Genomic DNA, 72,089 nt, shown 5'->3' on the forward strand with positions numbered 1-72,089 from the left:
TCACAATTTATTAGAGGCAGTAATAGAAACCATGACGGCCGAGGCTAGGGGGTAAGGGTCCTGGGCCAGGGAGGCCAGAAATGAGGCCTAATGTTATTAAGAGCCGGAGCAGCGTGTTAAATCAAACACGCCCGAGCTGTACATACACAGGGCCCACCCCTCTGCACCCAACCAAGCCAACCACCAAATCCACCATGCACCACTGTTCCCTCAATGCTTTTTATGGAAGTCAGATAACAGGTCAAGATCAACTTCTGCCCATTCCCAGTTTTATTTGACATAGCAGCTATCTATCTATCTATCAATAAACAAAGTTTGCTTTGTTGACGTACACAATTTATCTTATTAGAAGAGTACACATTTTTTAACTGACTAGATTGGTGGACAATATTTTAAAATGTGGTAATATAGCCAAAGGGGATACATTTCTGAAAAAGCAAACACAATCATATCCACTCTCTGAGGGAATGAGGCTTTTTCCAGTCTGATATATTTATCTTGAAGTTAAACTAAATAGAACGATTGGCAAATTGTTTAGTTGATCTTGAACCATATTTCATAGGCTATATCAGATTACTATATAAGTAAGAATTCAAAGAAATTAAACAAACATTATGAACGTATTAACATTATTATAACACTTTAAGTAGGGGCAGTGGAAGCCACAGTCAGATAGAGTGTATATACCCTATTCCTGTTCTATTTTTTTATTTTTATACTAGATATAGATTCAACCATGAGGCTGTAATTACGCAGGATGTGTTTAAATGTGATATGAATGGTTGGAAAAACATTCGAGTTCGTTTCTAGACCGGACCGATGAAGGGGTCCTTGAAAATATGAATACCCGCTTTGAAAAATGCTTAGCCCAGCTCCTTCAAATTACTTAATTAGGTCCCTCGCTGCCGAGGGGGTCCCAGTGATTTAAATGTAATCTTCTCTACTTAAACCTGGCCAAAGTGTTGAACACATGTGTAACCACCACCAATAATAACAAAAGAAACCATAGGCCTACTAAAAGAAAGTCAATAATCTAGGCCAAAGGTAGGCCTACAGACCTATATATTTGACAGACATTTTTTCAAAGGAAATTTCCTTATTCGTTTTGGATAAATGAATACAATTCGGTTGTATTTAAAACAGAAACAAAATTGGTCAAAAGATAGTAACAAACTATATCAGGCTATGATTGTCACTAACCAAAAACAATAAATAGATAGCCTAATTAATGAAATAATAATATTTATTTATAATAAAAATAGGCCTACTACTACTGTTACTACTAATAATATAATTATAAATAATTAATACTATTATTAGCATTATAAATGCTGTAGGCTACTTTTTATTGATCTAATGTAAATTTCAAAATGATTTAGGTAGGGAATGATGATGAGGAGTGTCAATGCATAGTCTACATTTGGGGTGTTAGGCCTTAGGCCTTAGTTTTTATATGTAATTAACCTGTTTAGATAAATCCATTAAGGATCAGGGATTCGTGTCTGCAGTGATAATGAACAGGGCTAATAGGGCTTAAAATATTGAGGCACCGTGATCAAATCTCAATTCGGTTTGTGGCAGGTCTATTGACATTTGGTCAGTCGAACAGCCGAGCCTTCTTGTCATGCTTGACTTTAAATAGTCTACTCGCCGATGTCTAGTTGAAAAAAACAATCGTTTCAAAGAATAGGCTACAACAAAAAGGTGTCACAAAAATCACACTGTGCTCATTCATTTCTGATTTCAGTAGGCTACCCGAGTGTGCCCGAACCTGGTGAACGAAATTGTTCAAACCAAGCGGATAAACGCAATCGGTAGCCCGTGTTTGTAACTCACCATTATTTGCCCGAAGTTGAAAGCGAAAATCCGCTTGTCTTCGTAGGAATTGTCTTCACATGCCAACGCGTAGCTCCGTCGACCTCGGTAGTGTCCCTGCAGATGTCGCTTAATGTTGCTTATTGTAGCGAATAAAGCTACCAGAGGCGCAACACCGCAGCGCGAGCTACTTTCTTATCGCGGCTTATCAGCTGAAGTGTTGCCCCGCGCGCTCTGTTTTCTAATCGACCTCGACCTCGCAGCTCTTCAAATAGGAGCGATCCCTTCTCATTGCACCTCCGGAGGAGCGTTTGCTTACGCTGTGATGGGGAAGTGATGTTAAGTAAATGGCCAATTTTTTGGTTCCTCCTCCTGAGGGTGTTCATAATACGCGCGTGGAGTGTGTGTGCGTGTGTGTGTGTGTGTGCGTGTGTGTGTGTGTGTGTGTGTGTGTGTGTGTGTGTGCGTGCGTACATTCGTCCGTGCATGCGTTTGTGTGTGTGGTGTGTGTGTGTGTGTGTGTGTGTGTGTGTGTGTGTGTGTGTGAGGGGGGGGGGGGGGAGGGGGGGGGGGGGGGGGGGTTGTGTGTATGTCTGCCTGTAGGTAAGGAATAGAATGAGTGAGAGGACCCATGCATTGCCCAAGAGCCTTTATCTTAATCACCTTTAAAGTACACTTAACACAACTACTGAAGCGTATCTCTGTTCTTTTGTGACTTCATTGTTTGCTCAAGAGATCTTCTCTAAGCTGTGTTTACATAATGACCAAAAGTCCGAAATGTATGCAGCTCAATCCTCGAAGGTGTTGACTATCCTTACTGTCGGCGCTTCAGATATGGGGCTTGGTCGTTCCTTGCCAAATAACTTCAAACTACTATCATTTGTAGGCCTATACAAGAGTCACAGCTCACTGTGTTGTTATCTTGACTTCTGTGTCCGTGTAGCGGTGCTGATTTCTTATGTAGCCTACGTTTGTTAAATGGTATTATAATTGAATGGAGGCTAAGCGTCTATTTTCTTTCTATTACATTTTTGGGGATTCAAACACACAATTTAGGTTAACTAAATGTTCTAAAATACAATTATGAAACCTTGCGCATTTTATGTATGTGATTTGTATACAGGAGTTGCCAAACTGCCTGAAACTTTATCAAAACTTGGTCATTCAAATGTGCAGTCTATATTGTCAACGTGGCTCCTGTAACATCATCTAAAAACAAGGTCAATATTTGGCATCATTCTTGTCAGCATGTAGCCACAAGAAATAGCAAAAAAAATAAAGAGTGTACTTTTCCTTAAGAAACTGGCCCGGGATGCAGTTCTTTTTTTAAGAAAATTCTGACTGTATCTATTGTGTGTTTTTTGTGTTGATACAAGTAATATTTAGAGAAATGTTCACTCGGTTCTATATAATAAAGTTAATTTGATTTTCAGCATGCATGTGGGTGTGTGTGTGTGTGTGTGTGTGTGTGTGTGTACATGTATGCCATTATCGTTGTGGGTGTGTGTGTGTGTGTGTTCTGTAACATGAGGAAGACTTTGTTGGCATTAGCAGCCGTGCTCAGGAGGAAACAGGTCTTCTGGTCCATCGCCAACAGGATGCTCTACTTCACATAAGCCCAGAACCATCTCTGCCACAGAGACATGGATACACACTGGCACCTGGAAGAGCTGTTCATATTTCCCTTCCAGGTGAGATTGTCACAAATTTAGTTTCCAAATAATGGCCAAATATTTGACCAAGGCGTAACTGTTTTTTGGGCAACAGACTTGTGTGTTCTGTCTATGAAGCTAGACAGCACACAATAATTGGCCTCTAAGCAGAATAAAAGGGATCACTTCTGCTTTGGTTAAGAATGGAACTGGATCAGTCGAATACGTCGAACCAAAAGGTAATTTGGTTGGATGCAAGCTTGGGTTTTAAACTTGGTTTTGAGTTGTATGGCAATTTCTTATTTTAAATGCCCATTCCAGTGAGGGAAGTTCGATGCACTTCAAAATAAGAAGCATCATTTGACATCCCACTATGAGAAATCCTCCCAACATGCCGACATTTTCCTCCCATTTCAGAGAGCGGGTCAAACTTTCCCTTGAACATATGGAATTCATCTTTTCATCCACTCTATGCACACAAAGAAGTAAGCTTGGGTACAATTTTTTTTATTGAAAAGACTTAAGTTGGATTAAACATGTTTTATGATGTTCCAGTATGCTCATCTCCAAATGACAATGGCCCTGGGAAGTACCTCGGCCCAGACAAGATGAGCAAGTCTGCCTTCTGGTGGGGAATTCAAGGCGGGGAATAAGCTCCATTCTTCCATTGGAATTTGTGGTCAACAAAGAAACACTGCCATTGTCTGTCTCTTCCTCCAAATGTCTCACTTTGCTATCCGTGTATTTGTGTGTGTGTGTGTGTGTGTGTGTGTATGGTTGTGTGTGTGTGTGTGTGTGTGTGTGTGTGTGTGTGTGTGTGTGTGTGTGCTGCTCAACGACAGCTCCACACATCCCTGCTGCTTGTATCACACTCACATCCCACTTTCTTCTTGGCTGGATCCATCAAGTTTTATTTTTACTTGCTGAAGTAGTCAACTTAATTAATTGAATTGTTCCAAATGAAAGTAAAAAAAAATAATTCCAGTCAGCGCTTTGTTGAAGGAAGTTGAGCTTCAATAAATAAATATATATCAATGTATCAATGTATCAGTCAATCAGTCAATCAATCAATCAATCAATCAATCTATCTATCTATCTATCTATCTATCTATCTATCTATCTATCTATCTATCTATCTATCTATCTATCTATATATCTTTCTATCTATCTATATATCCACATCTATATCTATCTATCTATCTATCTATATCTATCTATATCTATATCTATATATAGATATAGATATAGTCATTATTTTTTTGTCTTTGTAAACATCATCATCAATAATAAGTACTTGTTGATAGCAATAAACACAAATTGTATTTAATGAATAGCAGTAAAACCAAAAATAATGGAAATAGTGATGATAAGAAAAATAGTCTAATTAATAACTATTAACTAGTAATGACTAGTCAGAGGCACAGCCAGGATCTCCTTATCCTTATCTTCTGGGAAATCACACAGCCCTGCCCTCTTGTCACACATGCAGGGTGGTTACATTATATACAGAGAGAGACAGAGAGAGAGTAGAGATGGTAGCCCAGAATAATCATACCTATTCACAGGTCAAAGGTCATTTTCCAAATTATCCAATGTCATAAAAATGCTCTCAAGTTAAGTTGCTGTGATTTGGAAGTCAATGGGAAAATTACCTGATTTTGAAATCGTAATCTCAAATTATACCAACTCTCTTCTTGACATCAATTAGCACAATTATGTCTTACAAAAAAGTTACAGAACAGTTTTATTATAATTATTAGTGCTAAATTTGTGTGCTAAATTTAAATCATGCATGATAATATGAATACATAGGCCTACAAACACATTTGAATAATCCCCTTTACCATCACCCTTGAGACCACATCTTGCCCCTCTAGCAGCCATCATCTCATCTCACCCCCTCGTCTCAGGAATGCGGGAACGGTTGCCTTAATTTTAAAAAGCACATGACTTCCTTTGGTTAAATTTTCACCAATACCATAAAGAAAACAAGCTGCTGTAAGGCTATTGGGAACCCCATCTGGTTTCACCATCGTCCGCTCTCTTTAATGACCAGGTAATAAAAGTTCAATTTTACAAAGATTACAGCAGCTGTCTCGGGCTGTGGGCCAAACACACCATATATGAAAGTATTTCAGCGTGGAGGGATCAGCTTAACCTGTAGAAACTCACCTCACTCTGGTTCTGGTTAATTTTTCAATCTGGTAAGAGCTGTCACTGTGCTTAAGCCTGGACTCAAGTAGCAACTCTGTGGTGTCCACACATCAAACCAGACTAAAGTCTCGAATACAACAGGGAGGTTACAATGATACTGCTCCTCAGGATCTGTCTGGAATATATTTATGTTGCGTCTGTCTGTCTGTCTGTCTATTTTTATTGTTATTTATAACAATTATTATTTATAATTATTCATAATGATTACTATTTGCTAAGTCACCTCAGATATGTATTTATTAGTTGATTTTTTATTAGCAGCATTAAAAGCAATTGAATATGTAAAATGTGCTTGTTTGGTTTCCTTGTTCATGCTTATTTAGATTGTACCTCACCGCAGCTACAGTATTTAGTATGGATAATCTCTGATTTGTATAATCATTTTTGGTTTCATTGGCACGTTAAGAACATCTGACACCGTTTTCACACCTAGCCATCAGCACCGAAGGGAAATCCCTCTTTTGATCCCATCTCAGAGTTTCTTCCTTTTTCTTTCTCCACTGGGTTTTGAGGAATGTCTCTTCTTCTCCTTTCTGTAGGTCTTGTGTATAGGGGTGCTGTCATCCTATCCTCCAACTGTGGGCCGTGAAGCCCTCTGAGACCGTAACCATTAGAAAAGGCAGCAAAACAAAACCCGACTGGACTTGAATGATTAATATACACCCAAGAAGGTAGATTCCGTTGTCAGAACAGCTGTCATTTTTTATTTTTTACATTTTCCTTCCATCCTACCTTGTGCGATGGGGCTTTGCAAACAAACACATGCATTCTGGGAGGGGGGGGTTATACCGTGAGAATTATCCATTCTAGGTTCTCCTTGCTTCTCACCATTCTCAAGACACTGAGAACGCGCCATGACACACCTAACGGAGGATGTTCAGAATTGAACGTCCTCAGGGCAGGTATTCAATTTATGACACTGCTTTATTTTTTTTCCCATTGTACACACACACACACAATGTGTCACAGTGTCACCCTGTGTGAAAGTAGTCTAGGTTTCTGCCCCACAGGTCGCACGGTGTGTGTGTGGGTGTGTGCAGTCGAATCCACGCAAAAAAAAGTTCATGGGAAGGCGCATGAACCAACGACAATTAACATCAGCATTACTCATCATCGCACTTTGCGAGATGAGCACAATGGGGTGAAGTCAATGATAACGCAACTTAATGACCTTGTCAACTTCCCTGACACACACTTACACTTAGAGAATACAGTGGGTCTAGTGTGTTGAAATCATTGTGTTTTACAAAAACAAAGCGGTAGGTTTCAAAGTGATTCTAATTGTGAATAAAAATAGAGGTCAAGATTTTCCCTCAGATAATGGGTGGGTGAGACATTTATTTTTTTCTATCACCACAACCAACACCCAAACACACGCACGCACACAAACACACATACACACACACGCACACACACACACACACACACACGCACACACACACACGCACACACACACACCCACACACACACACACACACACACACACACACACACACACACACACACACACACACACACAGACAAACACTGCACACATAGTTGTACAAGTTCCCACAGCACAGCAGGTCATACTATAGGGGCCTATGCTTGAAGAAGTTAAAGGATTTTTTCACTCACACACTGCATCTTACTCTGTCGTTATCTCTGCCTCTTTCTTTTACACAGACACACAAAAACATACACACACACACACACACATATAAATGCACACACTCATGCACACACATACACACACACACACACACACACACACACACACACACACACACACACACATACACACACACACACACTCACACACACACATGCACATGCACACACATGCACACAAGCACTCTTTCCCTATCTCTCCCTAACACACACTCTTCGCTCTTTCCCCTTAGTCTCCTTCCTATAATAATTTATTTTCTATGCTTTGCTATTTCCTCTTCTCTCTCTCGCTCTCTCTCTCTCTGTTTCTCTCTTTCTCCCTCTCTTTTGAAGGGCATAGGCGTGTCAAAAGTATTGCGTTTCTGAACTCTACATAGGCCTCGGAGATTTTCGGCATTGAGCGGTTTCCCAACAACGCGGCCTATTGTTTGAGTTCGACAATGTGCCGTGTTGTGTCATATTGTGTGTTGTCGATGGTGACAGATGAATGACATAGCTTCCCAGTGACACTGCACCCCTGGAGGGTCTCTATGTGTGTGTTAACGTAGTGCCGCGTTTGTCTGAGCAACTCTGTCGTCTGACTTTGGCTTATTCATGAATGCTATATTTAACGTACCGTTGAATGTTTTTGTATTACATAGGAGGTAAATAAACTGTAGATAATACAATTAACCAAATGTTTATAATCACCCGATAAATACATTTAAAGGATTTGAAACTCCCTCCTATATCAATAAAATTAGAATATGAGAGAATTTATCGATGTGCATCCAACACTCTGTTAATTATATAGATATAAATGAGCACTTTTTTTTCAATCCATAACCACTACCATGTTCCTTATCTTGAAACAAGGTTCCACTGTCATTAAAGCTGTTCCTGCATTACTGCATGCCTCTGAAATGCCAGGGACCTGTTCCTTCGTGGTTCTCGTTATTTATGTTTGTACTGTATTTGATATCTCACAAAGATTCAGTTTCCCCAAATATGCACCATTCAACAATACGGATTCATACAACTGCCCTGAGGCGGTTGTATTGTGTGCGACTTACAGGTTGATTCTTATACTTAATACCATCTTAATTATCATGGCAAAAAAACGTTCGTAAATCACTGCCAAGTGCAATCATCAGGAATCTGCGGAAAGAAAAAAATGCCCATTGTTCTGAAACCGACCAGCTCTCTGTCTTTACTCTGTTGTCATTATAGCGACACGGCTGTGGGGATTCTCTGATTTAGCAGCCAGACGTTTTTTATCCATATTGTAATATGTATAACAGAGTTACTCCAAAATTTCACAGTTTATCGGAATAGAGGAAGAAATAGGAACACTGCAAACCTTATAATTGAATTGACTTGGTAGTAAATAAACCTGTTGTTTATAGTTCGTGACGAATGACTGCAGAGAGGTACGAGTACCAACTTGACAATGATAAGGACTTATATTTGACCTCTCGACAGCGCTGTATGCTGTCATTGATGTCTATGTTGTGCAAGCTTCCCATGGCTGGGAGGGGAAGTAGCAGTCATTACATGGCTACGTGTGTAGGCCTGTGTGTGTGTGTCTTGGTGATTTTTTGCCATTCGGCTGAAAGATAAGCTACAGATTCAATAGGAGATAAGGGAAGCAAAGGGAAATGATTTGTCAAAAAGTGAAGCTGGAGATGATGAGTTGGATATGAGACACGTAAGAGGTGTGGAAAAGAAAGATGGAAAGAGTGAAAAGTGATTTACGATGTGCCTGCGTCGTCAGCCCAGACACATCTTAAATCTTACCTTCTTCATATCCTGGCAACAACTAGAATGCCTTTTGTTCATTCACTTTGACTTTTTTATGTATGACTAAGGACTGGATAGATGGATGAATCATTGCATAAAACAACCACTTTTATTTTTATCAATGAATAAATAAATCACTCAATAAATCATCTCATCAACTCATCAACTTATCAACTCATCAATTCCTCAATTCCTCAATTCATCAATTCATCAATTCATCCGAACATCAGTTGAAAGATTGCTACATGTGATTGTGACTATGGGAGAGTGGAGGACAAGAGTGAGAGTGGAGCGTACACATGGCTATACGCAGGAGAAGGGAAGGTGTCTGGTTCCCGGGAAAGGGAACGACCTCAGACAGTTTTGCTGGGCTTCCTGAGCTGCTGAAGCCTGAATGCCTCTCAATATGAAACAGATTTACAAAAAGAAAGACACTGGAAAACTGTGGAAAACACAGGATTATGGACTTTCTTCACTTCGTTGCCCCAGTCGTATTGTACTCTGGTCAAAGGGAAACAAAATGGCTCTGTAAAAAAAAGAGTATTAGTTAAAACCTTCTCACTCTAAAATGTTGAATACATTCTACTTCAGCATTATTAGGGTAACCTTTTCATTGAGGATACAACGAGATTTAAGTTTAAAATGCCTTTGTTATTATTGTGTTTTTCACCAGCAATCTATATTGGGCATGTCATGAAAACACCTAACATACTTTGCAAAATAATTAGAAATTGGCTGAACACAGATTTATTTCTGGTTCCTTTTGTATGATTAAAAGCACGATATTGTATTAAATGAACGTATGGCCGACCAAAATAGAAAAACATTTATATCTACAACAATTATATCTAATACGATTGTTAAAAAGACCGCACCACCATATTTCACAGAATATTTAGACACACCCTTTATGTGTTGTTTACTCACTACCAGTCAGACTAACATCATACTCCAAGATATTCATTCAGATACTTACAGTAAATTTAAAAAAAGCCAAAACACTCTATGACGTTTATGGTGGAATGAGATCTCATTCCAGCAGTCAAGGCATTATGTGTGTATGTTAAGATACACATGACACAGTGGGGGAAGCTGTTTTCTATCATCCAATAGAGTATGGTATTGGCTTGCACAAAGCACAAATGTGTATTGAAATATGTTACATTCTATATCCACACAGAACATAGGAAAATATTGCAGAATAAATGATTGAAAATGGCATATGAATATTATATTAATGATATCAACAATATGCTGTTCAGAGCAATAAGGGACAGACCTGCCACCATTTGACACATATACTTTGAGTGAGCCCTTTAGTGTTATTTAGTCAATACGCTTGATGAGGAACACATGTCCTAATGGATTATTAATAGCCAAGGTATAAAGAGGACATCCTGCTGTCATCAGTTTACCAGTCAGCTTTGACAGAGTTGCTATTGATTTACTTAAAAATAAAATGAGCCGTAGAGCAGCCTAGCCATCACCTTTGACCCCAGCCAAAGCTTTCACCAAGCCAGGTCATTGATCACGACAAATCAATTTTAGGAGTGAGCAAAAAGAAACCGAATGGCCACACACACACACACACACACACACACACACACACACACACACACACACACACACACACACACACACACACACACACACACACATGCTACACGCACACATGCACATGGAAGCAAACACATATACAGATATACACACCATTTTATAATATAATATAATATAATATAATAATCATGCATATATGTTAGTCAATTATATAATATCTAATATTTATTTATATAGATATATCAAATAGAAAAAACAATAACATATATATATATATATATATATATATATATATATATATATATATAATTTTCACAATTAAGTAATTGTACTTTGAATGTGTTCATTAAAGACACATAACATGCGGCTGGGTAACTGAAAGTGTTAACACATTCTACACAAGACACACGTATAGGCTGGGAGGAGAGGGGCAGACACCTGTTTGACTCCCAGGTAGTTATCGCTGCCCCGGGCCAATCAGGAATGAAACTACCCCAGGCATGTTTTGTCTTTTGCACCCCCACCCTCCACTCTCCCCCGCTCCCATCCCCCTCTACCTTATTTTAAAGAGTGAATGGGGGAGTAGTAGGGAGGGAGGGGCGAGAGCAGCAGGCTACAGGTGACCTTTTGGATTAGCTGTTGTGTGCCCCGGGGCAGAGGGTAGGAGATAGAGAGAGAGAGAGAGAGAGAGAGAGACGAGAGAGAGAGAGAGGAGAGAGAGAGAGAGAGAGAGAGAGAGAGAGAGAGAGAGAGAAGAGGGGTGAGGTTCTGTGCTCACAGGTATAGGTGTGAAAACAGGGCTGCTGTGTTTCATTTCCTCTCCCGTCAGCCGGTTGGCTCCAGGCGGTGGATTTCAGCACAGCCTCACCTTGTTGCACATTGTCTTGTCATGGCGGAGTGTGTGAAAACTCCTCCCACTCAGAGCACAGAGGACGGGAGAAAGCATTAAAGAAAGAAATTTAAAAAAGAAAGAAAGAAAATAAACAAAGAAAGGGCATCAAACTTTGTTAATCAACCAGCTAGTATATTTTCCACAAATATTTAAAAAGCAAAGTTCTTCTTTTCCCATAAATTTTCCCAAACTGCTTGGATGTTTGGAGCAGAGTGTAATCACATTTTTTACTCCAGATTTCTTCCTTTTTGCAGTTTTCAAATTAAATAAAAACGTCAGTTGCTGTCAGTGTTTTTCTTATAAACTGATAACCCAGATGTCTCCATCTTGTCTCTAAACTTGATACATCTTGTGCGTTTGAAAGACTGATGTAACTTTAACACAAATGTTTTCACGGCTAGGATTCAAACATCGGTTGTGGGCAGTTTATCAACCTGTCAGTAAATATTCTAAGGATTGTTCATGATTTTGTCTATCTGCAGTCCATATGGCCATGGGAACCGCAACTAGTCTACCAGACTCTGCACAATGGGGCATGCACACACACACACACACACACACACACACAAACACACATGCAGACACAGACACAGACACATTAATACATGTACTCTACTATATCTATCGCTACACACACAATGAAAAACACACACAAACACATGCAGACACACAAACTCTTCTCTTTACTTTCTTTATATATACGTATAGAACTTTTTCATAAAGTCACATACTCCCTAGACACACACTTGCACGCATAGACACACAAACTGACATAGACTCACTCTCGCTCACACAAACTGTTCTCTTTCTTTTTATATGTATATATTACTATTTTAGAAAAATCGACAATACATTTTATTATTATTATTACTATTGTTATTATGATTATTATTAAGCTTCTGCTAGTACTTCAAATCTCGCTCTATCGCTCTGACTCACCCCCGCCCTCTCTGGAGGGGGGAGGGGGGGGGGGGGGGAGGAGAGGAGGAGCCCTTATTGGTTCCAGTCCCTGCTCTCTGGGTGTGTGAGCGCTGAGCCCCGTCGTGTTTATGGTCGTGTCTCGGAGTGGCTGGCAGGCGCTGGAACCGTGCACTCCACCACACCCTAATTACAACAAGGCCGTGGGACGGTTACACTAGATCAGCCTGCTGTGGCTGGGACTTTGTAGCGAAGGACACACCAGGCTGGGGTTCAATACGTCAGCAAACAACCGGGCCACGACGGGGAAGAAAGTGTGACTCGGGAATCATAGACGCAGTCGGCTGACTTTTATGGTTGGTGTAAAACAAAAATGGGTATTCACAGTTACTAATTGGGCAACCTCGTAGAGCGTCTGTGGGTTAATTACACAGATGGATGGATGGATGGTGGATTGTGGATGGATGGATGGGTGGATGGATAGCCAATGGTCGGATGGATGAATGCATGGATGGAAGAATAGATGTTAGGTTGATGGATGGTGGGTGGATGATTGGTTTGCGGGTGGATTGATGATGGATAGATAAATGGAGAGGAAATAGAATGGATGGATGACGACGTAGACAAGTGGTTGGATGGATGATGAATTGACAGGTGCAATGAACAGATGGTGGCTAGGTGGATTATGGATGGATGAATGGATGGATGATGGATGGCTGAATGGATGAAGGGGGGTTGGATGTTAAGACAATTTAAAATGAAAAAAAAGATAAGATGTACTTTTAGGAATCCCAGACAGGTGGGAGAAGCTGGATGGATGAACATATGATGGATGGAGGGATGAATAGCTGCATGAATGGCTGCATGAAGGGATGAATGGATCATGGATCCATCACGGCTGCTCAGACAGGTTGGGGAGAATGGATATTGAATGATGAAGACCCAACATATCTTTAAAAGGCTGACAGGGAGAACACACACACACACACACACACACACACACACACACACACGCACACACACGCACACTTCACCAGATGGAGAGTTATCTATTATTGATAATTCCCAAAGTCCTTCTGAACAATCCCAGAAGCCAATCAATAATTTAGCTGTCCGTTCATGAACAGGTCCTCTATTGGCTGATTTAATTATCTGACCAGTAAAAAGGCCTTAAAAGGCTCAGTCACTTCTCTGGAGGTAATCGTTTTATTGATGAACCAGCACACAGGGAAGAGGAGCCAGCTGCCCTGGGACGCTGCTGATGGAAGCTAAGTGTTGGTTTAACACTGTGAGGGACCACCATCCCCCTCTCTGGGTGAACCCTGCTTTCTCTTTCTGTTGAACGGTGTACGTTTACGTTCGAGCTAGAAACAGCACACTTCATCTGGGCTTATGAAGATAGATACGGACATAAAAAAGAAGAAAAACTAACAGATGCCGGCATGAAATGTTTACCATTATGAACCCCGCTGCCAGCTCCAAGCATCTGCCTCGTATTTAGCTAAACAACTCTTGTCATATTTGTTAGTGAAGTCAGACATCTTCCATAAGATCATTTTCTTGGACTGTCATTTAGTTGTTCCACTTCCATCTCTCTTATATTATCCATCTTTTATGATCTCCATCCAGAAATAATTTCTGCCCTCCGTTTTCATTCTCTCTTTTTTTTGCCAATTCCTTAAAAACTGTGCTGCAACAAAATACGTCTCCATTCGCCTCGTGGTGAAACCCTTGTTCCATCAAAACAACCACACTATGAGTTTGACAAGTTGGAACATTTGGGAGCGATATAAGGAATAGAGCGTCCTAGGCTGGCTTACTGGGTTCAGGGACAGATCGCAGGGGAGAATAGAGGCCTCATGCTCAGACTGGAGGATTGTGATAATTGGACTTTTGGGACCAATAAAACGAGTCTGACTGCTGCTGGGGGTGTTCTGCGTTGTCAATGTGTGAATCACGTTTAACGCTCAAGAACACAGCAGCCCCTCAATAATGGGTCTGCCTTGCAGAGTTTGAGTTTATGTTTTTTGGGCGCTTTGATTCGATTTATCATGATTTACAGATGCAAATTGCTGCCGTTTTATACGACTGGAATAATGGTGTTGCTTTTGTTTGGCAGGGTCTACATCAACTTACAGCCATGATGTTAAGTCTGCATTTGCGTTAATGCGGTCGTCATTATGCAAGGTCATCCACGTATTCTGATTGATTAGTTCTAATCAAATAAGCCTTATTCAATTCAATGCCCCCCCTAAAAAAGTTATCTTAAATAAATGTAAGACCCTTTGAAATATACTGCGCTGTGTGGAATTGTTCAGGGATCTGTGTAGTTCAGGACTCATTCAGACATTCCTTTTTACGACAGAGTTGGAATGTATGTATGTCATATGTGTTAGTAGCATCGCATCGAACAAAATGCTTCCAGTGGTCTCCGGCAAGCAAAACATCTCAGGTCTTGGATGATGAGCACTTAATATATCAGTAGATGTGTCTTTAAAACAGCTGCTGACTCTCTCTCTCTGACTCTCTCTCTCTCTCTCTCTCTCTCTCTCTCTCTCTCTCTCTCTCTCTCTCTCTCTCTCTCTCTCTCTCTCTCTCTCTCGCTCACTCTCTCTCACTCTCTCTCACTCTCTCTCTATGCGATACTGCTGGGAAATCTGAGCTGTGCTATTGATCAGTTCTCTCTGGCAGGGTCATTAGCTCAGTGCCCTGATGTCTCTACTCCACACTTGATGGCCGCCTAGAAGAAAGTAAAAAAAGACAGTGGGGGGGGGGGGGGGGGGGGGGGGGTGGGTGGGGGGGTGTGATGATTGATGGACGAACGGACACTGCCGAGATCTGGTCAAATAAAAAGCCTGGAGCGTCTCCAAGCGGGGTTATTTCTCAGCTGACGGAATGTTGTATCTTGTCAACATCCCATGACCGGTTAGGTACATCCCTAGATCAGCCCTGCCTTTATTCATTGTTCTTCAAATATAGTATTTCAATTTTTTTTAGATGATTGTGTTGACACAACAACATCTGGGAAATTCTGGGGGGAAAGCTTTTTTTTTTGAAAATAGGGGTCCAACATTAATAGCCAATGAGGAAAATGTGTCACTGGGTCTGTTTACCCTCCCTGATTCCTCCCTGCACAAGCGAATGAAGCGGCCCCTTGTAGATATGTTTTCTCATACATTCATAATTACGCAGCTCACAGCGTTTAACGCAATTATAATAATCTGTCTGCTAAACTTGGCCTAATCCAGCAGAACTGGGGTGGGAGAGGCTGGGGGTTTGGAGGGGTAAGGGTCAGCATAGCTCAGATTTAAAGGAAGGTGGGGCGGGCGGGTGGGGGGGCGGGGGGGATGCTGAGGGAAAAATATGTGAAGCTCCTTTGGAGAAAGCACCTCTTAAGTTAAGAAAACATGGGGGCTGAGGAGAAACAGCTGTGACCACTGAAGGCTGGCATCCCAAGGATGAAAACACAGGCCGTTAATAATAAAATAATACGTCTGTGGAGTTCCTTCGCACAAAAAAACTAGAATTGAAAAAAAAAAAAACGACCCTGGTGAGATAATTCAGTCAAGTGAGGGCCACTCCAGCTTCCCAGAATGCTCTTATCACTGCGACCTTAACGCCATAAGAGGAAGAAGAAGAAGAAGAAGAAGAAGAAGAATAAGAGAAGAAGAAGACGACAAATACCAAGCCGAAGAAGAAGAAGAAGAAGAAGAAGAAGAAGAAGAAGAAGAAGAAGAGAGAGGTAGGAATAGCTGGCATCGGGAGCAGGAAAATATCCTGGTGTGATTCTCAGATGCCACACATCAGCCCTGACCACAGAAGAAGAAAAGTTGGCATGCGGGCTTGTTCTTGCTCCACGGTGCCTCTAGTAAACACGTGGGCTGTGGGCTGTGCCATGTTAATGTTGGAACGCCACCATCGCAGTTGGATTCCACTCAATGCTTCAGCCACTGTGCGCAAGCATGAAGAGGAAGGGGGCGTACCACTGTGTGTGCGTGGTGCGCACGCCCGCGCGTGTGTGTGTGGCTGAGCCGCTCGGCTTTACTAAAGGATGCCAGGGGAACCCCCAAACCACCCAGTTCTTAACCTCCCCCACCTCTACACCCCCCCCCGAATACACCTCTACAACCCCCATAACCTCTCTCTCTCTCTCTCTCTCTCTCTCTCTCTCTCTCTCTCTCTCCCTCTCTCTCCCTCTCTGTGTGTCTCTCTGCCTCTCTCACCCGGGCTGCCATCTGGCTCCAGTGGAGGCAGACCCTCTGACAGACGCGCTCCGCCAGCTCGGCGGTGTTAACAGACTTTATTCTGTTCCCCCAAATCTCACCGGGGCTGAGGCTCCAGCGACAGTATCTCCCAGTGCCAAGGCAGCAATAAATAGTTGCACATTTGTTTCTAGTAGTACTCTTTTCTTCTTATTTTCTCACTTACGCTATTGGTTCTGTGCTTGAGATTGTGATTAAAGAAAAGGGGAAAAGGTCTTTGATCATTCTTCATTCTCACTGACAACAATATAATGGCCAACTTTTTTTTTTTCTTCTTTACGTCATTTTTACGTCCATGTGATTTTTTGGGGCCCCTGCTAAGTTTGTTCCCTGGGCCTTTTCGGCCGTGGCAGTAGTGGCACGGGGCCAAGCTTGACTTTATCTGCTGTGATTTATGGACAGCAAGGGAGCAGCAAATAAATGAGAGGAGAGTATGAGGGCATAAATCTTCATCATCATAGAGTAACCCTCGCCATTCTAAAACACCAGTCAAACCTTTGGTGCTCTGGAAGAAACACACACACGCACACGCACACACACACACACACACACACATACACACACACACACACACACACACACACACAGTCACAGACCGATTCATACAGGAGCAGAGACAGGGATACTGGTGAGGGCCGCAGAAAACAGAGAAGTGTGAGAAAAGGAAGAGAGGTCTGAAGATCAGATACACCTATAAAGGAATAGCTCCATGGTTCGTCATGCTAGCCCTGTTCTTTGGAAAATGCCCCCTGTGCCTGTCTAACCCATTCACCCCTACTCCTATTTTGACTGTGCTTTTATTATTTCTTGAATTAATTAATAATTTTTTATATTAAAACAATTTGTATGAATATTAACTTCCAATCTTCGTTCTTATTTAAAGCATATTGCCCAATCATTGTTGTTTGGAAGAAATACACTACAAAGGAATCAATGACAAACACATTTGACTTATTGCATTTATTACATTTGTGTCATGTTCTCAATACTTAACATTTGGTATTGACTGTAGAGCCAGCGTTACGGATGTTACTATTTGGCTATACTCATATAGCTTAAATAACATGCTGAATAATTTATACTATACAAACTGTTGAGTAACCAGCACCCAAACAAGCCTAGGAGGTGGTGAGACAGCAGCCAACTAGCCAAAGAGAAGTCCACATGGCACGACACAAAACACAGACACAATAACAAAAAAAAAAAGACAAAAACACACACACTGGCAGCCGCTTCATTCACCGGGATCTCTTTCAAGACGCACGGTCCACTCGCCTGCTGTTGTGTGAGCCCTGAGAGGGCTAGGCGGTACCTAGGCCCAGAGATATCTCCATATCGTTGCGTTTTTGTTCCTGAGCTAATCTTGTTTACCTCTCCTCAGGCCTCAAACCTCAGTGGGGACTCAGAGGTATAAACACAATTGCACACATACAATTAGAACTCCCAAGGGGCTCACACACACGCACACACACGCGCGCGCACACACACACACACACACACACGCACACACACACACATGCGTACACACACACACACACACACACACACACACACACACACACACACACACACACACACACACACACGCACACACACATTTGACACACCACCCCGTCATGACTGCGATTACTGGGAACACCCTTTTTTGACACGGGTCCTCTTCAACGTGGCCGGAGTTAGCGTTGACACTGCTTTTAATATTAGTTATTTATTATTTATTATTGGATTGAACTTTCTAATATGTAGGCCTGACTATGAATTGAATTGCCAGCTGATGGCCCAGAAAAGACATTAACACACGTGGACGTTAATGCCTCAACTATTTCTCCGCAGGACGTTAGCATAACAACGCGACGTGTGTTATTTCAGGATATGAAAACAGAGCTTCCAGCCGCCTCGTGTGCGTTTCGTCCGATAGACTCCACCAAACTGTGTGATGTCAGCGATGGGATTTAAAACCCTCTGCCCCCGATTTTTTGCTCTCTCTATGGATCGTATGTTGTTGATTAACCCCCCCACTCCCCCTGCTCCTCAAGTCTGTCCGTCTGTCTCTGGATCCTGGCCTTGCACCCACCTTCCTCCCCCCTCCACCATCCTCAGAGTAGGTCCAAACGCACCCAACTCCATGCAGTCAATGCTGTACACGACTCACCCCCCCCCCCCCACCCCCCATGCCACTGCCTCACCACATACTCCTGCTCTCTTCCCCTGGGGTCCACATCTGATTGACAGTTCCCGCTCCTGCAAGGGATTATGTTGAAGAGATCGGGGGGTTGGGGGTGTGTGTGTGTGTGTCCTTGCGTGTGTGTGAGTGTGTGTCTTTGTGCGCGTGTGTGTGTATGGGTGTCGTGTGTGGGTGTGGTGTGTGTGCGTGGTGTGCATGTGTGTGTGTGTGTGTGTGTGTGTGTGTGTGTGTGTGTGTGTGTGTGCGCGCATGTGTGTGCATGTGTGTGAGAGGAAGAGTGAAAAGGGGCCAGGATTAGACCCTCTGAGCTTCATTAACCTGAGTGTTTACACAAGCTGATCTCTCTCCATGAGACCCCCTTTTCCTTCCCACAAGTGTCTCCTTCAGGGGTCCACACACACACACACACACACACACACACACACACACACACACACACACACACACACACACACACACACACACACACACACACACACACACATGCACACTCATACAGACAGAATGACAGACAGACAGACAGACAGAAAGACAGACAGACAAAGGTATTGACAGACACGTCTGCCGGAAAGACAGACAGACAGCCTGCCAGCCAGGAAAGGAGACTAACAGCCAGGTAGGCAGTCGGGTGGCCAGATGGATAGGCCGGGAGACGTGGAAAAAGTGTGTAATGCATTTTTTGGAATGTAAATTGAATGTATTATCAGACATTATCATTATAATAGCATTACTTTTACTATTATTAACTGTCCCCACAGACAGTTTGAACATGAATGACATGTGAATGAAGTTTAATAAGACAGGATGACATCAAATCTAATGATAAAATCTAAGAGATGGAGTTAAATAAAAGGACATTTGGACGATTTGTAATGCACTCAACAGAGCACCATGAAACCAAGACATTCGCCACAGGGCATGTATTAGGGACTTCAATTCAATATATATTTTTATTTATATAGCCCTTAATCACAGTTGCAGTCTCAACGGGTTGAACAGGCCATATATTGATGACCCGTCCTAAATGGATGATTCACATCAATCAAAATCGGTCCGTATGGTGTATAATAAAGTATCTCCTTATCATTCATGATCCGAGACGTGTCACGGGTGAAAGTATGCCCAGAGCCCACCAAGACCCACCATGAGAATAATCTTGAACTTGGCAGTGTTTCCTTAACACGCAGTCTTAAAAGCCCTGCTCTGTGCGTCTGATTGATTCCATCCTGTGGGTTCCGCACCAAAGGGTATTCAGAGGGTTCAGCGAGGTGACATTGGAGCGCTGAAATCTGACACTTTTGACAAAGCCCCGTTCCCTGTTCCGTTCCCTGTTCTCTGACAGACCAAACCAAACGAAATTCTATAACAGCAACCCAATATATTTTTTTTAAATGAACAAAGTGGTGCAGTCGAAAGGGGAAAAGCAAAACGCAAAACTGTTAAAGAGCGTTCTACAACAGACTTCAAAGATGACAGCTTGTGCTAAAACACGACCACTCTCCGAGGACCCATTGAGGGCTGTTCTGAGTTGTGCCTGAGCTCTAAAGACAACACTGGGAGCTATTTACTTCCCAGATTAGAGAGAGAGCTGAGAAGCTAGACGGCTGCCTTGAAAAGCTTGAAGCAGCGGCACAATGTAGACGGGCTCCAGAGACACCCCCCCCCCCCCACCCCATGGACCCCTCCGCTCCTCCGTCATCAACGTGAGCGGAGGGGGGGGGGGGGGGGGCAACAAGAAGGGACTGCCTGGGTTGTTTAGTGTCTCCGTCTAAAAAAAAGGGGGGGGTGTTTTCTCTCTGCGCTGAGGTGGAAAAGTGAATTAGCGCTGAGCCATGCTCTTGGCTCAGTGACACACTGTGTATGTGTGTCTGTGCACGTGTGTGTGTGTGTGTGTGTGTGTGTGTGTGTGTGTGTGTGTGTGTGTGGGTGTGTGTGTGTGGAGCTGCCTCCATTCACAGGACTTGAAGCAGAGTGACATCACGAAAGTGGCGTTGAGCTCTGAGACTCTCATGGCGTCTGTCCAAATCTGAAGGAGTAAAAGGGCCAGAATCAGCAGATCCGATAGGAGAGCTGTTTTTCCGATGTGTGTTGTTTGTCTGGTAACCGGCCGCTGAGAGGGAGTGTGCCGTGGGCCGGCGCGGGCCATGTGGGTCTCATTCTTCACCTTGAATGATTCTGAGCGCTACGGAGGGGGGGGGGGGGGGTCAGCCCGGGTCCATGGCAGCCTGACAGGAAGGAGGTCCTGGGGGGGGGGGGGGGGGGGTGTTGGGGGGGTTGGAGTGTGAAATTGAAGGGAGAAGAAAGTGAGGGGGGAAAGAAATAAGGGAAAGATTGGCTGTGTGAGGTGGGTGAAAGAGAGAGAGGCAGACAGACAGTGAGAGAGGAAGAGAGAGAGGGCGAGAGAGGAAGAGGGAAGGGGGTGAGAGAGAGAGAGAGAGAGAGAGAGAGAGAGAGAGAGAGAGAGAGAGAGAGAGAGAGAGAGAGAGATAAAGGCATTGGCCAACTCGTGACCACTGAGGTGGGCCTGACTGCCGCCCACAAGATCGCAGACAGGAAAAAGCAATGTCGGAGGGGTTGGGGGTTGGGGTTTGGGGGAAGGGGTGTGGGGTGTGGGGGATTGGGGAAGGGGGCAGTGAGGAGGGGAAAAGAAGCGTAGACATTTTACTTTTTTCAGGAAGACATCTGGCATTGATTAGGCGGTGCAGTGTGGACAAGAGGGACTGCGGTGCTTGTTTTGACTGGACTGTTCGTGGGGGGGGGGGGGGGGGGGGGGGGATGTTGATGCTATTTGTTTTGGAACCGCGAGCGCTATTAGATTTATTAACAGACGGAAACAGGAGGAGACAAAACTGCACCAGATAAGAGAGGTATTGTGTACAGGTTTTAGGTTGGTGTCTTTGTATCCATGCATCTGTGCCCGTGAATGACTTCATAACAAGTCCATGTGTGAATAATAACTATTTATATTTTCCCGGGCACAACGGTTGTCTTTGAGGGACAGCAGGACATAAACAAAGGGGATTGTTTTTCCTAATATAAAATCCCCCACTGGCTTTGAAGTGACAAGAACATGGGCTCTATTTGTCAACAAGACTTGTTCCAGTGTTCTCAGGACTATGTCACCAAGCCACAGGAATGCCCCGGCATGGGACAAACAGAGGCTAAAGTAAACTCAAATAAGCAACGCTGGAAAGAAATGAAGGATAGCGAGCATGAAAGAGGAGGGAATTATGGGATGCAGTTTGTCATGTCGAAAAAAAAAATCACACCACATTTTTTCCACATTTAGCAGAGAAAATATGTGTTTGCAGAAAACACACAATAGCAATATAATGCAAAAGAACACATTTAAATCTAAAGCGTAGAGGAGAATACGATATAGTAGACTACGACATCATGCGATAGAGTAGCCATGTTGGGGGGGGGAAAAAAAAGAGAAAACAAAAGAGTGTGGTGTCAGTTGACTTTGCAAACAGCTATGAGAGGGTAGAATAATGATGAGACCCTCGCAGGCTGAGGGCCCCCGCGGCAGCAGCAGCAGCAGCAGTGCAGACTGGGCACGGGCCCCGCTTTCTGTCACTGCTCCTCAGACGTATGGAGTGAGAGAGGAACCTCGCGGCGCACCGTAGCGCACCGCTGAAAATGAATAAACCATCAAGAGCGCACGGACGCAAGGCCAAGCCAAACGCACAAGCAAAACAGACACACGCACACACACACACACACACACACACACACACACACACTCACTTGCATAGACGCACATGCAAACACATACATATACGCACAGGACACACATACACACACACACACACACAAAGAAAAACACACAAACATACACACACACACAAACACAGCAGCAGCAGCAGCAGAGCAAGGGCAGCTTGGGCCTTCAGGCCATTACTGGCAAACACTAAACACCCCCCCTCCTCCACCCACATCCCCCCCATATAGACGTACACACACACACACACACACACACACACACACACACACACACAGACACACACATCTCCCTCCTTCTCCTCCTCCACCACCACCATCTCAACAGACCGCCTCCTTTTCCAAAGTCAATTGCCCATCAAGAAAAGATAATGGCTGAAAATAAACCTCAAGACATTATATCATCTGTAGCCGCCTACAACACCCCACCTCCCCGTCCCCCCACTCCCCCTCCTCTTCCTCCTTCTCCTCGTCCCACTCCTCTTCCTCCTCCTCCTTCTCTTCGTCCCACTCCTCCTCCTCATCCTCCTACTTCTCATCCTCCTCCTTCTCCTACTCTACTACATCCTGCTCCTCCTCCTTCTTCTCTTCATTCTCATGGAGTTAATGTTGGAAAGAGAAGACCCAAGGAATCCAAGCAGGGAGGGATGCACATTAGAGAGAGAGAGAGAGAGAGGGAGGGAGAGAGCGAGAGAGAGGGAGGGAGGGAGAGAGAGAGAGAGAGAGAGAGAGAGAGGGAGGAGTGAGAGAGAAAGAGATAGAGTTGGAGGAAAAAGCACGCGCGAGAGAGAGACGGGGGGAGAAAAAAAAATGGAGGGAGCCTGGGTGGGTAAAGTGGCGTGTGTGTGTGTGTGTGTGTGTGTGTCTGTGTGTGTGTCTGTGTGTATCTGTGTGTGTGTGTGTGTGTGTGTGTGTGTGTGTGTGTGTGTGTGTGTGTGTTTTGAGGGGGTGGGGGTGGGGTTGGAGGGTGAAACTCTAGAGTACGGAGCGGGCCTGCTCGGTCTCACAGGGCCGTCAGGGCCGTGACGGTGATTGGAAGTGATGTGAGTTTGGTAGCGGCTCCTGCTGCTCGCTGCTTCAAGGGCAGCTGTGTAAATGTCAGGCGGGATTGGAACCCCAGCCCGCTTTCTGGCACACAGCAAGTAAGCCCCCACCCCCACACACACACACACACACACACACACACACACACACACACAGACACACACACACAGACAGACACACACACACCCTTGCACGCCTCACGCCCACACCATCCTTAAAAAAACAACAACCAATCGGGCTGCAGAGACGCAATTTACCAAATGATCTTCATTGAGATCGGCATGCGCTCTCCTCAAGGGCTGTTCTGTCTTCAAGGGGCACGCCGGCCAGGTAAAAGCCTTACTCAACACACTGGCTTAGGGTTGGAAGCACGTTTTCCCCAGTTGTGAGGAGCCCGAAAAGCCTGCCCTAGAGGCTGGGTGTGTCTGTCTAAAGGCTGAAATCTCCTCTTTCTATTCATGGTAACAATGCAGATCTCAGCACAATTGTCTTCCGGAACACAGAGACAAAGGATTGGATTGTGATAATGAAACCTGTTTTCATATATATATAAATATATATATATATATTCTTTTTTTATCAATCTTTGTTCTACATTTCGGCCATTAGTTTGAATGCTAATACTGATCAGAAGTGCAACTACCAATAAAGATCTGAAATGGGTGAGCCTACAAGCAACACCTAGAACAACAGGTGACTCTGTAGAGGAGAGTTAGGGGTGTAATCACCTTCCACTCTGTTTATTAAAGTGAGTCTATTGAATGCCTCATAAATGCCATCGCATTTCAGTCGCTCATATCATGATTTTATTAAAACATAATAATAAAATAATTGACTAAAAACAATAATCGATAAAAAAATAAGAACAACAACAATAACGGCTAAATGGAACACCTGGTGAAATAGTAACCATGAAAACCCGGTAAATGACTAAACATGAGTGGAACGCTAAACATGAGAGTATGCCATCCATTCAAATTGGTTGACTTTGAGGCTGTTTAATGGCCGCATTGAGCGATGGATGATGCCTCACGACACGTAGCCATGCGACCTTTAACCCCCGACTACCTACACACACGCTCCCACACTCGGTGAAACTGTATCTGCTGAAGGGAAAAAGCAGCTGGGGAGTGGTGGTGGGTGGGGGATGTGGGGGTGTGGGGGGGGGGGGGGGGGTGGTAGGCCGGGAGAGGCCCCGGGATGTTACTGCCTTCTCAATGTTTTTTCCAAATAGTTGGGAAGAAGGCCCGAGCGTATAGCAGGAGGGTTGTGTGTGTTTTGTCTGGGTAGGGGGATTCCTTTTACGGTGTGTGTGTGTGTGTGTGTGTGTGCGTGTGTGTGTGTGTGTGTGTGTGTGTGTGTGTGTGTGCGTGTGTGTGTGTGTGTGTTGTGTGTGTGTTGTGTGTGTGTTGTGTGTGTGTTTGGGTGCTCTGTCTTTTATCTCAATCATTGAATAGACATGGACCAAACTAATTAAATGAAGGGTCTTTATGTAAAGCATTTTGAAATGTCAATGTGTGCTTTTCTGAAATACCTTTATTAATAACCATTTAGGGAGCAGTCAGGCATTACCTTCAAAAGATCCATACTTTTTTGTCTAACTTTGTGGTATGGTTATGTGGCATAACCATACCACAAAGTTAGACACATGATGTGTTGATGTCATGGGGGTGGGGAGCTATGCCCCCCCCCCCCCCCCCCATGACATCATGACATCAACACATCATATGTCATGCATTCTTTATATATATATATATGTATTACATAGATACAATTCAACCACACTTGCTATTTCCCATCAAGGGTGATAACACTGATCATCATAACAAAACAAAGTCAACAGGGAAAAAGATAGTCAACTTTGTGGTGTAGAAAAACAACTTGATCTCAAACAAAGGTATCCAGTGGAAGAGCCATGTGACCTGCAGTCCCATGGAGACCTTCTCCCTCCCCCTCCCCCTCCACCCTCCTCCCTCCCCCTCCCATTCCCTCTGGGGCTTATGAAGGCATTTCCTTATCTGGATAATTAACCAATCAGTCTGGGAGCGTCAGAACAGGTGACTGCAGGTGAGACCTACGGGTGTCTGTCTTCATCTCGTTACAGCCATCAATCACGGCCCCATTGCCGTCTCGGGGCCCAGTATGTGCCAATAGGCAAGCAGGTGAATCCCTAAGTCATCTTTAATTGGCTGCTGAGTAATAACACTGGTTGTTGAAAAACGTGGGAAAAAGTGTGAATCTTCCTCGCTCTGAACTCTGAAGGACTTTGCACGATGTCTGTTGCCCTCAAAGAGAGCGTTATTGTCGAGCACAGCTTATAATCGAAGTGACCTCATGCAAAGCCTCAAATGAAACGACCCAACGCGTTCCATCATATTAAGTTATATTTGAGAACATATGGCCCTCTTGGCTGTATATGTCAGTGCTGATGTTTTTGACAGTGCCAGCCCTGCCTTACAAGTCTCCACGAGGGAAAGAAAAACGTTGGCAGGAAAGGAAATGGCGTGTCAGAATTTCTCCTTACAGCCATCCCTTTAGGTTACAAGTAGACATACTCCAAACACATTGATTAGGCGTAACCTGTTGAATGTAATATGACAACTTATCTCGTGACTCTTGATCGCTCTTATTTATTTATTGTGCGACTACGTTAATCATGTTTTTGCCACCACAAAATATTACAGAAATTGGGCTCTTTGTTCTCACTGTTGCTGTGTCATACTCATAAAGCTTTCTCATCCCACAGGTTTAGGAGCATAAGGAAATGTTGTCAGACAGATCTACAGTGTCTTAGCTTAGAAGCAATAGGATGTCTGTCACAGTCCCAGTCAGATCCTGCCAGACTATTCTGGACCCTTCTCTCAACCCTTCTCTCAAGCTGCATCTGTATGGCTGCCTTTTAACAACATAACGACGGATCCACGGACAGTAGTAATATCCCCACACTTTAGCATCTGATATTTGTCAACGCCTCGACATAGGAAGTAGATTCATGCACATGCAGACCCAACATGAATAAAGAGACAGAGAGATATGTAGATGGACAGATAGACAGTTGATAGATCTCTAGACAGAACAGGAGTTGTTATTGTGACAGAAAGAGAGAGAGACAGAGAGAGAAAGTGAGAGAGAGAGAAGAAGAGCGAGAGTGAGAGAGAGAGAGAGAGAGAGAGAGAGAGAGAGAGAGAGAGAGAGAGAGAGAGAGAGAGAGAGAGAGAGAGAGAGAGAGAGAGAGAGAGAGAGAGAAAGCACTGAATGAGGGATGTGGTATAATCTAGACAGGGAGGGAAAGAGAGAGAGTGAGAGAGAGCAATTGACAGCGCAAGTGTGAGAGAAAGGGAGAGAGAGAGAACAAGCAAGAGAGAAAGAGAGAGCGATCAGCATGCCTTGGAGATTAACTCCTTGCACACCCTCCTTTTCCTTTTTAAAACAGAATTTACAGCTGATTAGCCCCCATTGTAAAGACAGGCACCAGCTCCCAGAAGACGCGCTGCTAAACATTTATGCAAGGCCAGATGCACAGAGCAGATGAAAAACACATGTTCAGGGGACCCCTTACAGAGAACGCTGTGAGGGTTCTGTGTGAAAAGGCCACTGGCTGGAATATCTTGAATGTCTGAGATATATATATCTATATATATATATAGATATATATATATTTTTTTTTTATACATTGTTGATGGGACAGCAACATTAATTCACAACCAAACATCACAAAGCAACTTTATAGTGGAATATTTTTGGGGGGATGGGAATTGTTTTGTTTTCTAATGAATAAACACAATATAATAGCAACGTAAAAGCTTGATTCAATTCACCTTGATAGTGTAGTAACCAGCTAATGAATGTTTGAGACATAATTCATAACATCCCCTTTTCCATCTCTTAGGGACGTCATAACAAGGAGGATTCTTTCAATGGGTAATGAAGAAGGGTGTTTCCCTTAATGAGTTTTCCATCAAATGAGGTCAGAACAGTCGATCCCACACCCACTCAGGACTGAACCGTAATATTTGATGGACAAGAGGATGTGGCGTGATGGATGATGACTTACTTCCTTTCCGGAACAGGGCTTTAACATCTCAGTGAAAAAGCGAATTAGTGCAGGACACGGCATCGTCTGAATGTTTTCTTCACAATTTGATTTGATCCTGCAGATTTGACAAAAAAACACAATAGCAAGGGAGCTAGTGTTAGCTTATTTCAAGCTGTAGACTATAGACTATGAGGCTCAGCAGAAGCTTGTTATGAAATAATGAGCTGCCTTCCAGCGCGGACAAGTTAACATCATCACAATATTTAGGTTACGTTGATTAGATTTGGAAGTAAATGAAGTAATATTTGGAAGAAAATCTTTTTCCGTTGGCATACTTGAATTTAAAAGATTAATAGTATGGCTGTGGAAATTTGCTCACAAGGTTAAAAAATCATTTTTCATGTCATGTGCATTAAGAATATCCGGGCACATTTATCTGGCTTTAGCTGATGGCAGGAGGAACTATATAAACTATAAGCTGTATTACAAATAGGAAACTCAGAGATGAACTTCTCATAGCACTCAGCACATTGTGTGGTGACAGAGTTCATAATCTTATCAGAGACAATTCACATTTTCTTGAGGTTAAAAGATAAACAAACAAACTAAATAAATAAAACGTAAATAAAATAAAAAGTGGAAATGATACAAATAAAGTATAGTTCAACGAAAGGAAAACAAGCTCAGATAAGCTATTGCAGCTAGGATATTTCCCTTGTGAAACAGTGAAGGGAGCAGCAGGGTTAGCAGGCCTGTCTGCTGGCCTCCAGGCCCCTTGTCGCCTGGCGATGTGAGTTGTCCCAGTATACCAGCAACGGGGCCAAAGAGTAAACACTTTAAGGCCACAGGTATGTCCCCTTCACCCCTGATGCCGTTCACAGCTGGCCTTGCTGCCAGAACCTTTCGGGGATCCTGTCAAGCTAACAGGAGGTGACTGAATCTCTGCTCCCAGAAAACCAGCAATTGCTCCATTCAAACTGCCTGCAGGGATTCAGGGACATGAAGACTTCTTACCTCCCTGATCGCGGCGTATTTTCACATGTACAGTATGCGCTTCGCAGTTTCGCAGTTTCACAGTTGTCTGTCTCTCTGGTGATCCGTTGTGTGAGTTCAGATTGGGCCACTTTGCCACTGTGGAAAACCATCAGTCACAAACCAACTGTCACATGGTAACACTTCTCTCACAATGTGGGTGTGTGTGTGGGTGTGTGTATGTGTGTGTGTGTGTGTGTGGTTATGGGCATGTGTGTGTCCTGACCATCTTCGACACATGGGGTTTGGTTTGGCCGACAAAGAAGCCAGTAGTGTATAAGGTGAATAAATTGCTGAGCTGTGCTCTTCAGTGCAGGCAATAGATTCAAACTGTCACTAACAGCAGCAACGGTATGAGTGGTCTGCAGGGGCCTGCCAAAGCAATCATCTATTACTCTATCGGTCATGCTGAGAATAGTGGAAAACATGGATCGAATCTTGTGGGTGTTCGAGTCTATGAGTGTGTCTGTGTGTGTGTTTCTGTGTGTGTGCGTGTGTGTGTGTTTGGCGGAGGGTATGGGTGCCGATGTGAACGTAAGCTTTCAACAAAATGCTTTCAAAAATGTGGACAAACAAACAAATTCACACTTTTTTTTTTACGTTTTCTTGCAATAATATTAATTAAGTAACAGAGATCTAGTAACTATGAATTAAAAAAAACATAAACTGAGCGGTAACTCATAATAGTCCCATAAAGGCAAACGCTGAGGGGGAAAAAAAATCATCCAACGTACATTATTTAAAGTATGTGATTCCGCTTTCAAGACAAACAGAAAAAGAGATGGGAAAATGAGTGTGGTTGAATGGTGTGTGTGGTAATCCATTCCATTCTCGGTGTTCCACGTCATCTTTTTCCCCGTACTTTGGGTTCCCACTTAAGGTTAGCTACGAGGAGCATGCGGGTGGCTCAGGGTTCTACAGTACTGCTGAAATTAATCCATATCTTCCTGAAACTTTTTTAATAAACCCATATATCGCTAGATCAGAATACGCATCACAGGCCTTGAATAAACCCCACCCAGGGGGTCCTTTCTGGGGGTTCAGTTTTATAAAAAGATGTTTTGGGGGTGGTTCGTCTTGTGTTTGGACGTAGTTCAAGAACAGCTTGAACTAACGTCCTGTTAAAAGATACTTCTAGGAGTATCTGGACGGGATCCCTCTAGTTAGCAGGCTGATGAAATGTATCCCATTGTTAACCTTCCATCCGATAGAAAATCCACCGGGCAAACGTGGCGCGATTTACCTTTTGACCGCAGCACCTTTTATAAACATGAGCGAATCACCTTCTGTTCACTTTGCCCTGATTTCCATCCTGAGAGAGAGAGAGAGAGAGAGAGAGAGAGAGAGAGAGAGAGAGAGAGAGAGAGAGAGAGAGAGACAGTTAGAGGCCTTGGCTCCAACAGAGATCATGGGTGGCTGGAGGGGCTGGAAGGGGGTTAAGGGGGCTGGCTCTATAGCAACCAACGCCAAAGTAAACACAGCAATTCCTTCCCAATTAGAAACGGTAAATGCATTGGACTCGGTGCTCTGCCACGGCCGATCTGTGCAATTAATGCTAGCCGGGGTTTCTGCGCCGGGGCGGCCGCGGAAGGCTGAGATGGTTCAGATGGATATGGTTTCAGTTCAAGGCCAGGCAGGGGGAAGTCTGATTGGGCAGGTTGGACTCATCATGGAAGTATAAACAAAGAGGTTGGACGGAGGCTCGGTGGTCGGGGTTTTCTGTGGGTCAACCGTGCATGGGGGTGCAGGCCGGCAGCTGACCACTGAGATACCTCAAGAAGAAGCTGTACTTTTTTGGGGGTGATGAAGGAAAGGAGGAAAATGATTGACTGTAAAATGAATGACAAAGTACCCCACTTCCATGGTGAATACTAAATAGGGTGGGGGGCAATCCAAAAGGAGTGCAATGTCATAATGTCAATACCTCATCATTCTAAAAAATGAGAGGTGGTTGATTGGTGAACATGTTGTGAGGCATACTACTGGATCCTGAATAGGAATCGTTGAGCAACACGCCAAACTGCTGCCAGCAACTTAATGGGTATGAGTTCACTGTGAGTCGCTTTGGCCAAAGGTTGCTGCAGAATGATACAATGGTAAACACGGTGGGCACTCCATTTGCGTCGTCACGATCAGAACTTATTTGAAGAATTTGATGTACTCGCATGATTCTAGCACGTTTATGGGTTTTATCTTCATGGCTGAATTCACTTATTGTAAGCCGACTTTGGACAAAAAGCTAATGAATATCATGTAAAAAAAAACCATATCATCATATTTATACATATAAACAACACACAATTCAGCAAATCATTAAAACACATGTGTGGTGTCTTCCAATTACAGATCATTTGATCGGCGTGTGTAGTGCAACAAAATTGTCCGGCTCCCATAGTAGCATCTGTTAGTTAGGGAATGAGATTTGTGATGAGCTTCTCAAGTTAGGTGGGGACGTGTCCCTGGACATATTGGCCCCCGAGCAGGAGGATTTCATAATAAACTGTGACATGACTGTGACAAGTGAAGAGCCAGCAGAGTGCAGATCTAACAGGTGTTGCTGTTTCCCTGTTCTCACACTCACCGGTAGTCAGCACTGTTCTGAATACACTCCAATACTTCTCCTGAATTTGTGTGAAGAACCAGGCTTGAAGACCAGAGACAGCGGTCAAACTTTCAGCATATGAGGAGATATTTTTAATATAAATGATTTTTATTTACCTTAAAATGTTGTACTTCTGGTTCCTGCCAGAATTATTGTGATCCTCAATGTTTTTAGGCAATATATATGATTTCTTTAATTTAAACTATTGAAAAAAACATGCATTCTTTAACATACAGAATGGGCTTGAGTAAAACCATGGTAATAAGCAATACCTTAAATATAGAGAAACCAAAGAATCTAAAGCTTTGGTCAAAGCAGCATTGAAATCCCAAATTTTCTGACCAAAGATTCTTTGGTCAGAATGTCAAACAGTGTGTTCGACATACTGTTGCTGTTGGTGGCGTGAAAGTTAATTTGATGATAGGTTAAATTGAAGTCAAATTCACCCAACCTTTTTTTGGCATACAATAAGAACTTTAATTTAAGATGGATGAAGGTATCGATGGTATTTTGGAATGAGAAAGTTCATTTTCTCCATAATCTAAACCTTGTAAGACTTGGTTACAGGCGGTGGTGCAAAGGGTTCAGATGCTGTTGATTATTGGCTGACATTAATATACACACATGTTGAGTTTTGTGCTTAAGGTTCTTCAAAATAAAAGTTCCTGCGGGAAAACCCCAAAGCATTTACAATGTGTGGTGGAAAAAGGATTGGTTGGAAGGTCCGAAGAAGGTCAAACTACAGACGTCAAACACAGCAAGAAGATTGAGAAATATCAACAATGAAGTCAAGCTAGCCTTAGGCTTACATCAATCGGTTATTGTTTCTTTTTAACGCTTGAATTTGGTTGTCCATTAACTTATTATACTACTACTACTACTACTACTACTATACTACGAATTAAAGGGGTCCTATTTACCACCAGGTGTGATGTGGGAGAGCCTACCCAGCCTACCCAGCCTATCATACATCTGGATGGATACTAACAGGTGTGATGTCACCATAATAGGGTATATTTTGAAATGGCTTTGTGATGAAATTTTGTGATGGCTCATCACACGTCTTTTAACATTTCCTTTTATATTGTACCATGGTTTTATACTCAATATACAGTGAATGCTGATGTGATCTTTTCAAATGTCACAAATGTAAAAATAGATCAACCAAAAAATGACTATATAAACATTGCACTTTCTCTGACACAGCAGGAATACATAGAACTCATTGGTGGCACTCTTTTGTGTCCAAATTTGAAGGCCTGATCTCTGTGTGATCTTGTGAGCCATATCTCAGATCATCAGAAGCACTTTCTCAAACAAAGTTTACTAACACAACTACCACTCCATTTGTTCTAATGAAAATCCATACTAAACATTAAGCTCTGTGTGAGAAAGGGGGGAAATTCAATAAGACACATAATACAATTTATAAATTACAGGAAGTCCTAATCTAACGAATGGCCACACAAAGGAGCAATGTTTGCATGGCTAAAGTCGTCCATCAAAATTGTTGCATATAACAGCAATGTGTTGTGACCAGAAGAAACAATGGAATTTTTTTTTTTTTGTTCAGTATCAACATATTTTCCGTGTAGAGTGTTAGTCAGGCCGCAACAGAGGTCTCCATTGAGGTGCCATCCCCCAAACTAATGGTCGCTCTTTGACAGGGACGTCGATGGTAAACTAATCTGCAGACCGTGAGGCACAGGAAACAGATCTCATTAGAACGCATTGCTGCTATCTTCCAAGGAAACGTTCATCTTCAGACCACTCCGACATAGGCAAGGAAAGCTATAATGTCACTTAGGTGTTTGAAAGGTTTGAGAATGGATGGGCTTGTATGTGTCTGTTTTATGGTTTTATTGTATTTATAAATAAAAGGATCGTTTATATATAATAATACATTTATTGTATTACAATAAACTTCATAATTTCGTACAGATATTTTTGAAAATGATTATATAAGGGACATTTGTTGGACATTTCCCATAAATCACATTTAATTAAAGAGGGAACTAAATAGATATAACAATGTCAAACAGCATGTCATGCATGGTTCATGTTCGTAGTTTCTGTATTTGATGCGCTGTCATTCTTGTCTTGTGGGGATGCCTCCACATAGTGGCAAAATCCTGAAATGACACTATAGGAGGTAGGAAATAAAAGACACATGCAGCCACCAGAGGGCGATACAGAAATAATTTAACCTATTTCCGAGCTGTACGTATTTCTTGTTTGTTTACTAACTCTGGACTTCCTGCTTGACTGGAGTTCTTCTCTTTATCAACAAACTACCAACAATAACCTTTTTCAAAATGGGATGTGATGGTGGCACTATTCCTAAAAGACACGAATTGGTGAAAGGCCCGAAGAAAGTGGAAAAGGTGCTTGTTATTATGTTATAGTTATGAGGTTACGTAAAGTGTAGAGTGCTGCTAGCTAATGCTAAGCTAGGTCATGACTACCTAGCGTTCCTTTAACTGAGTTAATTTGGGTTCTGTATTCCTTTTGCTAACATGTTTGCATATTAAGGTTTGCATTCGATGTTACCTGTTAGTTATAGCATTACCACTTAGGCTATAACATTACCACTAAGACTAGCATAGCTATACAATTAAAATAACAATACAACTAACGTTATGCTAGTTGCTAGTTTTTTTTGCCAAACCGTTAACCCTTACATTTTGCTTCCTGGTAACATACGTTGAACATGCATGTGTAAGTTAATACTTCACTGTACCTTGCCTGGCCAGGTGGACAAGAATGCAGAACTGTTTGCCAAATGGAAATACTGCGCCCTGACCCAGGAGAAACTCAAACGTCCCATCGTCACGTGTGAACTGGGAAGGTAACACCACTCTAGGTTTTTCCTTTCCTGAGAAGAATGTATCAATATCATGTTTTTTTTTATCAATGGCATGCCCAATAAGTAACATTGTTTTTTTAACGTAATAATTGACTTTTCTGTAGACTTTACAACAAAGATGCTGTCATTGAGTATCTTCTTGATAAAACCGCTGAGAGACCACATGCAGACGTTGTTTCTCACATCCGTGGGATGAAGGTAATGTTTAAAGCATAGGTTGTTAAAAATATATATACCATCAACCAAATCCTAGAGGTTTCCTTTTATGTACACTATACCCCTTGTATTCCTCAGGATATCCAGGAGCTGAATTTCACCGATAACCCGGAATGGGAAGGCGAAGGGAGAATCTCTAAAGGCGACCGTTATGAGGACATGCACTGTGCCATGTTCATTTGTCCTGTGGTGGGCCTTGAAATGAGTGGCAAACACAGGTCAGTGAAGATTTAGAAAATAAATACCTGCCCACTTTAATGTTGGTGGCATATATTCTCAATTAATGTATATTCCATCTAGTAGAGCTGGCCCAAATACATCATATCAAGCTTTGAATTTATCTGTTACGTTTCCAATCGAATTGATTAGGTCAAGAAAAACAAAGAAAAAATTGACATTCATAGAAAGCATGCAGAGACGACTTCTACAGAATCAAGTTTTAATCAACTGATGGTTTTTTCCTTGTTTATTTCTAGTGGTTCAATCGATAAAACAAATGTGTTATTTTTATATTGCAGAATAGCAAAACAACCTTATCACGTCAGTGGCTTTCGGATCCACTCATCAGGCCGTGTCCAACTTACTGCAGTGCGTCAACGCAGCCTAAACGTCTCTGACACACAGGGTTTCCATAGTATGAGAGTAGGCCTACTTCCAATAATCACAAAGCAAAAGGTGGTTTGAACATTGTGCAAGGTTTTGAATAAATATGACTGAGGGACAAGTGTTATTTACCTGATGATATAATCACACAGGTGCTATCTGGGGGATGGATTGCCATTAAAGGAAAAACAAGGCTACCCGTTCTATTTATATTAACTAAATAACCAACACGTTATTATTAGTAGGTAGATCTTTTTTTTATGTATTTTGGACTCATTTGAACAAATAGCTGCTTAATACTTATAGTATTAAAACCATTCTAAACCCATTAACTGGCTGAGAGGTTCATGGATTACATATCCTCACACCGGACTGTAGTCAAAGTGCTACCGGAATATTTGAATAATATTTGAATAGCCAACTACAAAGCTAACAAATTATAATTCGGTAATCAAATATTTGGCCAATCTCATGAAAGCTGTCGTTACCTCAACTGAGCATTGATGTGAAGCGTTCTGACATCTAGCGCCACCCCTTTCATGTGTATTTCTCACTGTGATATTCTGACGACATTTAACAGCCTAGTACTGTCTAGAACAGGGGTGTCAAACGTACTTTGACACATACTTTACGCCTAATCCGGCCCGTCGACCACCACCCCCCCCCCCCCCCCCCCCCCCGTGGAAGAGGTCCTGGCCCACAACCGTATAATTTCGAACCTGATGGCCGTCAAAGCCGATTAAATGCTTGGTCAGAGGAGAATGAGTGGAGAGTTGCTATCATTTAGCAACGCAGCAACGAGCGCTGGGGCTAGTCTATGAACAGTAGTGCATACAATAACGACCCTTTTTATTTTTACTGTCAGTGAATAGCACGGAGTGAAAGTCAATGTTTTCTTTATATCTAGTGACAGTGATTATGTTGTTAGTTTAGATAAGTACCGGTAAAATTAGTCAGAAGATCTAAAAATATAAGGCATAATGCTAGCTATGGGCAAACTTGCCAGTCCCACCTGTGAAATCCCCCCCTAGATAATCCCTAATTAAATCTTTACCCCAACGTTGTAAACACATTTCCGATTAGTTATCCCACGTTTTGATGGTAGCCTTCTAGCTCCAGTTACAACAACTTTTCCTAGTGTTTATTTCTAAGCTTTTACCCAGTGTGCGAAATACCCGTCAATATTCGGGGCCCCATCTCCCGATTGTTGCGCAATACCGATCTACATATATCTTCTATCTTCATTACAATATTTCATGGATCCAAGCCAAGACAATCAGTCTAAACTACATGACAACACACATGCACACACTTAACAATTTTCATAATCTGATATGCTATAGTATTCGTAAAGCAACACTGACATAGGAGGCTGCATTGGCTAAAGTTGTTTGGATGCACGTTGTTTTATAACAAGGAGAGGCAATGATGTGCATTACAATGCAAACACGACAATAATTGGCACCAATCTGGTGCACTTAGAAGAGCAATCAACTGAAAGAATGCCAGGTATATAGCCTATCGGACACGCAATCAGTGAACTTGCAAATGAGAGCCTGCAGTATGACCGATCGACCGTGGTGTGACATTATTTAACCATCCATCTACAGCAAATACGATCACACAGATACATCATTGAACACATACACAAAGCACATTCGTCCAACCCGGCGGATGCTGACAGACCACAACAAGCCAAACATCACCACAGCAGGTGTGCTCTCTCTCTCTCTCACTCTCACACGCACGTACACAATCACTCCAACTTCTCCAACTCCAAGGCTAGGCTGTTTCACTAATGCCGCTTTTCCACCGACAGTACCAGCTCAACTCGACTCGACTTGCCTTGACTCGACACGGTTTGGTTCCAGGCACGTTGCGTTTCCATCTAAAAAAAGTACCTCTTCAATGTGGGCGGGTCATAGAAAAGAACCTCTCCAACATGGGCGGGTTGTCATTAGGTTTTAATCACAGGAGACGCGATTCCCAGAAAATCTCAAGGGTCTCAATGGGGCTTTGGTCTGTCCCCCCCCCCCCCACACACACACACACACACACACAATGTAAAGCGCTTTGGAAACCTAGAAAAGCCCTATATAAATATAATCCATTATTATTATTAATAATCAAGTTATAACTTCTTTCTCTAGGTTCTGCTACCTCAAGAAATGTGGCTGTGTGTTTTCAGACCGGGCCCTGAGGGAGGTAAAGTCAGAGATCTGCCACAAGGTAAGAAAAAGCTCTCTGACTAAAACCAAAAGGATTTATCCAATAGTAAACAATTGGAAAGCAATAAAATACCTATTGTATTTTTTTCTTTTCAACATGCTTTACATTTATTTATGGGCAGACATATAGTCGCTTTGGATTAAAGCGTCTGCTGAAGGCCCTAAAAAAAAATAGGGGGAGCTGAAATGTGGACAAAGATTTGGAAAATTAACAACCCAAATAAATGTCCCCTCCCTCTCTGCTCCCTCCTGCCAAATGTGCTCCCTCATTACCTACGTTTCTCCCTCATTAAGAAATGTTGCGTTCACGCACCTATGATTGACGGGCAGGATGGTATCGCTAAACCATTCAAGGAAGAGATGCCCCAACTGGTCAGAAATGAGCCAGGATCTGTCTAAAATCGAATTTGTCTCAAACAGAGGCTTGCAGTTAATCTGACATATTAGACAGAACACTTAAATTAGTGCTCTTGAATCTTACCTACAGGACCATTTTAACCATTGTTATATTTTTGGAAAACATTTTTTCAGTATATTATTTCAATATCTTCCTGGTGGAAAATATACAGACATGTCAATATTTTACAGGGATTGTCAGGTGCCATCTGCGGTAACCCCTTCATGCTGATGATATGATATGATGATGTGATTCTTTATTAAGTTAGCATGCAGTAATATTTCCATTTCCTCATTTAGTTCTTATAATTCTATTTATCCGTCATAAAGAAACGCAATGGTCACACTGTGGCTAGGACACAGTGTGCAATAGCGGTCCATCTTTTGTCATGTTTGTGCATCACAGACAAATGACAAAACATCCTAGCTTGTTCAGGTCAAGTATTGTATGTACTCTGTCTACTGATCAGATGTGATTGTTCCTGCATTGTCAGTTTGGGGCTTAAATGTGGAGTCTTGCCAAATGTATAAGCCCAACATTTTCCCTGACTACCTACTTGTAACACACCATAAAATGTATCTGCTTACACATGTTAATTTCAATGCAGAGTACTGATAACTGATAAATCACTGGGCCACTTAATGATAATAGATCGATGTCCAATGCCAATGCAGTTGGCTTTTACTACTCGCAGTTTTGCTACTACGAATGTATTAAGCATATTAATATACCCAGCATATATTCACAGCATACAACAGTACACAGTATGTACCTACTCCTACATTGTAGATTTCCATACAACTTTAATGACATTCTTTAATTAAATAAAACAAAGATCTTAAGCCAGTAATAAAAAAACTTTTGACCAGGCAGGATCAGATAATGGATCAGTGCAGTAATGACATGTCCAAAAATAGCTATAGAACCTTGTTCCCTGAGCTTTTTAGGAGTGAGAATGTCTGGTCGCGTTTCTTTTACTGTGGGAAAATTGAGGAGGAGAAGACCGCTAAATCCCTCATGAATTGTTGGGTAAAACAAAAACACAACCAAACAAAACAGAACATCGGCACCATGGGAACCAGATAGCTTACTCTACATTTAGTCTGAAAATACTATACTACATTAAAGAGCTGACAGGAAGACGACTATCTCCTAAGTTAGAGTACAGGGGCACAATCCAATGCATCCTATACATTGAGATTAAATTAACATAATATGACTCATTCCCATAAAATAAGCAACGTGTTGGTACACAGGCAAATATCATTGTGCATAAAAACAAAATGTAATTAGAAGTGGTGGCATATCATGTTGCGCTGTGGATATCCCAAGCCAACATAATCCACTCTGAGCATGAACATTTCAGGTTATCACCCAAGTGCAGATACCATGCTCTCTTGTTCTTTCAAACAGAGAGACTATTTTTACCAGTTCATGCAGCTAATGAGAAACAGCTGTGTGTGTGTGTGTGTGTGTGTGTGTGTGTGTGTGTGTGTGTGTGTGTGTGTGTGTGTGTGTGTGTGTGTGTGTGTGTGTGTGTGTGTGTGTGTGTGTGTGTGTGTGTGTGTGTGTGTGTGTGTGTGCCTTGCAGCCATTGAATACGGGTTAAGTGTTTCTCTCTGCCAGCGATTTTCCGGCAAGTGTGGCACTACCAGTAAATGCTCTGACTCTCGGATATGCATCTGCATCTTACACTATTATGGGTGGTGCGTGTCAGAAAAATAATTGTTCCTTTTGTTAAGGTGAAAACATGCAGATGTTTTTCTTCTGGTTGATGTGGAAATGGCAAATCTTAATATCGGGTAAATCTTAATATCGGGTATTAAAAATAGTACACATTTCATGTTATTTTCCCCCTGTTGGGTATAAAGCAGTTCAACCACAATAATAGTGATATTAATGCGTTAAGTTAATGCGGCTTGGCATGCCTGGCAATTTCACTGTCTTGCCTGTGTAAAACCGATGGGGTAAAATCCCCCATCCCCATGGTGCTGGTTTTCTTGGTTCACTGAACAAGGCTGGGCTACGCACAGAGAGTAGACCTCTTTAGAATAATTTGCATACAACAAATGTTTTTTATTTTATTTTATTTATATATTTTTTTATGATCAATTTTTTTATTTGTCTTTTCAATCAATGTACACATTGCAGGGAAAGCATCTTTGTAGCCCAAAATAAACAAATGAAAAGCAAATCCATAAGCATAACAGGGGCACAGTGAAATATTGCTTGACCTGAAGCCTGCTCCCCCTCCCCTCCCATCCCTCATTTCCTCCAACCCACCCAATCTGTCCCCACCCTTTAACCCTTAATATGATAAGCTCAAGGTGTTGAACAATTAAAATAAAGAAGAAAAATAAAAAATAAAAAAATAAAATAAACACACACACACACACACCCGGGAATCCCATGTCCATTGTGTACATACCCATTATGTACATATAATAAATGTCATTCAGACATAGAAGTATAAAAAAAAAAAATAAAAAAAATAAATGCTACGATCATATGATGATATCCACAGAAGTCGCATAGAGTATACATAAAATATATGCAAAACTTTCGAATAGGTGCTAGTTTCCTCCATCATATGATGATATCCACAAAAGTCACATAGGATATATATATATAGGCTAATTTCCTCCATCATATGATGATATCCACAGAAATAGCAAGTGCATAGTGTGAAAAAACCAAATGATATACATAGTATAGGCCTACCATATACATGTGCCTTATGGAGTCTACATAACATTGCAAGCATAGAGCCGGACAAAGAATATGGAAAACACAGATCAAATGAAAACAATAATAATTTTTTTTTATTTTAGGATTCTCGCAAGAGACTTGCATGCAAGAATGAGTATACATAGAGTGTAGGCTTAAAACGCAATTAACTATTTACTAGTGCAAAAACGCCAACATGTTCTTTATTTTACTGACCACTTGTTTTTTATCCCGACAAAAGCCTCGTAAGGAAAGTTCCTCTGCGTCTTTCTCGTAGCATCATATTTCCCCGTCTTCGTTAAATGCGACTGCATCACCTTCTCTCACATGATCAGCAGCTTGCGGATTTCACTGTCTCTCCAGTTAGAACTACTCATGTTGATATCGCTGTCTGGACAACGCAACAACACCTCTACCCAAGTCCCCCCCCTGTCACCGCGGAGATGTCTAATTACATTTACATCAGAATGAAACCGCCTTTGTGTGTAGGGTCTGGGAGGGTAAATTGGGGTGCTAGCTGAAGCAGGAAATTTACCTCGGGCAGTGTAAATGCACAGACTATGCCGGGAAAAAGGTGTGTGTGTGTGTGTGTGTGTGTGTGTGTGTGTGTGTGTGTGTGTGTGTGTGTGTGTGTGTGTGTGTGTGTGTGTGTGTGTGTGTGTGTGTGTGTGTGTGTGTGTGTGTGTGTGTGTGTGTGTGCGCGCGCTTCTTGCAGCCATTGACTACAGGTTAAGTGTTTCTCTCTGCCAGCAATTTTCCAGCAAGTGTGGCACTACCAGTAATTGCTCTGACCCATGGATAAGAAAATATCTGAGGTGTGACTTGCCCTTCACACATTTCCTTGAGGACCCCAAAACCCTGGAAACTACATTGCCTATTTTGGATCTTTCTTCTCTCCTGAAAAATTTTACATTTTAAAAGGGTAATTTTAGTGGCCAAAAAGGTGTGTGTGTGTGTGTGTGTGTGTGTGTGTGTGTGTGTGTGTGTGTGTGTGTGTGTGTGTGTGTGTGTGTGTGTGTGTGTGTGTGTGTGTGTGTGTGTGTGTGTGTGTGTGTGTGTGTGCGCTCTTAGGTGCATGTGAGGGAAGTAAATACACTTGCATTCTTGTGTGACATACATTTTGTATCACCCCCCCATTCTCGTTGGCCTTTGTGACACATTCAGTCTATTTAAATACTTAAAATAGATAAGAATAATATAGAGTTGAAACACAGGACACAAAAACAATCATGATTAAATGACATGAAATGTAATTAGTAATGTTTTATTAAGTATTGTTACAGCCAATGCCTTGCAACTGTACATTAAGAGCAATAAGACCAAACCGAGTATAGTTGTGCCAGCACCCGAGTTGGTTCCGTCTCTTATTTCTCTCCCTCTTGCTAGCTTACAAACTGTTCTTTTTTCAGAGATGCACCTATATTCTTGGCATCTTCATTACTATTGAGGTACCTCTGCCTTGGCCTCTGCCTCCTCTGGTTTAGGGGCCTCTGCCTTGGCCTCCTCTGGCTCAGGGGCCTCTGCAGGCTTGGGAACCTCTACCGCATCTGCCTTAGGGGCCACCACACAGTTTCTTTGCCACTTCTGAATCTGTTTGAATGAAGTCACACACTCTTCGTAAATTGTTCTGCTTATCTAGAGAGTGGAACATCTTATCTAGGCTCTCTTCAAAATGTTCCACAACCAGAGCTCTCGAAAAGAACAGCCCGTAAGCGAGCAAGAGAGCGCAAAAAGTGGGAAAACACCCCCTCCCATAAGAATAAAGTTACAACTAACTTTAAAAATACATTTTAAGTCAACAATTACAAGTCATCCCTATCCACGGGACGACGTTGTCAACCCTCTTCTTATGGAGGATCCCGAGGTTGAACCGCTGGGCGAGCAGAGCTCACTGCATTAGCCCTTGGTTATAGGTTTGGTTGAGGAACAGCATGGGTTGTGGTCTATGTACACCACGACTGGCACCGCACTTACCCCGCATCTACCGCAACCCTGAGCCACCAAACCATCCATCACACTGACTCAGATCACTCTTAAGAAAAAATTCAGGAATGTTATAATTGGCTGCGATTAGATACAAATCCACTCTTCGTCAGCCATCCAACAATTCTAAAATTGGACTCACAAAATAAAACAAATTATACGGTGCAATCCAAGACATACACTACCCCTTTAGGATTGGGACTTAACTAAGACAAAACTCATGGTCAAATTAATCCTGGAGTAGCCCCAAATATGTTATGACCCTAAATGGGTATCAGACATTGTAGGGAGGTAAAAAAGCTACAAGCTGAGCTCTCGAAAAACAGAACAGCCCGTTAACTAGCAAGAGAGGCTGTTGGCTTTGTCAACAGCCTACTAAGGTTGGATTGTAATTTACATCTTTATGATTGCTGGGTTTTTCCAGACAAGCAGAGGATGGTTTTCAAGCACGCACCTAATCTAAGAGACCGTTTAGTTAAGAGCGATATGCGCCCTCATTGCGCACCACTCCTACCGCCTGTGCCAGATGGAAACTAAGGTGTGGCAGTTGTATTCAGTGCTCATATATGCACAAATGTAAAATGTTCAACCACGCATTAGTGGTGCTATCACCTGCAGCACCACACATGTCGTATACATGATCTTGTGTCCATTCGGCCTGGCGTATGTGAGTAAAACTATGCGCACGCTGCGCACAAGGATCAGTGAACATCGGAGCAGCATTAGAACGGGGGACGAGCGTCCCGTAGCTGCCCATTTTAAACGAGCTGGTCACAATGTTAGCGCATTAAGATATGTTGGGGTGGAATATGTGAGTAGCCCTCCAAGAGGGGGTGATCATGGTAAAAGGCTTCTTCAGAGAGAAACCTGTTGGATTTACTACCTGAACGCAATGTCTCCAAACCGCTTAAATGAAGAATTTGATGTAAAGCCATTTCTGTAATGTCTTTTCTTGTGACATGATGCGTGCTATTGGTCCAATGTGACTAACATTGTCAATGTGAGATAGGTCTTTGTGTATATTGTGTATAGCTTATGTAATATTATCACTATGGTCTTATGTGGTGTCTATGGCTAATGTGGTACTTAGGTCCATCAAGGCCTTTATAATTAGTTAAAATGAGCTCAGCTGATGCATGATCAGCTGACCATGTCTGTGCTCTATATGTTTGAGCCATCTTTGAATGCTGTTTGCCTGAGGAAGACCCAGCCGGGTCATATGTTGCAGCACCAATAAATATATGGGAGATACAGCAGTGTGCAGGCACCTCATTCTTTTTAATCTTTATGATTGCGCCATTTTATTTATTGAAATTACTATATAATTAATGATTGATGAATAAGGAAGATATATTCTAAGTAGTAACTATTATATATTCTAAGTAATAGTAAAAAATAGTATAAATATACAAAATAAAATTGTTGGTTGATGCTAACATTGATGGTGTATAGTAAATCTATATTTGAAATTGTAATATATAGCTGAATTCACATGCATTAGGGACAATGACAAAAACATAATAATCGTTGATGGTTGCGAATATTTGAAAACTTTGAATAACTTCATAAGTTAAAACAAACACAAAATATTTAATTAAAATATTGTCTTTAATAAAAATGATACAAATGAATACATATCTTTTAAATGAACAAAACAATTTCACATTTAATTTGATCGACAGTATCTACATGGCAGTGTTTGGGCTTGGTGTGGCAAAACGAATCCTCTATGGAATGTAAGAAGAGCTTTGACTGGCCATTGTCAGGGCCCACTTCTTAGTAGTCAAATCTCTTCTAATATGTTTTCAGTTGCCAAAAGTACACATTGCGGAAAAGCCTGTACAAGCCATTTACATTTACAGTCTACCCAGCTTTCACCTCCCTGGTGGACTTGATTCACTTGATATCATACATTTTCGAGGACACTTTTACTTGTGAAGTTCAAAGGAGACAGATTTCTTAATGAATAATTGACCTCAAACCCTTTTGAAATAGAAAAAGATAAATACAAATACAAGTTTATTTTCTGAGCAATTTCAACACATTCTATTTCTTTACTATCCCATTTTCATTCAAAATAGGGCTTAGGTTGACCCTGCAAATATTTGTTTTTATTCATGGTTGCATGGAAATTTCCTGCACCTCCGAAAAGCCCAAAGCAAGCTCTACTTGGTTAGTAGAAAATGTGGTGCTCAGGTAGTCGGGTGTAGGGTTTTTGCTAAAACTCTGAAATGAAACCCTTCAGAGTGCCATTATGAACCATCTTCATTCGTGAAATGTATACAATAATATTTCCGTTGTTTCCGTCGTTAAACTATTAATCCACATACATCTTCATGTTTGCTGAATCTATCTCATTGTCCACCACTGCTGTTGGTCTTTGAAGTGGGTATTGGATACGGCACAGCCAATAGCCAATCCGGTTCTATGGGTACAATTGCCTGCCTCAGCACCTTTCTTCTGTGCCACTGCTCCAGACAGTCCAGGGACTCTGGAAATGTACTGCTCTCAAACTTGTTGGCAAACATGCTGTTCCTTTTGATGATCCATGGAAGGTCTTCTATTCCATAAATGCAGATGTTTCTAACATAACGTCCTGTGAGATGATAGAAGCATATGTAAAACTTTGAACCGTAATGTTAGGAATAACAAAAAACACATTGCTACTCTTTATTTGTTGGATACTTGGTAGCTTGGTTCTTGGATACATAGGGTTTCCATTTATTTTGGCTGACTACCTTGAATAACTTCCTTTTCATCCGCTGTTGAGTAAATATTAAATGGAAGGTCAGGTCTCTAAGCCTGTCAACGGTCAAAACATAACACAGCCAAGAGAACAGGGAACATAATCTATTCTGTCTGGATTAGTTGTCTCAGGCGTAACACATATTTTGGTACTACTGGTTGCAATTGAGCTATACTTAAATCCATTGTACCTTTGCAACCACTATGTACTGTTCCCTCTTGGTCTTGCCACTTAATTGCTCGTATATCGCCTTCCCATCCTCCATCGACGTGGTTGCCAGGAGCTTCTAAACACAACAACACAAATTAATTAATACTTTGATGAATACATGCCTCATTACAAAAAAATCATGCGTCACGTCATCTGCCCACATACCTTTTAGATGGTTTAATGTTACCCAGTAATGCTCATCTGGACTGTACGTGTCTTTGGACCATTCCAAAAGGTCTTGGGCCACTCTGCTTTTCAGAACAAAGTTCACAAACCCCCTTGTGAGAGCATAGTAGGCTGTGCCAAAGTATAATTGCATATTTTGGGGGGGATGACCCTTCTTCACGCCCCACCCGTTGAGGCCCACATGGGATCCTGTGATTTCCTTGTGCTGAAGTTGTGTCCGGTGCCTCATGCTCGCAGGCTGCTTGATCCCAGGGGTCATGTTCCGGTCCTTCCACATTTTGCTCTTCATGTAGCGCACCAGCTCAAGGTTGCTCTGCACCGGGAAGTCCTGTCCGCATAGGTTGATCAGCTTTTTCCAACCCACCTTGGAATGCTCTAGGTCCCTCATGCAGTGTATGTCCGCTTGTAACCGGGAGAACCCACCGTAAGTCACCGTCTCACTTTGGCTGGAGAGGAAGACGTTTGGGAGGCAGCCAACCAGCCGTCGAACCATCTGTTGATAGTCTTGTGGGGCCTTGGCATCTATGTGAATGCAATAGACATTTTGTGGGGCATAGATGGCTCGCAACAAACGAAGAAGCAACTGCAGTTCCTTGTGGACAGTCAGAATAAAGGCTAATGGGTAGTCTAGCTCTTCCTGGCTCAATGGTTTTGTGATGAAGTGTAGATCCACAATCAATTGCGAACAAGTAAGATGGTTCTTAAGAATGTAACTGTCCACCTAAAAATGAAATAAAAGAATGGTTACTGCATTCTTTTATTTTTAAAGGGACAATATTTCAGCAATAATGACGGATCAGTTTATTGTGTTTCCAGACTAGACTTTTATTTGATAAGTAGTTAAACGTTTTATAGTGCAAAGCTTACCATTAGTGCTGTATTGTACACAGTTCATTTTAATTATAGATTGCTTATTTCCTTCTTATGAATTATAGATTCACTACCCGTATCATAATGCATGAAGTGACATTTTAAAGGTTCTGATTTGGAAGGGCCCTCCTATATACGGATTTGACTTTGAGTTCAGTTGTTTGTCAATGTCAAAATTATTTTACTCTTGAGGGGCCTGGCAGCTTGTTTGGGTGGTGGTGAAGGGGGCTGCTAGGCTTGAGGGAGGCAGAGAAAATAAAAATAAAACCTGCATATGCAGAGCTTTATTTTCTGAAATCTTTGTATACATTAAAGACGATTACTTGTAACAAAGAGAGATGAAGAGAACATGAGTTGTACTTAGTCACTATGTTTCAGTGATTTATTGTAATACTTATTCGGACAATAGTGAAAATATATTGCCAAGAAGTAAGTGTTTGTAAGATGGACAATGCATTGGATGGACCATGATCGACCATAGAAAAAACGATTGGTGCTTCATGCATTTCTTGGGAGATGCTGGCATGCATGGCTGAACATTTTTATAACACAATAACACTTTTATTTGGAGCTCCACAAACACCAGTAAGACTAAGAAAGATCATACCTGGCAGTCACGGCTATGCCATTGGAGTCCCTCCTCAACTCTGGGCAGGAAGGCTTCACATTTGTCAGAGAAGAATCTGCAACCGTTAGCCCCTACCTGGGGCTGCAGCTCGGTCTGTGTCCAGGCCCTCAAGTAGATCAGGGAGCAGATCAAAGTGCTGATCCCCAGGCACACTAGGAAGCTGCCCTTGGCCCCTCCAAGAGGGATCATAATAGTCCAACACCCTGCAATACAAACATCTTTGTTACTGTACAGAAGTCTCTGTGAATCCCTAATGGATGCTAAGTGATGCTAAGTGATGTCAGATTAACGCTAATGGTGGAAAGCAGCTTTCAGAATCAGTTCTGTAATGGCATGTAACTGAATTCTCTAAAAGAAAAAAGGACTAAATAAATAAAACTAAATTGATGGTGTAAAGTGTGTTTGCTTAATCTGTTGGTCACAAAATCAAAGTCCAGTTTCTGTTAATTGATTGATCACAATCTTTATTTGGACATTTGATACATTGATTAAAATCTTGCCCATCAAAAGGTACACTACTTTAATGCTGCTTTTACACCGACAGTACCAGCTCAACTCGCCACGACTTAGCGCGACACGACTTGGTTTGGTTCCAGGCACGGACGTGTTTCCATCTAAAAAAGTACCTCTTCAATGTGGCCGGATCGTAGAGCGAAACACACGGTGAAACGCTGATCCATGTCCCCCTCGGGAGCGGGTCCGTGGACTACAGCCACGCCGGACAGAACTTTTAACTTATTATTCCCGTTTTTAGCCGCTTACACTCTGCTGGCCAATCAGTGGCCAGCAGCCTTTTTACGTCACACAAAAGTACCAGCTCAGCTTGCTTGGAACCTCGACTGAAGTGCTACTAAAAAAGTACCAGGTACTTTTTTGGGCGATGGAAACGCAAAAAAAGGCGAGTCGAGGCGAGTTGAGCTGGTACTGTCAGTGGAAAAGGGGCATAACTGAGGCCACGTATACATGATGACGGTCTGAACAGAAGACGCAAAAGTGGCGTCGCGTCTTCACTTTTTATTCCGCATTTAGACAAGCGTTTTCAGGAGGAAATCTGCTTGCATACAGTGACGCAAAAGTGTGTGGAATTTGATTGGGTATGCATGCCAGGCGGCTAGGTGGTGCTGTGATACACTATCACACAACACCGCCATGTCTGAGCGCATGCATAGAATCTTCCTTCTTCTCTTATCTGCGCCGCGAAAAACAAAACATGGCTACCACCAGTAATAAGAAGGATTAGGTAATTACAGATCCTTCTCTGTTCAGTAATACTATCATATCCTGTACATTTCGTGGAAAGACTCCTGTAAGTTTATTAGAGCTGCCAGAGCAGCTTGAAGGCATGGAAATAATCCGACATGTTTGTTTATTTCCCTGTACTGGCGCATGTATGTGATGTAAATGCGTACGCGACGTGAGCAGATCTGAGCAGAGTTTTGCGTCTTGGCAGTGTAGACAGAAACGCTACGGCGGAGCGTATTCAAGTTTTCCACTCTGGAGGGTGGTTTCAGATTTTTACGTTTTTAAGCCCCAAAAACGCTGTCACCGTCTAAACGAAAGGCACTTCCGATAAAATATTTTGTTGTTTTTACCCGCAAGCGTCCTCGTGTAAATGGGCCTGAAGCTGAAAAAATAGGAGTACTGTGATCTCCAGGCTTTCTGAATTGTTTCGTCAAAACAAATGTATTATAAAAACAAAAAGCAAAACTACAATATCACGTACGATTGCTGCGTGGACTACAGTGGCTTTCGGATCCATTCATGGGTCCTAGTCAGATTCTAAGCTTCAGGTAGCCTTTTCCGAAAGACATATGGCTTCCATAGTAAGTCCGTAAAAATAAGGTGCTTTCACCATTATACAAAGTTTTAATTCAATTGCAAGGCTTGAATTTTGGTACATTTCACCCTCCTTTAAACATTGAAATAGCTTCTATATACGTTCATTATTATTATTTATTAAAACCATTAATAACCAATGCTTGCCGCAACTTTATTTCTGTTGTCAAACCTAAATAGTGGGAGTGCAAGCATGGAAAACCATGCCTGGGGAGAACACTAGAATGTTATTACATATTATTATCACAGCCAGTTAGTAAGTCTTCAGTCTGTTCTGTCGGTCTTGCCAATTCTCATACTGGATGGAAGCTGTCAAAGGACTGGGTGAAATGTCTCCTTGACTTCAGCAACCACTTATGCTAGGTCTTTGTCTCACACACACACACACACACACACACACACACACACACACACACACACACACACACACACACACACACAGGCTCTAGGTTGTTGGCAGGTAACTATGCGGGGAGGTAAGGCCAATTTCCTCACGTAGGACAGTTTTACACACGTTTTCTAGCCTCCATGTTCATGTCACATTTCTGCTTCCTGCTGAAGTTGTGGTTTGTGGTTGAAATAATGTTTGAAAGTTAGCATGTATTGAATTACCCATAACTCATAGACCATAGATCATGTAGATGAAAAGTGTTCATTGAAGCTATGGTTCTGAAGAAGGGCGGACATGCCAAGCATTTAAATGCAACTGGAAGTTATGAAAACTTTTACCTCTCAGAGGTTAAGATATGGGCCATTTAAATAAAATTATATAGAATATCAATAATATCGATCTCTAGAATAACAATAGGTATCCGCAGTAAACAGTGATTACCTAAATAATAATAATTGCAAAATTCTACTTCCCTGGGTAGCCTTGTTGTCAGGCCCAAGATTCACACAACATGGGGATTCCCTCCCTGTGGATGGGGGAGCATTTGTTGCGTGAACGTGAGCGCCCGACAATCCTGTGATGACTTTTTCATCCATGCAACCACTTGTGTACACAAGCAGAGAGTGAAACGTTGTGGACCCCCACTCCACCAAGGACCAAATGAAGGGAGGGCTCACGTAGAATGGAATTGATTTTTAAGATTACATATGATTCCAAGCGGCGAAGCAATTTTTGCCTGTTTGTAATTGTTCTTGTTTTTTTTTAACACACCAAAGTCACCAAACCATGTATTGACTTTTACTGGTCAATGATAAATTTTTCCTAGTTAGTAAGTAATGTTTTCTGAATCAAAGATCCATAGGCCAGTTACCTTGCAGTGCAGCGGAGCTTCTGGTCCTCAAACTGGACATGGAGGATAAAGATTAGCCTCTCTCGTGCTCTTGTGGATACGGTCTCAGTTTGTAGAAAGGGTCCTTCCAGAAAGCCGGCGCTGAATTAGCGTCGGATGAGTGGCATCCGTCACTAAGTGCAGAGATGGGGAGCAAAAGCTGCCCTCCGGTCAAACGTGACGGTACCAAGTCGCCAGGCCAGCCAGGTTTTGTTTGGTTTTTGGCAGAGCGTGTAGCTTTGCTTACCGTCTGCGTCAGAGGTGGAGAGACGGACGGAGAGAGCGAGAACAAATGTTTGTCAATCTGTTTTGTTCCTTTTGTTGCTTTGTTGATCGAGCCGTTCTGCCGGCATCCTCTTGAGACTTAGACTGTCCCTGCATGGTTACCAGCACTCGTATGCAGATGCACCTTTTCTCTCGCTCTCTCTCTTTCCCTCTCACTGTATCAATCAGTCTCCTCCCCCCACCTCTCTCGCTTGTTCTCTCTCGCTCACTGTGCCAGTTATTCCTGTACAATTACCATGTTCGCTCTTCTTTCTTTTAATCCATCATCTTCATCTTTTCCTCTTGTCTAATCTTCCCCCCCGCTTTGTTTTGTCCCTCTCATGACTCCCGCCCTTATTCCCAGCCCGACGTCACTATCCTGTTCTCTCCTGAGGGTTGGCAGAGAGTTAGAGGTGCTAAGAATAGAGTGTCAACGCTTTGTGTGTGTCTCTCTCTCTCTCTCCCACTGGTAGGTCTCAAGGGACCTTGTTTCAGTGCTATACTCGGGCTCTCTGGCTCGCCGGGAGCCCGGCCTGTGCTGTCGTCAAAACAGGGCACAGAGAGCAGCTTTGAGCGCAGCGTGTGCTGGGTTTGTCTGCTGCCTGCCTGGTCAGCTACTGAGATTAGCCCTCTTGTGTTAACAGAGCACATGGCCACGGTTCACACCCACTAGGCACGCACAATAGATCCCCTGCTGGTCACCCGGGACTTTTGACATGGGGGGCACTTTGTGTGTGTGTGTGTGTGTGTGTGTGTGTGTGTGTGTGTGTGTGTGTGTGTGTGTGTGTGTGTGTGTGTGTGTGTGTGTGTGTGTGTGTGTGTGTGTGTGTGTGTGTGTGAGAGAGAAAGATTATCTTTATTACAATAATAATACAATTGCGGAAATTAACCTCTTAGCTCACTCCACTTGGGGATGTGGTCAACTGGTTTGGAGAGTGAGACGAGGGCAATTCCAAAAATAAGTTTTATTCACTTCCCAAAAACAAACCAAACAATAAATAAACATAAAATAAATTAATGGTTCCAAAAATACAAATTAACATTTGAGAAGAATAAAAGAAAAGCTGTTAGCAATTTTCTAGCTGAAATACAGCATCATTTAGCCTAACAGGAGGGTGTAAGTAGTGGCCTCACGTCAAGCCACCTCTTCCTTACCCTCCCAAACAAACAATGCGACACCCCTTAAATAGGCCACCTAATTAGTCACAGGTGGACCAATCAAGGCCCATTAGGCCATACCATATGTCAGGGGGGGACCATTTCAAACCTAGCAATCGAACCGTCCTGTCGCTGGAAGTGAGAAAGGTTTCACTTTCTCACAACAATAACCTATTGGACAGAGTGGTTGTGGAGGCAAATTTGCACATATTTTGGAGCACTGAACCATGCTTAGTTTCTGGGCATTTTTTTAAACGAGGAAAATGATGTTAGATTTTTATTTATTTGTTTATTTGACAAGGACAGTGCAAACTTATTGACTTATTGGCTGTGGTTGAAGCCCGGCTGGCTGTGGTTGTAGCCTGGCTAGATAGGCTCAAATAGGCTATCAACAACCTCTAGATGACTTCTAGGATGAGAGACCACTGTGTAAAATGACGGTTATAAAAAAGACAGTGGTCATCATGCTTAATTTCGTTTTTAAATTATGCATAATGTCTTGGTTATGTTCATGGTAATGATAAACCATTAGCTCTTGTTTGAGTGTACTTTGGGTTCCGGCTCGCTATGTTGCAATCTGTTAATCGCCCCTAATGGCAACTTAGGATTTTGATTCTTGTTCTTGTCTTATCACACCAACAAGCATTTTAAAAAAGCTTGCAATGTAGGTATAGCTGTTGCACTGTGGTTCTCAACCTGTGGTATTTCAGATCCGAGTTTCTGTGCTTCCTCTCCGTATTTCACTCACCCCGACAATTCCTTTTTAAAGTGATATACGTATCTAAAAAAATGCTGTATAACAACGAAACTACGTTTTTGAAGTCGAAGACGATGCATGGCAATATTTTGGAATGTGTTGGATGGGATATGCCTAGAGTGAGTTAAAACGGTTGCATAACCATTTTTGTAAATGGTCTTATGTCTTTGATATTGTTGACACTTTTTTACACAAAAAGTATGATGATTTTAAGCAACCTGTTTAGTGATTATACTTACTCACTTTTCCCCTTCTTAAATGTTCTCTGAAAATGTAGCCCAGGAAGTCATTAAGTTTTATGGGGTTGATCGACTGGAACTGTGCATTTCCTTTGACTCATTATGTGACCTTCTCTATTTCAGTGTGGAGAGCAATTCAAAGCTGAAGATATAGTGGTGCTCAACGGCACTAAGGAGGAAGTGGAGAAGCTCAAGCAGCTGATGGAGGAGAAGAGAGCTCAAGCTAAAAAAACTAAGGTGAGGAGGGTTCAGGCTTGGTATTTTACTACCTATTTTACTACTTTAAACTGTAGCATTTGCTACAGCGAACACACCAAAATGTATTATATTTGTGTCCGGCAGACACCTATGATCATCTTTGCCCGATAAGATGGATAAGATACGTTTGAATGTTATTCAAACGTATGAAAGCAAATGCAAATTGCTGAAGAACTAAAAGGACAAACCCGATAAGATGGGTTTGTCCTTTTAGTTCTTCAGCAATTTGCATTTGCTTTCATACGTTTGAATGTTATTCAAATCTTAACTACAAGTTATGGGTCGCTATTGGCTTATCAGCAGTGGCGGCTGCTGGTCTTTTTCTCTGTTCCTTTTCAAGAAAATGCTCTATCATACCAACTAGCTGTCTTTTTCAGTGACTTGACCAGTGTCCTCTCAATGGCCAGCAGAGCTAGGCTGCTTAAACAGCCTTGGCCCATTGTGTTATGGGTGTAGGACTTGAACCGCTTTAAACAGGAGAAGCTCCTTTATATACCTGCAGATGTAACTCAAATTGTTGCCACTAATGAGCACAGTTTGTAAAGCTGAGGCATTGCACTGTCCAACTCCATGTCTTTAAGGAACACCAAGACACAGCTTTCCCCTGTCACCCTGCAAGTACTGATCTGAATACAGGACTTGAAGTTCAGACCTCAGGCTCCCTGAATCAAAGTGATGGCCATCTACCAAAACGATATTAAACTTGAACAAGGAAATGTGGGAATTATGTTAACTATAGGAATTATGTTATGTTAACTGAAGCAAGGAATTGTGTGAATAAGTGTATGAAATGTACGATGAAAATTGTCAAGCAATTTCGCCAAGCAAATATCAAGAAATACGTTGCAGTTTGTCTTTCGACTCACTTGCAAAATCCGCGATGGGACTGAGGAATGAAGAGAGCTCCGGCGATTTTTTATAGTTCAAAATCGCTGTCAATCAAACGGCAACTCAGTCTTTCGCAGACCCTCCAATCGTCACGCAGAAGCCCAGCGTCCAGGCCAGCCCACTCCTCCATTCACCCCCAGAGACGCTGAGCGTCCGTGGGAGGGACATAATCGCAGCATTATCCAATGACCGTCGACTTTCGACAAACTAAAAAAAGCTGTTTTATGCAGCCCCATTGAAGTGGGTGGACGCTGAGCTTCAACAGGCAAATGCACTGTGACGCTAAGGGAATGTATGAGAAGGACATCGAGTCAGTCGACCTGCGATAAGCAACTGATTCTGAACTCTTCGAGATGGACGTGTCCTAATGCATTTTTAGTCAATGAAATGTTAACACAACAGTATATATTTGACCATTTAATTTTGAAATTTTAGGGGAAGCTAAGCTTCCCTTGCAGTCTTAAAGAAATCGCCACTGCTGACCTGTCAAGTTTCCTGTCGTGTCCTGTTTGCATAGTTTTTTGTCCTGTTTGCATAGTTTGTTTGTTTAGATTGTGTTTTTGTTAACCCCCTATAGAAATCAAAGAAGAACAAAGCTGCTGAGACTGTGGTCAAAGTATCAGAGTTAAAAGGTAAGCAATTGTCAAATGTGACTGAAACTCATACCAAATCTTTTGAAAAAAATCAATGGGATAACTAAGTGTTACCTTCAATAACACCTGATACCTGACACCTGATCTAATATTGCTCTAAATTGTGATCCGCGTTACGAGATAACCAGCCGCAAATATTTGAAATAACACATTGATTAAGTAATTTAGAGAAAACTGGATTAAAATCCTGTGTTTTCACCTGTCTTCGCCAATCAGTTTGGGAATGTTCCACTACCTCGAAAAATCATACTGATGGCCTCATGTTATCATAACTAATTGGTGTACAATGTACATGGAGTGCAATGGACAGCGTTGATTGGCATATTGTCTGTGTTTGGCATCTTGATCTAAACTTGAATCCCATGAGGAGATCTACCAGGCCCAATCATCTGTATCTGACTTGTCTTTCTTGTTCCAGAGAAAACGTCTTCAGAACCGGACTCTCAGGGAACTTGCTCAACACAAGAGGGCAGTGAAAGCACAGGTATGATTATAACACAATGAATACAGAGCTTGAGAAACACTAGATGCTTTCCCATAGCCTGTTTAGCTGTTTACAGGCCTCTTTTGCTAAAACTTAATAGTATCAGAAGTAGGGGTGGGAATTGATACGTTTTTATCAATATCGATGCCATTGTCGATTCATTATCGATCAATTCTCTTACCGATTCCTGAGTAGTTCATTGAGTAGTTCAAGAGTTCTACACAGTCTTCTGCACCAAAAGCAACCATTTAATTTTTTTAATTTCATATTTTTTACATACTGAACAACACCATGACAGGATATAGAGTAGAAAAGAAAATATAGGGGTAACTTGAGCCGATGTCGAGGGGCCAGCTGCCTGATAGCTATCGGTGTCATCATCAGCTAAAATGCATGAAACCGGAAAATATTTGTATGCAGCTCGCTCTGCCTTATTAATAAAAACGACTATACTACTACTATATAGGGCTGTCACTTTTGAGAAAAATCTAGTTCGAATGGATATCGAATATCAAGCAACGTTTTCAAATATATTTGATTATCTACGAGGCAACACCCCCACAAAAAAAAAAAAACACTTAACAGAGATTCAATCACAAATGTATAACGTGACAAGAGGAGACATAAACAGGACTTAGGCCATATCCTCTTTGTTTGAAACAGGTTATCAACTTAATCAATATCAAGTGCCACTATGCATATCACAACTTAAACAGAAGACAGCAGCAGGAGTACTAAGGCTTATAGCCTATCTGCAAGAAATCCATTTCTTAATGTTTTCTGCTAGAAACACCGGTCTATCAACTTGATCTGGATCAAGTACGGCTCTCTTTTTATTGACGGTGTTATGTGCGGCGGAGAACACACGTTGGGAGCGCACAGACATGCCTGGCACACACAGGTATATGCGTGTAGATGTTGAGAGAAGCTTTGTTGCAGCCCGTGTCTCTCCACCAATGCAGTGTGTTCCTGTCAGTGGGGATGACTTGGGGTCGCAGTTTACCGCTCAGGCTGGCTGCTCCGTGCGTTATCCATTTTCGAATCAGGATATATTATTCGCGTGATTAGAGCGCTTGACTCGTACGCAGGCTTTTGAACACATGGCACTTGACAAGAAAACCAGAAAACATCGTGCAGGGATCGTTAAGAAGAATCGATAACGTTGGAGGTGTACAATTCCGATGGAATTGGTTAGTTGGAACCGGTTCTGAGAAGGAACCGGTTCTCGATTCCCACCCCTAAGTTAGTTAACCCCAGATATGCCATGACATGAACTGGTTTGGATTTTCAAGTTTGACGTATATGCAATTGATTTCTATATGTATGTACAGGGGTGCACATAACTTTTTTGATGGTGTTTGGTACGCACCCCACACATAGCCCCATAACACGTAACATCTGTTCTTATGAAACGTACCCAGTTTCAATACACAACTTCTTAAGCACAGCAGTGTTTTTTGCTTTTATCAAACTGCAGCAGTACCACGGAGTGTTTGAATATCTCACAAAACGAACGTTGTGATGAGCTGATTTTGCACAGTTCTCCAGTGTCTGCGCGGCACACAGCGCACATGAGCGCCCATTTCAGTGCGCTTATCATTCGTTTCGAGCTACGCCACATCTTGGCGCCACAGTCCACTTTCAAACTAAAACTATTCTTCTGCTCCGGCTCCGTTTGCCTTTTCTTTGCAGGTGGCGAGCGCCTAAGTAGCTGCTCAATGTATTTTGTTTTCCAATTTTTTTCGACCTCCCGTTAGTTACGCAAAAGCGTAACTAACGTAGTGACACAAGTGACGTTACACATCCCTCGTTATGGGCACGCATGCGTACTTGCCTACCAGTTATGTGCACCCCTGTGTATGTATATACCCCCTGTTACTGGGATAAGTCGGTTTGCCAATACCATCGATCAAACACTCAAAGTCAACACTCAAAGGAACAAAATTAGTAGATTGAAAAAACCTTGACCTGGCTGTTTACATGACAACTGTTACCGTCTCCCTAAGATGACATTATTGGGGTTATTTGAGTCCACAAAGGTGCTCACTTTCTTCACTTCAGTTATTTAGGTTTTGCTTTTCATATGGTCAGACTGGTGCCCAGGGTGCTTTAAAAAAGACACTTGTAGATTTGAGCAGAAAACCACATGGTTAAACCACACTGTAGGCACACCAGTCATGGGGTTGATATAAATACTATACCCCATCTGATAAAATACCATGATAATTCGTTGTTTAGCTAGATACTGATGATTACTAATACTAAACACCAAAACGTTCCCACATGTATTTCATTGGGTCATGTGCATTCCGTTTCACACACTTACAACGGATCAAAATACAACAAACACAAGCAATGCTTTGTTCCACTTGTTAGTCGAACCGTGAAGGCAAGGTATAAGGAGACCTAACCAATGGAGTTATTCACAGCCCCTGTTCCGGCCCCTGTTCCGGCCCCAGAGGTGGCAGCGGGGCCCTCCGTATCCAGCGGCTCCTCCATCGCCAAGGGGGCCAAAGCCGCCGCCGCCTCCATCTCCAAGAGGTCCTACCAGGAGATGGGCGAGAAGTCTGAGGTCTTCAAGTCCCTCTTCACCACCCACACCTCGGCCAAGCGCACCAAGGACCAGACCTCCAACTGGGTCACCCACACGCCCTATCACTTCTAGTGGTCTCCACCTGGAGGGAGAGGAACAAAAACAATGCAAATAGAGGGTTTCTCTTGTCTTTTTATGGGATTCTTTTATTTTTTTTCACAACACACACACACACACAATCTCTCTCATGCACACTCTCTCTCTCTCTCACACACACACACACACACACACACACACACACACACACACACACACACACACACACACACACACACACACACACACACACACACACACACACACACACACACACACACACACACACACACACACACACACACACTCTCTTACAGAGTATTTATTTTTTATTTTATTATTTCATGTTGTAAAGGCAAAGGCCCATTGAGAGTTGAGGATGTTGGTGTTAATGTGTGTGTATATATATATATATATATATATATATATATATATATATATATATAAATACACAAACATATACATACACACACTACTCTGCTGTGAACTGGTCCATTACTGACCCCTATTGGAGGGGGGTTGTCAGCTCCACCTAAAGGATCCTTTTTTATCTTTCTTTTTATATTTGAATTTGTTTGAATGCTTTCAAATTATTTCCATAATACAAATTGTTTATACAAAACTGGTCACTTACCATGGTAAGTCACATATTTAAAATTTCAAATTCAAATGTCATATTTTAATGAGGAATCGCAGAGTTTGAGTTGAGGTTTACTTTGAGTATTGGCATCAACCACCATGATGCCATGTTGGTTGTATGTATGTGTATACATATGGGATTTTTCTGTTTTCAATCTGTAGATTTCAGTACCAAATCTAACTAAATAAATAGACTGCTTTTCACAAAAAAAGTGTATTGGGGTTTCTTTATCCTTTATGTATTACTGTTTCATTCATCTGCCCAGTCACAGGGAAAAAACACAATCCATAGAGGTTAAAAAAGGATAGTAATTGCTGTTGTAGGAAAATAATAGGAAAATAAACCATTACTTAATTAGAAAGATGTACCCAAGTTTAGAAAACAGCCCGCCTGGGGAGAATTGTGCCAAAAAATAAGAAAACCAAGTATGCAAGCTTATATGCCAAGCCCCCCTGGCGCTAGTGTTCCGGGTTTTGATTAAGAGTATTTAGTTGGCAGTCTCTAGGACATGATCCACCCGCTCTCCACATCTGGCTCCCAGGGAAAGAAACTGACACTTCTGGCTGAAAGCCACAGCGCTATTAATGAAATCCTCACACCGCTGCAACGCTGACTATGTGGCACTCTTTGTTTAAGAGGGGTTGGCAGCTTCTACAAAGTTAATATAAGTGAATTACATATACGTATATTCTTAACAAATGTGTATATACACACTACATGACAGAATAGATGCGTGAGACTGTTTTTTTTTGTTATTTATATCGTAATGTCATATAGTTTACATTCGGTTTTTTTGTTTACATATTAAGCATATATTAATATACGTATAGCCTTGGATATGCCCATACAATAAAGGATATCATTTATTTATATATTCAGCCAGAAGGTGGCAGCAGAGACGATTTCGCTGCAGAGCACAGTTGTCTGTTACACAGTAAATTAAAGTTACATACACCATAAATAATCCAATCAACATGGCTAAAGATAAATTAACATCTTGTTTTTTCCTTCAGTTCATTTTGTCCTTTTTATCATTCTGTGTTTTTATATGCTACATTTTGTGCACGGTATGTATTATTCAATATTTCCTATATGCAAAAGAACGTGCATATAGGCTTTCTCAAACGTAGGACCTAATGCAAGAAGCCGAAGAACTAAAAAGGGGCCCTTCAGGCCACTAGACACGAGGTGCATTTTCAAGACGTATAGAACGTATAGACGTAACTGTTATATGAGTGAGTTCCCTTATTGGCCGAGCAAGGTCCTTTAAGGATCATCTACGCTCTTGAGTCGCTCTGCTCATTAGCATAGATCACGGGGGCGGGGGGGGGGGGCATGTCGTTATAGGCCCATTTCGTTATAGGACCATGCCAGTATAGGCCCATGTCGTTATAGGCCTATTCCATTTGCGGGAAACCACTGTGACTCTTTAAAAGTCTTGGTTTCATGGCTGATCACCTCTTTACTGGAGCACAGGACGAAAACCCCGCAGAGCCTTTATGAGCGCTTCAGATCAAACCTTTCGTCAGCAGTAGATTATTATAACGGCCAAAGGTGGTTTTGGAATAACTCGCATCGAATTAGTCCGCTTCATTAGGCCTTTATTTATGTTAACAACTCAAGGGATTTGAATTCATAAACCGTTTTTATCGAAACAAAAATAGAACTAGGCCGCATTGGGCAGTGTATTCTGTAAAAGCTTATTCGAGGTGAAGTGAAGAGGCCTATTTAAAATAATGTCTATGAAGTCTATGACGCGGTTTATGTCAGCAGGTCATCAAAGCTCTTTAGTTATGGAAGTTAGCTCAGGGATTTATTTAGCGGCAATTTAGTTAAATTATATGATATGGGATCATAGGGGCAAGTGATGGAGAGTTTCGGATGGAAATATATAGGCCTACAATTTAGTAGGCCTATATTATTCACCCTAATAAAAATACAATCATTACACGTTGAAATGTAGGCCGTATCCAACGGCCCCAACGGCCTGGAAAAGGCCGTTGGATAACCCTATTCTCATCATGGTTGGAGGCCTTGATCTTAAACATCCAAACGATTGTCTAAATTTATAAAAGCATGTTATTCTTCTATGTAGACCTATCTGAAATTACCTTAGAAGAAATGTCAGCCTTTATATTAGGCCTATGAAACGATGTAATCCCCTCTTTCTTCTAAGCTGTGCATGTGGTCTGTAGGCACGTCATTGGGAATTCGGGAAAGATGGTCGGAATTGAGGCCACGTTTTATTTTCACAAATTTATAAAAGGGAGGCAACATTTTCAGACGAATGGCAAAGAAACTTTGATGTGTTCATTAGTTTGAGCTTAAGTAGGCCTATTTGGGAGATCAGATAACAACAGTCATTTAAGACCTAAAAAGCTCGGGTGACTTCTGAAAGTAGATTCTCCTGGTCTGCCCGGGGCCATGCAGCTCTGAGGGTGGGATTACTGCACCTTGTGCTGCTTCTTCCCTTATTACTAAGATTGTTTCGGCTTGTTAAATGCTTACGTCTTACTGTAACCTGAATATCTCTTCCAAGAAAACCATATATTAGATAAACCTATTCAAACTGATTTCCGCCTATTGATCCCTAAAAAGAAAAATACGTGACAATAACAAATCAAAGAGACAATTTTTTTAAAAAATAATAAATAAAATTAAAATAAATAAATATATATATAAATTAAATGTACTCGTAGGCTATAGCACTTTTTCTCATTCTACAACTTTTCAAATGTTGCCCATGCAAGACCCTAGCCTAGTGTCTTTTCTTATTTTAATGAGGAATGGGTGGGGTAGGCCTATCGCATTATAGGCTACTATATAACTCCTTTGACGTCTCAGGTATGGGCCCTATGCTGCACACCAGGACGCATGCGCGCCGTGGAGCCACCAGGTGAAGGGAGCGTCGACCTCCAGACTCCACAGTTTGCACTCGTTCGTTGCGCCGCGCTGGATTTACTGCAGCAGCAGCTTTTCACATGTCTTTACTGGAGCGGATAGACTGGAGGGTGAGTTCGTTTGTTCTTCACACTTTTCAATGTAATATAAGTCTAACGATTGGCTTGCATACTATTATCTAACGCCTCCGGGAAGTTATTTATTAATCACATAATAATCTATCGATTGTTAGGGATTAGATCAATACGAACGCCGGCGACAGGCACTTACATTTTTTTCAAACATTGCGGAATAAACTTCAAAACTATTAAATATTCTGCCCAACACTACAGGTTAGGCCTTTTGTTAGGCCTATAAAGCAGCTTCAACTATAATTATTTTAGTAAAGCAGATTCTTCATTACTTTTAATACGAAATTAAAAGTGCATTCAGCGCATCACAGATTAATTATAAGTCTAGTTCTATTTCTTCAACTTATTGATTGGTTCTTAAATTGATTGCAATGCATTATTGGTTATTTGACGCTTTAGCATTCATGACCCAACCATTAAGATCACTTGTATTTTCTTCATTCGACCTGGCATGTCACCGTTTCATTCGATATACCAGCTAAACGAAACGCCACTGTCCTTGATTGTCATTGAAGTGACACAAAGCGTTAGTCCTCAGCTCTGTTAGGAACATCAATACGCGGCCAAGCGTGCCTAACCTGCTCTACATCCCAGGCCCCTGTGCCATCCCAAGTTCCCAACTTAAAAGATTATTTAATCAGCCGGCCTTTGTTTCTGCTTCAACTCACACCAGGGCAAGGACGCGCACCCTGCTCTAATCCAGTGCGTCTGTTCGTTGCAGGGCATGCATTAGGGAGTCGAACCCGTGTTCCCATCCAGCGGATGATCTTTTGCATCCAGATCTTTGCTGGATGCAACAGGCTGCTCTGTTCCCCGGTACGGCCCGCTCTCTAAACGCATACGTTCAGAAACCAGGGCCTGTACATTCAGATGCCACGGCCTTTACATTCAGACGCCAGGGCCTGTACAGGCAATTCAGTGAGATATTGCAATCAGATGATTTAAAAATGGCTTTAGGAAGACGGCTTGTATTTTTCTTCATAAAGAGGAATCGACCTAAAATACACTTCGGCAGGCAATTTGCCAATCTTACAACTAAACTTATATAAACCAATTACGTATTTATTATTTGCTTTGATGTAAAATTCAACCGGTATATTTTTGCTACAACTCTGTGATGCATCTCAAAGCTTCAAAGTAGCCTGCTTTGAAAGCCCAACCAAAAATGTTAGGCCTCATAAAGCCTGATGGGGAAGAGTGATGTTTTAGAGAGAGAAAATAATGAGAGAGAGAGAGAGAGAGAGAGAGAGAGAGAGAGAGAGAGAGAGAGAGAGAGAGAGAGAGAGAGAAGGATTTCTGTGAGGTTTCTAAATCATAATACATTTTTGACATTATTTAGGCCTATACACAAAAGGCTTTTTTGTCAGTCTCCATAGCAAAAGTTATTATTGTTAATAATATTAATATACAATATAATAATAATAATCATCTTTAAAATAATAATAATAGTTGGATTCAAATTACCAATAATAAAATCGTACTAACTGCTATTCACCCCCTTTCACGACAGCATGCCTATATGTTTCTCTGTCTCCGCTCAAGATAAATGCACGCGTCGACTCTCGCGCACCGACGTGCAGGCGGACAGGCCTTTTATTGGCCCGCTCGTCAGGCGATAACCAATCGACACGGTTTTTCATTTTCATTTTTCAATGACATCATCACAGAGTGGTGACGCCCCCATAAATATAGCTACAGTAGGAGCCTCTGCCCATGCTGCACCAGGGCTCACAGAGTACATGGAGGACTTGGAGTCTTGATCGTCGGACTGAACATCACGACTTTGTCCGAAAGAGGGAGTCGAGCTTCTTATATGGGGACGCCTGAACCTCGTATCCAGTACACGACCACGTCTACCTTATCGGGTGGAGATACTGGGCTCACACAGCAACTATTTTCCTCTCCTAGTTCCTGAGTAGACTTATGTCTGTAAGCTGCCTCAACAGACGACCTGTTTCGGACGTCCCGTCAGTCATTCTTCTTCTTCGATCGTTTTCATGATTTCCAGGAAGCGTTTCGTTGGGCTCTTGGATTAACTCGCTGATATATATATTTATTAAATATATACTTTTTGTTTCACTGAGGCCATTTTTTTCTGTCAGTAACAATGTTGTGGAAACTGGCAGACAACGTGAAATATGAGGATGACTGCGAGGTAGGTTTGGATGGTGGGAATGAGAAATGCACGTCTTACTGAATGACATGTTGTAACAACCGTTTAAAACGAACCAGAAGCATGGATTCGCCTTCGTTTCGTACGAAGAATGTGTTTGGGAATTAAGCCAAAATAGTGGAAATAATATAAATCCACCGTTTATAATGTAGAGTTGTGGAGACGAGAGCCTGCAAGGATTTGACAGCGCCTAAAATCAAACTGCAATTGTAGGAGATTTGGCCTCTCTCTTGTGTCCACAGACTAAGGAACAGGACCAGGTCTACTTTAGCTTTTTAATTCAGGACAGCACCAACATCAATGGTATTTTTACTATTAATAACAATATTAATACTACAAATTATAATAATAATAATAATAATAATAATAATAATAATAATAATAATAAATATTACAATAATATGATAATGATAATAATAACAATGATTAATTCTAATAATAATAATAATAACAATCATATTCATTTATTGATCATTTTATTTAATTATATTAATTTAAAAAGTTTCGGCCTATATTGTCAATATTTGTGCCTGTTAAGAACAGGGGTCCGATTTTAAAGTTTCTGTAGGTCAGTGCCAGCCATGTCGTCGACACATTTGAAGTATTTTTTTTTTTCACACATTCTTCTCTTCCGCTTGTTTCAGGAAAGACACGATGGCAGCAGCAACGGCAACCCGAGGCTGCCCCACCTGCCAGCCGTCAGTCAGCACCTGTACAGCCCGTCCCCCTCACTCTCACACTCGGCTGGCTCAGACTTTCAGCCCCCGTATTTCCCACCACCTTACCAGCCCATCTCATACCCACAGTCCAGCGACCCTTATTCTCACATCGACCCGTTCAACATCAACTCCATACACCAGTCCCAGTCGTCGAACCAGCAGCAGTCGTGGCCCGGTCGGCAGAGTCAGGAGGGCCTGGGAGCGCATCCCCGGAGCGGTCTGGCCAGTCAGATACTGGGCCTGGAAGGCGGTTCCTCGGGGATCAGGAGAGAAGGTTTCCGTCGGCCGGAGCTGCTGCCTGCACACGTACACAGCCTGGAGTCTTCGGTGATTGGCGATAACATGGGAATGCACGAAATGGGCCATGGGCTAGAGGATGTCCAGGTGAGCTATTTTAATAAGAAAATGTAGAAACGTGACGTAGTGATAAAGAAAGTGACTAAAAAAAAGAGTAAATAAAAATATATACATTTTGTGTTTGCATAGATATATATGTTACAAATATATTATTATTATTATTATTATTATAAGTCAAATGTTGTCTAACAAATAATATTTGCCAGTTATTGTGAACTTACGAATAATTCCAAAATCATACTTGTGTTTTGTTTTTATCAGCATGTAGATGACCACAGTATTATAATGGCAGACCAGACAGTAATTAAAAAAGGTGAGTTAATTTCTATGATTGCATTTACTAAACTTCCAAACATGTATGTGTTTGGGGAATTACCAGGAGGTTTATGTACACTCTATCTATAAGTAAATATCTTGATCGCACAGCCACTATATGCACTTTAACTAAGCTCAGCTTGATCCTGAGTCTATGCCAAAGGTGTTTGAAAGGAAAGGCCCCGGTCTGACAACAAGACCTTGAATGTGGAGCAGTCTCACTGCACTGACTATGAATGCAAGGGGAAAGGCTTTGGCTAATCCTAAGGTCGGCCGAGATGGCCATTTTCCTGGAAGCATGGTTTGCAACGTTGCAAAACCAGCTTCTGGCGGGGTGTGGCATCGGGCTGTGCATGTCATGGACTAGTCAACAATCCCGTCACGACATGAACTCAACTGGGCTGGAGGAATATACGCTGTGAATGTCTTGTCATTAAAACTGCAAATGTGAAATGTCCATAAGAAAACTTTGAGATGACGAGATAGATGTAGACATAGATTGATAGATATAAGCTCATGGATACATAGACGACGGGTTTGTTGTGGGGCATATCAACTGCTTGCTCATGTCATTTGCCTTGCTTGCGTGATTTTTGTCTCAGTATTAGGCTTGCGAGGGGGCAGGAACCTTGATCGCTTACAGAGGACATATTATCAGGGGGGCATTCTTGCGGGTGAGGACCAAGACAGCTGCTGTTGTTCTAGTGTACGCTGTTGTTGTTGTTGTTTGTTTGTGAAGTGAGCTTGTCGGTGTATGCTGGGAGTTTACACACACACACACACACACACACATACACACACACAAAACACATACATGTAGGCATGCATGCACCAACATAGACACTGGGATCTGAAAAGCAGGGGTGAATGACTGAATTAATTGAATGATTAGATAGGGCTTAAGGATCAGGTAATTTAAAAAAAAGCATGGTTTTGTGCTGTTGATTAGATAGTGGCGATTTTTGTTTGTGGGTGCATGTGTACGAGTGCAAATGAGTGTGCGTGTGTATGTGTGTGTGTCTGCATGCGTATGCGTGCGTGCAATTGAGTTTGTGTGTGTGCATGTGTTTGTGCATGTGTGTGTCTTCGTCATGTCTGATCGAGTGGATGCGTGTGTGTAACGATGGAATTTAAGCTCTTAAAACTTCAGGAGTTCTTTGCTGGGTAACCATAAATCTCCAAAAGATTGATGGACACAGTTTTTCCACTCTTTTTTTTTTTTTAAAGAAACACAGACACAGTTGCGTCGCAGTCTAAATAACTATTGTTTCTCCACAATTACTGATGCTCCTAATGTTAGAATTGTGCAGCAAATACCAACGTTAACACCAGTGGACAATATGGAAACAGAAACTTCTGGTCAGGCTATTCTTAATGAACAAAAAAAACGTTCCTTCTTCACGTTGCGTTCCCCATCGCAGGAACTACGATCCATTACTTGCTCACTTACTTCACGGTTAGTAATATAGTCAGGAATGGATTGTCCGTCATAAAACTAATAGAACTGCTACCTACTCAAGGGAACCCTGGGGATGTCAATCACCTAAACGCTTTTGTTTTCCCACATCTCTCCAGGTCCCGTTGCTCTGCCCAAAGGCAACACGCTGGGTCTGCCCTTCCAGAAGGACTCCCTGCTGGGCATGGTGTCCAACCCCACCGAGGTGTTTTGCTCCGTGCCGGGCCGCCTCTCCCTGCTCAGCTCCACCTCCAAGTACAAGGTCACCGTGGCTGAGGTCCAGCGCCGCCTCTCGCCCCCAGAGTGCCTCAATGCCTCGCTGCTCGGGGGAGTCCTGCGCAGGTCAGAGTTCAACCTCTCTCACTCACTGACTTATCTGCTGTTGCTGCTGTTGTCGTTGTTGTTGTTGTTGTTGTTGTTGTTGTTGTTGTTGTGTGGCTTAGATGAGCCATTCAGCTCTCCGTCCTTGGACAGAATCCTTTCAGCCAGTTGTTCATCGTATCTATTTTTCCCTTGAATCTGAAACACGTTGCAAACAAATGTTCTTAAAAAACATGTTTTCTTTCTCTTGACCAACCTAGGTGGTTTGATGTTGTTGTATCAATATGAGGTTGTAATGACAATGATTGTTCTGTAGTAGTAGATACAGATTTACTAAAGTAATAAGGCAAATACTGGTTCGGTAATTTGAAGGAACATTGCTAGCAACATAGGCTTTGCTAGAAGTGTAATTAAGTTACTATTAATGGTAAATTAATAGTCCAAATTGGATTTAAAGTCTGTTATATTAGGGATCAGAACTAAATGGTAAGCAAACAAATTCTTCTTCTCTTTTGTAAACTTTATTTCAAGGCAGTTGGGGTAAACTCTTTTTCACATAAAGCATAGTGTAGTCTATCTTCTCTGGCTCATCACTTTTGTCTGTGCGGTTCGCGATGTACTTTTGTGTGGTCTGCAATTTTGTCTCTCCTTGTATCCTTTTGGGATGGCTTGTTTACATCAAAGCAGCGCTGCATCAAGCAAAGCAGGGCTTTTTTCTGCTGTGTACTTTCATTATGTTTTGGTGTCTGTTGAGGCTGGCCTGTCCTCACGGCAGCATAACAGTTGATCTTGGGGGGCCGGGGTATGTGAACATGTTGAGGGATTATGGGGGGGGGGGGTTGTGTAGCTTTCCGATCCTTAGTGTTCTGGCTTTGTTCAGAGGTTCTAATTATGCTGGGAGTGCAGGTTTGACACTTCCCTTGTGTTTCCTTCTGAAAAATATACTGACACACACACACACACACACACACACACACACACACACACACACACACACACACACACACACACACACACTGACACACACTGACACACACTGACACAAATCGGGGTAGTTTTAATGTAGGTCATCACAGTGGGGTGTGGGGGGTAGCAGAGAGGGGGGAAAGAGAAAAGGGTGTGAGTGTGTGTGTTAGTGTGTGTGTGTGTGTGTGTGTGTGTGTGTGTGGGTGTGTGTATGTGTTTTGGCCCCCCCAAAAGATGCTCCCTCTGTCCCCCACCATGACGACAGGGGGGGTCGGGGCGGGGTAGCTGTCTGTCAGTCATGCGGAAAACCAAATTGGCAAGATGGGATTTCCAGTGTTCCAGTATGTTTGTGTGCGTGCAATCATGTGTGTGTGTGTGTGTGTGTGTGTGTGTGTGTGTGTGTGTCTGTGCGTGTCTGTGTGTGTCAGCGGCGAAGAGTTTGTTTGCATTAGATTTATATGGTTTCTTAAAAGTATAATGCACGTTCCATCAGGGATGACGGCTCTGGGTGAGGCTCTGCCCCAGTGTTTTTAAGCACAATACACTCAGGAGATTGGACTGATAGCTAGGAGTGGTAGGGACTCCCTTTATCTCTCTATCTGTCTGCCAGAAGCTGCACTGACAAACTATGTATCTGTGTATCTATGTATCTATCTTTCTATCTATGTATTTATCTATCTGCCTGTCTGTAGCACTTTATAAAAGCTGCAACTTTGCAGCAGTAATAAACTAGTAGTAAATAGTGAATTTCTCATTTATAAACCATTGTTCCTACTAATACGTTTTTAATAATCAGTTTTAAAGGATTGATACGAACATTTGACAGTGATAATTGATAAAGTTTAAGTTGATTATTTACAAACTATTTAAAATGTGTTGAGAATGCTTTGTAAACACTTAATAATGCTGCAATTCAGATTTGTTACGGTAGTTAGAAAGCATTTGTGTGTTAGTGTTTTAGTGCTAAAGTGAGGACTAACCACGACTTACTTCTTGTTACTAATTATCTGGTACTGCTGCAATGGTAACTGGCACATTTACAGTTTTTAAATCATGATACACTTACTGTGGCATAGATAGACCTCACTTTAATTGAGGTCTATCTATGCCACTGTGATGCTTTTTAAGTAATTGATCAATTCTCCTGTTACATGTAAATGATAAATGCTTCGTAATGTACGGATAATCATCACTTAAGATTACCTCACACAAAATACTGAACTAATGCTTTCTAACTCTGTGAACTAATCATGAATGGCAGCATTGTCAAGTGTTTGTTAAGGATTATTAACACCTCGTAAATAGTGTGTTAATCATCAGCTTACGCTTTATAAGTGATCTTATAAACGATTTCCTCTTCATCTTAATAATCATTTTTTGAACGATTATGAAATGCTTCCGACTGAGTATTTACATATATACAATGCTTTATAAATGATGAAAAGCTTAAAAGTTGCAGTTATTCTACAGTGCTACCCCTCTGTCTGTCTACCCATCTCTCTGCCTGTCTGTCTGTCTGTCTGTCCATCTAGATCATGATCAATCACTGAACAACATGTTGTCTTCCTCCTCTTCTTCCATCTCTGCAGGGCCAAGTCAAAGAACGGTGGGCGTTCTCTGAGGGAGAAGCTGGACAAGATCGGCCTCAACCTGCCAGCCGGCCGGAGGAAAGCGGCCAACGTGACCCTGCTCACTGCGCTAGTAGAAGGTACGATAACCACCACTCCGCTCTCTTTTGTTGGGACGCCCGCCACTGCACTGTGGTTGCACCGGGCCAACATCATGTGTGCAGGGACCTTTTTTTGTTATCATAATTCACTCTTAAATGGGCATGGGGAACTAGGCTTTAAGTTCCTTTGGTATCAGCTGTACCCATGGAGATTCCTGTGAGTCATGTTGTTTTGAATCATGATGGATCGGGCTGCACTTTGAAGGCGTGGTGCTGGGTTCCCTCTGTCTTTGACTATGGTAGACAGAGCTTGCATGATCCTGTGTGACTCGCTGTAGGGCATTCTGCATTACTTTACTCTGCGGAAGGCCTACCAGGAGGAATAGCTTAGAGCAAATAACGTTTTTTTGCTTAGCACCGATGCCAGGTTTTGAACATGAACATTTCGGGATAATACGGCCTACCTGAGGAATGTGTGTGTGTGTGTCACTTGATTAAAAAGGGCCTCCCGTTTGACTTCCTTCATAGCATATGTCCCGGGTTGTCCGTACAGTACGGCACAATACAGCGGGACGTTTGATGCAACACCGCGTCTGTTAGCTGCTAACAGCGGGGGGGGGGGGGGGGGAAGCTACGTCACAGCTCCACTGCACATCGGCTCGGTGGTAATATCCCTTTAATCACGGCCACCTGCCCTCGGGCTCAACATGAATATTCTCTCTCCCCCTCTGCATGTCTAATCTTCATAAAACGGACCGATGGTTCTGAGCAGGAGAATGACTGGGGGCCCGTATTATTTAGAGACCTTTAAAGCTGTATTAAGGCTTGTTATCTGGCGTATGACTTGGCCAAGAGGCTGGGCTGACCTTAAAGCTTGTGCCGGCTGCAGTCCAGCCAGTGATGCACACACGTCCATCAATACGCCACGCAGACGCCGAGGGCGGCCTTTGCATTTATTCACATAAGCCTATTATGACCGTGCAAGTGAAGTCGCACCACAGATTGTGGGGGGAGAAGGGGGGAGGGGGGGGGGATACATATTCATCTCACAAGCAGACCCCCCCCCCCCCCCACCCCCCTACCGACCACCACTTTCCCTTGAGCTAGAAAGTTGAGCACAGCTGATTAAAGTGTGTTGCTCTGCTGCTTCTCTTGATGTGCATGAATGCCGTGTGTTTGTGTGTTTGTGGGTGGGTGTGCGTGAGTGTGTGTGTGTGTGTGTGTGTGTGTATGTGTATGTGCGTGTGTGTGCTTGTGTGTGTGTGTGTGTGTGTGTGTGTGTGTGTGTGTGTGTGTGTGTGTGTGTGTGCATGCATGCATGCATGTGTTTGTGTGTGTGCGTGTGTGTGGGGGTTGGTGTGTGCATGTGGGTGGACATCAAAATAGCCTTGCTATGTACTGTTGTAATGCAAATGAATGACATCTGTATTTAGTCTGCATTGTTGCAAGACACTTGGTTCACCTCTTATTAGCTTATGGTCTGGTTCTGTCTAATAATCTCAGTTCATTCTTGTGTTCATTCATACATTCACACATCCGGACACAATCCGTTAATTTGTTTTTTCCGGTTCCCCAGTTTCTTCCACAGTGCAGTTCCACACTCATTGTCGTACTAGAAACAATTTGCAGTTTACAGTTTGCAGAAGTATATTTATCTTTTCTTGGCTTTTGTTTTGGTTCTCAATTCTCATCGGTTGTTTTCTTCATTAGGTGAAGCTGTTCACCTAGCAAGAGACTTTGGATACGTGTGTGAGACGGAGTTTCCGGCAAAAGCCATAGCTGATTATCTGGGCAGACCTCATGTGGAGCGCAACGAAGTCAACTCTCGCAAAAATATGCTCCTGGCAGCCAAGTAAGTTTCCAGCTCTCAGTAACTCTACAAACAAAATACCCGCGTCTTTACTCATAGCAACAAAGAAAGACCTAAACATAATTGATCACCATAATTAAGCAAACTTGCAGATTGATAAGCTTTGGATCCATCGGAAAATCCAATTCACCTTCTAATGTTTTGGAAACTTATTTTGTGGATTCATGATTTCATGAATCCACAAAAGTCTGCTCATGAATCCACAAAAGTCTGCGTCGGAATCTCACACTGGGTTGTTTTGACCTCCTCTTTCAGGCAGATATGCAAGGAGTTCACCGACCTGCTGACACAGGACCGCTCCCACCCACTGGGCAACTCTCGGCCCGCACCCCATCCTGGAGCCGGGCATCCAGGGCTGCCTGACCCACTTCAGCCTCATCACCCACGGCTTCGGCTCGCCCGCCATCTGCGCCGCCATGACCTCGCTGCAGAACTACCTGAACGAGGCCCTGAAGCAGGTGGACAAGATGTACCTGAGCTCCGGCAGCGACACCCAGGGATCCTCCGACAGCGGCGGCAAATCCACTGACAAAATGGAGAAGCACAGGAAATGAGAGAACCTCCAGGCGAAGAGAATCCTCTCTCTCTCTCTCTCTCTCTCTCTCTCTCTCTCTCTCTCTCTCTCTCTCTCTCTCTCTCTCTCTCTCTCTCTCTCTCTCTCTCTTCTCCCTCTCTGTCTCTCGCTGTCTTGCCCCCAGAAAAAAAGAAATAAGAGGAGATTAAATCTACTCTTACCTATTACTTTCTTGTTCCCTGCTCTGTCTGGACGATTGAAAAAACAAAAAAAACATGTTCCCCGTATAGTATTTTTTTGGGTTGGTCCTTTGTGGTTTTATGAAAACAGCTGTTTGACTTTTGATTAAGAATTGGAGTGTCATCCTTTTGAGTTCACGCCGTGTTTAAACTGAGTCCTTTTAGTGAGGCGACTGTGCTGAATGGTTCATGGACTTCCTGCTTCCTGTTTAGAGTTTAAACCAACCCAAACCACCATAAAAGAAAAACTAAAAAGATACACAGACTTTACACATTCAAGGAAAGAGGAAAACAGTGGCTGTGCGGCTGGGACACTGATGCCACAGACATAAGAATGGGTTATGTTGGGGA

At 42.3% G+C, this 72,089-nt stretch overlaps 3 protein-coding genes across 3 annotated transcripts; 2 read left to right on the top strand and 1 right to left on the bottom strand.

The window, feature by feature from the left end:
* The first annotated feature begins 33,615 nt into the window (after positions 1 to 33,615).
* Positions 33,616 to 58,305, top strand: rtf2 (replication termination factor 2). The gene is made up of 9 exons (XM_084464453.1): positions 33,616 to 33,745; positions 34,115 to 34,209; positions 34,332 to 34,425; positions 34,522 to 34,661; positions 37,197 to 37,275; positions 52,679 to 52,792; positions 54,279 to 54,333; positions 54,773 to 54,838; positions 57,268 to 58,305. The coding sequence occupies exons 1-9, from the start codon at positions 33,677 to 33,679 to the stop codon at positions 57,501 to 57,503; spliced, it is 948 nt and encodes a 315-aa protein (XP_084320579.1). The 5' UTR covers positions 33,616 to 33,676; the 3' UTR covers positions 57,504 to 58,305.
* On the bottom strand, positions 44,116 to 47,219 carry gcnt7 (glucosaminyl (N-acetyl) transferase family member 7). The gene is made up of 4 exons (XM_084464037.1): positions 47,001 to 47,219; positions 45,503 to 46,244; positions 45,318 to 45,413; positions 44,116 to 44,977 (listed from the first exon to the last, which is right to left on the bottom strand). The coding sequence occupies exons 1-4, from the start codon at positions 47,208 to 47,210 to the stop codon at positions 44,736 to 44,738; spliced, it is 1,290 nt and encodes a 429-aa protein (XP_084320163.1). The 5' UTR covers positions 47,211 to 47,219; the 3' UTR covers positions 44,116 to 44,735.
* Positions 58,306 to 63,246: 4,941 nt separating the features above from the next.
* tfap2c (transcription factor AP-2 gamma (activating enhancer binding protein 2 gamma)) lies at positions 63,247 to 71,539 on the top strand (the record flags this gene model as incomplete). Its single annotated transcript, XM_084463739.1, is given in 9 exon segments — positions 63,247 to 63,294; positions 63,957 to 64,415; positions 64,650 to 64,701; positions 65,306 to 65,377; positions 66,279 to 66,501; positions 69,036 to 69,154; positions 70,826 to 70,967; positions 71,241 to 71,313; positions 71,315 to 71,539. Coding segments are annotated over 9 exon segments (1,413 nt in total).
* Positions 71,540 to 72,089: the final 550 nt, after the last annotated feature.

This window comes from Micromesistius poutassou, assembly GCF_964030765.1.
Source record: "Micromesistius poutassou genome assembly, chromosome: 2".
In the NCBI taxonomy this organism is placed as follows: Eukaryota; Metazoa; Chordata; class Actinopteri; order Gadiformes; family Gadidae; genus Micromesistius; species Micromesistius poutassou.

Bases quoted from the DNA above. Each gene is read 5' to 3' on its own strand.
- rtf2 (XM_084464453.1), top strand. From the start codon at position 33,677: ATGGGATGTGATGGTGGCACTATTCCTAAAAGACACGAATTGGTGAAA. The intron at 34,426-34,521 runs GTAATGTTTAAA...TGTATTCCTCAG, and splicing joins CTCACATCCGTGGGATGAAG to GATATCCAGGAGCTGAATTT. The intron at 34,662-37,196 runs GTCAGTGAAGAT...TTCTTTCTCTAG, and splicing joins GAAATGAGTGGCAAACACAG to GTTCTGCTACCTCAAGAAAT.
- gcnt7 (XM_084464037.1), bottom strand. From the start codon at position 47,210: ATGATCCCTCTTGGAGGGGCCAAGGGCAGCTTCCTAGTGTGCCTGGGG. The intron at 46,245-47,000 runs GTATGATCTTTC...TTTCATTTTTAG, and splicing joins GGCATAGCCGTGACTGCCAG to GTGGACAGTTACATTCTTAA. The intron at 44,978-45,317 runs GTACAATGGATT...ATCATCTCACAG, and splicing joins AGTACATAGTGGTTGCAAAG to GACGTTATGTTAGAAACATC.